Source organism: Talpa europaea (assembly GCF_964194135.1).
Source record: "Talpa europaea genome assembly, chromosome: 3".
Lineage (NCBI taxonomy): Eukaryota > Metazoa > Chordata > Mammalia > Eulipotyphla > Talpidae > Talpa > Talpa europaea.
This window is the reverse complement of record NC_140069.1, coordinates 148,981,387-149,049,962: the sequence shown is the minus strand read 5'-3', so window position 1 is coordinate 149,049,962 and position 68,576 is coordinate 148,981,387. Positions and strand designations below refer to the sequence as shown.

General features: G+C 60.6%; 3 protein-coding genes across 5 annotated transcripts in view; 2 read left to right on the top strand and 1 right to left on the bottom strand.

Moving 5' to 3' along the window:
- The window catches only part of RHEB (Ras homolog, mTORC1 binding), a gene marked incomplete at both ends in the record, with an annotated part of 40,158 nt that extends 39,219 nt beyond the window's left edge, over positions 1 to 939 (top strand). The window contains one exon of the mRNA XM_084229516.1: positions 847 to 939. Coding sequence (XP_084085642.1) covers positions 847 to 939 — 93 coding nt within the window. The remainder of the gene's footprint in view (positions 1 to 846) is intronic.
- A 25,621-nt stretch (positions 940 to 26,560) lies between these two features.
- On the top strand, positions 26,561 to 41,874 carry WDR86 (WD repeat domain 86; the record flags this gene model as incomplete). Its single annotated transcript, XM_084229741.1, has 6 exons — positions 26,561 to 26,840; positions 34,784 to 34,925; positions 36,685 to 37,105; positions 38,486 to 38,621; positions 41,427 to 41,530; positions 41,701 to 41,874. The coding sequence occupies exons 1-6, from the start codon at positions 26,678 to 26,680 to the stop codon at positions 41,872 to 41,874; spliced, it is 1,140 nt and encodes a 379-aa protein (XP_084085867.1). The 5' UTR covers positions 26,561 to 26,677.
- Positions 41,875 to 45,333: 3,459 nt separating this feature from the next.
- Positions 45,334 to 65,363, bottom strand: NUB1 (negative regulator of ubiquitin like proteins 1; the record flags this gene model as incomplete). Of its 3 annotated transcripts, none has more annotated exons than XM_084230094.1 (14): positions 45,334 to 45,512; positions 45,677 to 45,854; positions 46,276 to 46,371; positions 46,663 to 46,809; positions 49,451 to 49,603; positions 49,974 to 50,081; positions 50,712 to 50,898; positions 52,922 to 53,028; positions 54,414 to 54,505; positions 54,667 to 54,849; positions 55,437 to 55,507; positions 56,877 to 56,935; positions 58,366 to 58,533; positions 65,246 to 65,363. In XM_084230094.1, 14 exons carry the CDS (start codon positions 65,360 to 65,362, stop codon positions 45,334 to 45,336), a joined length of 1,845 nt encoding a protein of 614 aa, XP_084086220.1. The 3 variants fall into 3 exon arrangements, with proteins under 3 accessions (XP_084086220.1, XP_084086221.1, XP_084086222.1); XM_084230095.1 differs by having other exon boundaries at positions 46,705 to 46,809; positions 65,246 to 65,362; XM_084230096.1 differs by lacking the exon at positions 46,663 to 46,809 and having other exon boundaries at positions 65,246 to 65,362.
- Positions 65,364 to 68,576: the final 3,213 nt, after the last annotated feature.

Genomic DNA, 68,576 nt, shown 5'->3' with positions numbered 1-68,576 from the left:
GAGCTGGAGGCCTGGCGTGTTTGTAATGGTTCCAGGAAGGTCTGTTCTTGAGTCTCCCCATTACCTTCAAAAGGCAGTGGGCAGCTTTTGCAAGCCCAGATATGAATGGGGGTTCGTGGGAAATGCGCATAGGAAACGGATCCTTTAGTTTGCCTTAAAAGGCTCTTGTCCCCAGGCGCAGGGACACGGGGTGGAGGTGGAGCACGTGTCCTCGGAGAGGAGAGTTGTTGCCAGCAGCGTGCTCAGTCCTGAAATTGCCCGCCTTGAGTTGGCACCTCCCTGTGAAGTGGGGCTGCCCTTTGGGCTGAGCAGCGAGCTGTGGAAGACAGCCCCCTGGGGGAAAGGAGGGTGTGGGCGCCAGCAGTGGCCCTGGGGACAGTGACGCCCCAGAAAGAAGACGGTTGGCCTGTGACCATAAGAGCAGGGCTTGAAGGTGACACGTGCTTACTGCAGGGGAGTCGGAGCTGAGGGTTCTGAGGGTGAGGGAGGACGGGGCTCGAGGGCGGTTAGCGATAAGCAAGGCTCGGGTGAGAGGGAAGGTAGGCAGCTGCTGGCGTGGGGCGGGGGTGAGAGCCGGTAGGCGAGCGGCTTTCTGGCCTCGGGCCGGGCAGTGCAGAGGGGTGGGGTGGGGGCGGAGGGTGAGAGGGGTGGGCTGGCAGCTGCGACCATGGACACCGATGCCAGCGGGGCCGGAGCCCGGTGCGCTCGTGCTCGGCCAGCGGGTGGGCGCGGACGTGGGGTGGTCCCCTGGGAGGGAGGCGGCCGGGGCTCCTGGGGCTCTGGCTGCCCCACTGCAGGGGGGCGCATCCCGTCAGAACTCACGCCGTTTCCGCTTTCTGTCACCAGACTGCTGTGGACGTTTTCAGAAGGATAATTTTGGAGGCAGAAAAAATGGATGGGGCCGCTTCCCAAGGAAAGTCTTCCTGCTCGGTGATGTGACTCCGCTGTGAACCCCGAGGACGCCGGGCCTGCGGGGGGGCAAGCGCCCGCCACCTGTGAGATAGACTCTGCTTCTTCCTCTTCTGTTAACCTGAGAGATTGCATTTGGGTCAGAGCTTCCCCTTCCAGATTATGTTCACCTCTGACTCTGTCCAGATGAGTTCACTTCCATGTTCAAATTTCAGGCAATCATATTTTCAATTTATATATTGTATTTCTTAATAATATTATGACCAAGATTTTATCGGCATTAATTTTTCAGTGTAGTTTGTTGTTTAAAATAATGTAATCATCAAAATGATACATATTGTTACACTACTATAACTAGGCTACGATATATCAGTGTTTATTTCATTGTGTTAAATGTATACTTGTAAATAAATTAGCTGCGAACCTTACTTAGTGTGACTTTCAGAGAAGAAAGCCAGGCCTCCTGCAGACCCCCGCCCCCCACAGGAAGGCGTGGGTCCGAGCCCGGCGCAGCACACCATGTGCAGGCCGGGAGAGCCAGATTGGGGTGGCCTCAGCCCACCGGGGCGTGCATGGCTTGGGCCGTGGTGGGAAGACCGTCCTGGGGTGCTGCGGGTGGCAGGGCTGCGGCGGGGGGCCCGTCAGGGTCACCCACCATATTCGGTCTGTGTCCGTGATACCTGAGCACCGGAGAAATTCTTGCTGCAGCTGTCAGGTTAGACTGAAGGTTTTTTGGTTATGTAACACTGCTCCATCGTCTCTAAGGCTTCCAGCATTTCCGAACGCAAACCTCGTCCGTCGGTGCTTTTCCCACTGGAGCGCGCGCGCGCTCGCAGGCCCACGCGCAGGCGGTGCGAAGGCCACAGTGGCTGCACGCTCAGAGCTGCTCACACTCCGCAGCCCGTGAAACCAGAGCGAGGATCAGAACGCACGTGTGGAGCGTGGCTAGTCGGGCGCCCACTAGCAGCCCGCCCGCGTGCGGTCCCCCCGGTGAGCCCCGACGTGCTCTAGCACAGTGGCTCGTCACCGCGTCACCAGGCCGTGCTGGCTCCTGGCTTTCTGACGACGCGGTAGCCCACGCGGCCGGTCCTCCTTGGGTCTCCTGTTGGCAGGGCACCGCGCCTGCCCCTCCCTGCTCGCGGCTGCCGTCCCCTTGCTCTCGTCCTCTGAAGGGGCCCCTCTCCCTGCCAACACCCTCTTCCTGGACCTGGTCACTCGCACAGCCACGTTTCCCAGTGAGCCCAGAGCGTCTCTCTCCCCGGCTTCCTCAGGCCCCAAGCGTCTCTCATCTTCTCTCTGGCAGGCATCTCTAGGCCCCAAATTGAATTCTTGATTTACTTAAAAAACCAGAGGCTCCCCTAGGCCCTTGGCTCAGGAAAGACACCAATATCCACAGGGTCCCGAAGCTAGAACTCTGAACCCCGTCCTCACCTCACCTCACGACCCTCGGACCCCTCCCCGTCCGCCTCCACCTCACACCTCCTGTCATCAGCCCAGCGGCGGCTCCCAGGGCCCTGCCTGCTGAGGTCTTGCTTCCTGTCCACTGCACGCAGGTCTGCTGCTGCCGCACCCCCAGGGCCCGTCACGCCGTGCCAGGTGTTGAGAACGTCAGTCATTTTCTGTCACTCCCTTCTGAAAAGACTCTACTTGTCTTTTTTTTTTTTTTTTTTTTAAGGATTTATTTATTTATTTACACAAGCACTGGGTACAATCAGAAGCGCGGGAGGGTGAGAGAATTCACCAGAGCCAGAGCGGGGAGCAGAGCAGGCAGAAGGACCGAAGGACACTGCTGAGGGGAGCAGCGGGCGGCAGGAGAGGTCTGCGCGCCATGGGGGACCCTCCTCCGGTGGCCGGGGAGCAGCCGGGGATCGAACCGGCGCCGCGGAGGCTGCAGGCAGCTTCACAACCCAGCGCTCAACCGCTGCGCCACCGGGGAGGCCCCGACTCTACTTGTGTTAACCTGTGTCCAAACCCAAACTGCCCACCTCAACCTCGAGGCCTGCCATGACCTCCTGGCAGCTCCAGAACCAGAGGGTCTCCTGAGCGCACCTCCCCCACTCCACATTCAGCTGCAGCACCCCAGCGGCTCCCCACTCCAAGCTGGGCTCCCCGGACTCCCCAGCCCACGTTTTCATCTCATCACTTAACACACGTGTACGTAGTGACCTGCCCAGCTTCAGCGACGCACAGAAACGGCTCCTGCCTGCGCTGTGTGCTGTTGTCATGCAGACTGCACACGTGTGGACTGTATAAAACCAAACTTACCCGTGAAGTTGCCTTTTAAACAAGGGAAACGTCACATCAACAAACTAGACGTGGCTTTCCAGGGGCTGCCACTGACAGGCTGCTCTGAGCTTGGCCGAGTGCGTCCCGACATTCCCCAGTGCCCCGGGCGGGCTCTCCACCAGGAAGGCGCTGCCTGCACCATCGTTAGACACTGGCAGCTCCTGTGTTCAGGGGACCCCGAATTTGCTGCTGCCTCGAAATGGAGAGAAGGGTCAACAGCTCTTGGAGAGGTGCGGACTCCCAAGAGGGTGCCGCTGGCTCCTGGGGGGCTGCTGAGAAGACTGCAGCCTCACGTGGCACGGCCAGGAGGGTGTGTTTCAACCACAGGCCTCCGGCTGCCATGGTGAGGCCGGTGGTGCATGTTGACGGCTGCCAGGAAGGCTGTACCAGCAGCAGGACGCCTTCCTGAGCATAACTCGGAAATTTCCAGAACCACTTATCTCCTCCCCCAAAGGGGAGAGTTCTACATTAAGCAAAAGCTGTGTGTTCACGTCCTTACTGCATTTCCGTTTCTTCCATTACTCCTGGGGTGAGCAGGGCTGGTCTCCTGGCGGTGGGGCTGGAAAGCAGCTGAGCCCCGTCTTCAGAGGAGAGCCCTCTGGACTCGGTCCTCACAAGCCTGACACCCGACGCCCGCAGGAGCCCCGGAACAGGCGGCGGCGGGCCCTCTCAACGGACTTCTGGTCCCGACCCTGCAGCTCTAGTGTCCAGGCGGCTCCCTCGCCCTCCGGGCCTGATGATGCCCGCTCTGCGCAGCCCCCGGGCCGGGGGTGGTGTGCTGGCGCCCCTAGGAAGCCTGGGCTCCTCCCAAGGCCCCGGCAAAGTCAAGGTCACATTTCCCGGAGGTGAGTGCTGCCCCGACGCCCGCCTGGGTCAGGCCCCGCAGCTCTGTGTCCCCAGCCGGGGTGGGTCTCGGAGGGGCTCTGGCTGCTGCCATGTTCCCGGGCTCCGCAGAGCCACGGGTCGCTGCCAGGCCAAGCATGCCAGCCGGAAGAAACGGCTCTGTCCCGTTCCAGCCCCAGGAAGCGGCACCCGACGGGCCACCCCCACGACAGTCACACGGGGCTCAGCGCCCACCCAGGGGCTCCGACCTCCCACCTGCCCAGTCACGGCTCCGGGCCGTGGTGAGCCCAGTCCTGCCTGGACAGACAGACGGACTCCGAAGGGCTGTCTGCGCCCGCATTCTGCTACACCCTGGAAACGGCCCTCCCTGATTTTTTTTTTTTTTTTTTTTTTTTTAATTTATGGGTTTTTTTTTTAGATTTATTTTTATTTATGCAAGCACTGGGGTACAGGCCAGAGGCATGGGAGGATGAGAGGATTCACCAGAGACAGAGTGGGGAACAGAACAGGCAGACTGACGAAATACACTGCTGAGGGGAGCAGCGGGTACAACAGGAGAGGTCTGCCGCACCATGTGGGAATCTCCCCGGCTGGCCGGGAATTGAACCCGCGCTGCAGAGGCTGCGGACAGCTTCACAGCATGGTGCTCAACCCACTGCACCACCAGGGAGGCCCCCTCCCTGATATTTTTAAGGTTATGAAGTTTCCCAAGAAGCAGCAGAGGATTCTGGAAATAGTGTGTCCTCAGCAATCAAGACCTTTCACCCACTTCTTCCTGCTGCCCAAGAACGGCCCCAGGAGGCACCGGCCGCTTGTGAAACAAAACAGCCCTGGCAGGCTCCCCGCCCCGCCCGGCCTCTGCGCCAGGGTGTCCTGCTTCCTGGGACTGGGCTTCAGTGCGGCCGCCCCTGCTCCAGCCCCGCAGTCCCTCGCGGGGAGCCGGGTGGCACAGCGCCTCTGTAGGGCGCCTCTGTAGGGCGCCCCGCGCATGGGGCCTGAACTCGCCCCTGGAAGGCCTCGCGGGCGCCGCCTGGGCCCACAGCTGGAGCAGCTGGAAAGGTCACATTCCTTCCCCCGATGCAAGACTGTCTCCTCACACCCGCAGGTGCCCTCCTGGGTGGCAGGTGCCCTCCTGGGTGGCGTGTGACCAGGGCGCGGCCTGGGGAGCGCCTTCTCGCCCGCCCTCTAGTGGGGCGCGGGTGCCCCGCCTCGGGGCGTGCCAGTCACCAGGCGGGGCTCCGAAAACACACCAGGCCTCACCCCAGCCTTGATTCGAGGGTCGCAGGACACCCACATTCCCCACAGGCCCCCCGGGCTGCTGCCGGGCCCCACCTGAGGCCCCTGAGGCGGGGCTGCCTGGAGTCGGGGCGCCGGGCGGGAGGACTGACCAGGAGCCCGAGGGCGCGGGGCGTGACTAACGCCTGGGACGCCCGGTGTGCGGGGCGGCCCGGGTGTCGCGGCCTGCGGGGGGCGGGGGTCAAGATGGGGCGGCCCTGCGCGGGCGGCCTTGGGGGCGGACTCAGGGCAGGGGACGCGGAGCGCGGAGCGGGCAGCCGCCGCTTGACGAGGCCGGACGGGCCCCGGACGCCGGGGACGCCGGAGGCCGAGCGTTTCTCCGCGAAGCCTCGGGCAGGACCCGGGGCCGAGGCCCGGCCGGCGGGCGCCGCTGTTCGCAGCTCGGGCTTGTGGCGCTCGCGACGGCCCTCGCGGCTTTCGCCCTGAAACCCAGGCCCCCCCGCGATCCCAGGCCCCCCCACAATCCCAGGCCCCCCCCCCGCGAACCCAAGACCCCCCCCCGCGACCCCAGGCCCCCCCCCTCGGCGATCCCAGCCCCCCCCCCGCGGCGAGCCCAGCGGGCAGCACCAGCCCAGCGGGCAGCAGGGCCGTCGGGGGCCGGGGGCCCCGCCCGCTCCGCTCCTGGGGCTCCGCGCGGCGTCCGGGGCGGCGGCTCTTCCTCGCCCCTGCACGGGCCGCGCCCGCAGCCGTCGCCTCCCGCGGAGGGGCCGGGGTGTCCGGGGGCCCTTCAGGGTCCCCGCGCCTGGCCCACGTGTGCTGCTCCCCGCCGTCCCCCGTGCGGGGCGGGGGGGGGGCTCCTGGAGGGGCGCGCGGCCCCCCCGGGCCCCGGGCGTGGGGCGCGGACTCCGGGGCGCGAGGACTCGCGCTTCGCACCAGCCGGGCGGAGACGCCGCGGGCCGCCCCGGTCGCGCCCTGCGCAGGCGCCCGGCGGCGGCCCCCCTTTGTGGGTCTGCAGAATGGGGGCGTCGAGCCGGGCTGCGCCCCACTGGAGGCGGTGGTCTGGGGCAGAAGTTCTGATTTTCAGTCTGTAGCGAATTTTTTTTATTTTAAGGTCGAGTTTCCCCGAGAGCGGCTGTGAAGCGGGGAGCCCCTGTGTTATAGGGCAGGGGGAGGGGCAGCCCAAGCCCCGCAAACCTGCCTGTTCTACATGGGTTCTGCCATCCGCCGCATCAACACAAAACACAGGAGACTTTAGTGGGAAGGAACTTTAATAAAACTAGGAAACAAGACAGGTAAGGCAAAGAGTCTAGTTTCTAAATGAAGCATCCAGAGTTACCCGTCCCCTCGTGGGTAAAAGTCCATCCAAATGGGATCGGCCCAGAGCAAGGCCCAAAGCCTGCCCCAAATCTAAAGCATCTTCCAGTGGGGACCCACAGAAAAGGGTCAGAAACAACCAGACAAACCCAGAAGGAAAAGAGCAAAATCAAAATCAAGATAAAAGCTGCCACTGTCACCTCCCCACGGGTCTCACCCACATCTGTGTCACCCCGTCCACGACCAAAAGACAAGCGCAGTTTCTTCACGTGTCTCTAGGCTCCATGCGCCTCCTCCAGGGCTCCTGGCTCCATCCTGCTCCTTCCTCAGTCTCTTCTGCAGCTTCTCCTCTTCCTGCTCAGCTCCACCCTCCCTTGGGTGGGGCAGGGAACCCCCCCTTTCCTGGGGACCACCCTGTTACACCTGCAGCCGCCCCCTGCACCCCTGCTTGGGGCGCCGCGGCTCCCCGCTCCCCGGCCCGCGGGCGTGGCCTCGCCCGGTCGCCCCTGGAGGCTAAGGCGGGCGCAGAGTCGCCCCCTGCACCCCATCCCAGCGTCGCGGCCCCCCCTCCCCCGTGCCGCGGGCGCGAGGTGCGCCCGCCGGCTGGGCCTGCTCTCTGCGGGGCGCGGAGGCCCGAGGCCCTGCGGGGCCACAGCGCTGCCTGCAGGAGACACGTGAGACCTGGCCTGCCCCAGGTGGGGAGCAGGCCCAGGGGGCAGAGGGAAGTCGTGGACCTCCCGGGACTCTTTTTTTTTTTTTAGGTTTATTTATTTATGCACACAAGAGCTGGGGTGCAGGCCAGAAGTTGGGGCGTGAGAGGATTCACCAGAGAGTGGGGAGCAGAACAGGCGGATGCACTGAGATAGACTGCTGAGGGGAGCCGAGGGAGGCAGGAGAGGTCTGCTGCGCCATGTGGGCCTCTCCCTGGCTGGCCGGGAATCGAACCCGCGCTGCAGAGGCTGGGACAGCTTCACAGCGCTGCACTCAACCCACCGCTCCACCGGGGAGGCCCAAAATCTTAAAAAAAAAAAAAAGATTCATTTACTTATGCATACAAGAACTGGGGTACAGGCCAGACATGTGGGGGGGTGAGAGGATTCACCAGAGACAGAGTGGGGAGCAGAACAGGCGAATTGACCAAGCACACTGCTGAGGGGAGCAGCGGGGAGACAGGAGAGGTCTGCTGCGCCATGTGGGTAGCTCCCTGGCCGGGATCGAACTCGGGCTGCAGAGGCTGCGGACAGCTTCATAGCGCTGAGACTTAACCCCTGCGCCACCAGGGAGGCGGGGACATCTTGGCACCGGGCTAGGAGGCCCTCTCGGTTGTCGGGGACTGAGCGGCACCAACACCTCCAGAGATGGGGACCCAGGGCAGCCTTGGGCAGCCAGAGGGGCCCCTGCTCAGCCAGCGCAGGTCGGGGTCTCCGCTGCAGTCACGGGCGGACCTGGAGGGTGAACTCTCAGGGCTCAGACAAAGCCGTGTTAGGAAAACAGCTGCGCCGCCAGATTCCCACCGCCCCCTCCAAGCCTCCAGGCGGGCCTTGTGCTGGGGGCTGAGTTTCTCACAGTGACCCCTGAGCCCCCAATTCTTCAGGTGGGCGCAGTCTCAGCTTGGCCCCGAGGTTGTGGTTTCACTTGTTTTGTGCCTGTCATTTCCAGATGTCTGCGCGCCGCTGCTGCTCTCTCCGCCCCTGCGCCCTGGCGCCCCTGCGCTCTGCTCCTGTTTCAAGTCTTCCTGTGTCCCTTTCATTGTTTCTTGCTCTTTTTAAATGACTGCTCCTTCACTCCTCTGAGAATATTCCCAATTCCTCAAAATCTGGTGAGATGGTGACTTAAATTCTTCGCAGAATCATGTGCCAGAATAAATTCGCGCTCCGATGGATTTTTGTAGTGACTGTTTCTCGTGCTGGATTCTCGCTGAGCGGGACTTGGGGGTGCCTCCTTGCTTCGCTAGCTGCCTTTGCGTTCTGGTGCCCACACACACACACACACCACCACCCACACCCCCACCCGGGTCCCTGACCGAGGACCTGCAGCCGCCTGACTCGATGCCCCAGGCCCAGTTCAGACCAGTTCCAATGCTTTCAAGTAGAATTGCTGTGACAACCACAAAGCCACACACAGACTAGTAGATACACTGGAATTTCAGTTAAACAGCACGTCACTTTCTGGTATAAATACTGACTTCTATTCATGCCCAAGGGACACCAGTGCTGGGCTGTCCCTCATTGCTCTGGCCTCTGGGCACACCAGGGTCAGCCACACAGAGTCCAGGTTAGACCTCCCCACAGATGACTGGGTGTCCCCAGAACCCTTCTGTCCACTGCCCACACTGGTGCCTCACCAGGCCAGAAGCCGGCCTTCTTTGGTCATTCTGTTCCCATCCTGGAATGTCCTTGTTGTGAATTCTGACACCTCCTTCAGGAAGCCTTCCTGGACCACACCATCCTCTGGACACCAGGAACAGTGTTTCTCATTGCCCCAGAGCAACACCTGAACCAGAGAAACCTCATCTCACGTCCTACACACTCAATTATTCCCTTAGAATAAATTTTCAGGGGTAGATTTTTGAATCAGTCTAGAGGCATATTTTTCAGACTATTGACATGTAAAATAAATTACCTTATGGAAAGATTGTCATGTACATTTCCACTAGCAATGAATGAGGGTCATTTTTTATTTTTTTCAAGATGTATTTATTTATGCATACAAGAACTGGGGTGCAGGCCAGAGATGCGGGGGGCGAGAGGATTCACCAGAGACAGAGTGGGGAGCAGAACAGGTGGATCTACTGAAACACACTGCTGAGGGGAGCAGCGGGGAGGCAGGAGAGGTCTGCTGTGCCATGGGGGTAGCTCCCTGGCTGGGGATGGAACTCTTGCCATAGAAGCTGTTGATAGCTTCATAGAGCTGCATCTTAACCCCTTGTGCCACCAGGTAGGCCCTGAGGGTCATTATTTAAGTGGCCAATTTGATCATGAAAACTGATGAGTTCATTGTTTTAATTTACATTTCTTTATCGAAATTAAACATTTGTCTTGTGTGTTGGCTGTTTTTATTATTTTTTGACTTATCTACGCATGTCTCTAGGCCACTCTCCACAGGTATGTTCATCTTTGAAAACATTTTTTGAAAACCAGTCTTTGTGTGTAAGTCTCCACGTGCTCGGTGACCCTAGACGTTGCAAATATTTTTCTCAGTTTATTTGTCTTTAAAGTTTTTTCCTGGAGCTTCTATGTCTTTGTTGATATTAGCTTTATGAGTTCTGCCTTTGTTTTCAATAACCCAGGATGAAAAGTAGTGAAGACAACAACCACTGCAAGCCGACTTGGCCAAGATGGCCAACTTCTCTGTCTCCTGAGTTCCGCTGTAGGATGGAAGTCAGAACTTTGCCCTGCGGCTGCCGTGAGCAAAATAAAGGGCCAGTTCCGGGGCAGAGGAGTCCTACAGGGCGCTGCCCATGCTGCTGGGAAGAAGCCTGAGGGCTAAGCCACACCCGCGGATTAAGCCTTTGGCAAGTCTCTTGAAGTCAAGCCCCAGGGCTGGGTCCCTGCGCCCTTTCCCGGCAAGGCCCGCGGTGCTCCGGGCAGAGCCCTGTGCACCCGCCTGTCAGCCTGGCTCCAAGCCAAGCCGCCGCTGGGTTTCCCTGGATGGCGGGGAGCAGCGGGATGGCGTCAGTTCTGGGGGGATTCGCCCTGGCCCGAGGGGGTGACAGGGAGGCTGATGTCAGCCCCTGAGGGTGGTTGGAAGGGAGAGGCCCGCGAGTTCCCAGACATCACTGGATCCCAGCCCCGCAAGGGCTATGCCGGGGCCCACTGCTGCCCCTCCTGTCCAGCTACCTGGGTGGCGGGGTGGGGATGCTGTTGGGGTACCTTGGTGGTATGGGGTGACCAAACCTACAGGCAGTGGGCTGCTTTGGTGGCAGATAAGTACTGAAAATATAAAAAGAGATGGTTGAGCCTCCCTGGTGGCACAGGGTTAAGACGTAAACTGTGAAGCTGTCCGCTGCCATTACTGCAAGAGTCCCATCTCCCCACCACCCAGGGAGCTACCCACAGGGCGCGGCAGACCTCTCCTGGCTCGCCCGCTGCCCCCCTCAGCACTGTTTTCCGTCAGTCTGTCTGTATAAATCTTTAAAAAAAAAGAAAGTTGCAGGGCCTCCCCTGGGGGCGCAGCAGTTGAGCGCTGGGCTGCGAGGCTGCCCGCAGCCTCTGCAGCGCCTGTTCGTTCCCCGGCTGCCGGCAAGGGTCCCACAAAAAAAAAAAAGAGAGAGAGAGAGACGGTTGCAGTGTGGCACGAAGGGGCAATTTTTCAAACACTGTTATCTTTTCCGGTATGATTTGCACATAACAAAACATCCACTTTCAGTGCAAACACTGGTGCGTTTTGACACATTTATACACTCGTGCAGCCCCCACGCTCATCAAAACACGAACATTTCCATCGGAATTCAAGGCTCCCTGTGCCACTCCCCGAGGCCCCTGGCTGCCGCGGCCCCGGCTGGCCCAGGTGCCCACCCGTGCCCGCCCAGGTGCGCACCCGAGCCCTCCGGGCCTCGCCCCGCCTGGTCTGGACGCGCCGCGGCTGCGCGGGCTGCGGGGCTCAGCCCCGGCCATTTGGCTGCCGGTGCGGGCGCGACTCGTCGGTGCTGGAGGAGCGGCACCCCGACTTGGGGCGGGTTCCGGGCGTCGGGGCCACCAGCTCTGAGCGAGAGCGGGATTGTCTTGTCCTCCTGGGGGCACCCCCGCCCCGTTGCTGGCGCTGTTTCCTTTCCCGCCGCTCCCCGCGGGCGCCTGCAGGGGCTCTCCGTCGGGGGTGGGGGGGTCTCTCAGTCGGGGGGTGTCTCTCCGTCGGGGGGGGTCTTTCCGTCGGGGGGCTCTCCGTCAGGGGGGCTCTCCGTCGGGGGGAGGTTCTCCATTGGGGGGGCTCTCCGTCAGGGGCTCTCCGTCGGGGGGGGCTCTCCGCGGGGGGGGGCTCTCCGTGGGGGGACGGGGGCGGGGGTCGCGAAGGCGCGTGTTCGCAGCCCTCGACCGGGCAGCGCGGGCTGGGCAGGAGGCCCGGCGGGCACCCGGCTGGACGGGCGGGGCGGGCTGCTCGGGAGGAGCCGGCGGGGCGGCGGCCGGCACTGCGGGCGGCTGAGACCCGCGGCCCCGCGCTCACGCCTCCCCGTCCGCACCGTGAGGTGGCATCCGGCCGTGCCCACCTCGCACGACCGCCGGGCGAAGGGACGCCGGCTCCGCGCGGCCGGGCTGGACCCGGCCCGACTCGCCCCGACGGGCGCCGCCGGCGCCGCCATTTCCCGCAGAGCGCGGGGCCGCGGCCGCCAGGGGTCAGTGTCCGCGCGCCGGGGCCCGCGGGCGGTGGGGGGGGGCGGGCCGGGCCCTGGCGCGAGCAGACCCAGGGTTGCCGCATCGTGCCGCTGGGGCGCCCCCGGAGCTGAAAATGTCCGCCCCACGGAAACCTGCGCATGGATGTTGGTGTTTTTTTTTTTTTTAAGATTTACTTATTTATGCTGCAAGAGCTGGGGTGCAGGCCAGAGGTGCGGGGTGAGCGGACTCCCCAGAGACAGAGTGGGGAGCAGAACAGGTGGATCCACTGAAACCCACTGCTGAGGGGAGCAGCGGAGCCAGGAGAGGTCTGCCGCACCGTGTGGGTAGCTCCCTGGCGGGGCGAACTGGTGCCCAACGGGTGCCCACAGCTGCCCAGGGCCGAGACTGACCCTGCGCCCCCAGGGAGGGCCCGTGGAGTGTGATTCGCTGTAGCTCCGGGGCGCCTGCGCAGCCCTGCGGGGCTCCTGGGGCTCCTGGGGTGCGCGCTGGCCGGTCAGAACCCAGCCGCGGGCCGCAGCGCTGCAGCGCACCCCGCGCCTCCTCACTGTGCGCCATTCTGGAAAAGGCGAAGCGTCGGGGGCGGTGAACAGGGGGTGCGACGGGCGGGGAGGGGGCGCAGGCGCCGGGCCGGGCGGGGCCGGGGCAGGGCAGAAGACGCTGCCGGGTCACGCAGGCCCGGCCCTGGGCCCGCCCGCCGGGGAGGGACCCCAGGCCTCCTCTGCGGGGCCAGGGGGCGCTGGGGGCGGGCTCTGCGCTCGGCCGAGTGTGCCCTGACCCTGAGCTGCCCTGGAAATAGTTTCTGTTTTTTTAAATAAGAGGCTTCTTTCCCCAGTGAGGACAGACCCCCCTCGCGCCCCTTCCAGCCTCTTGCTGCGCCTTCCTGGAAGCCCGTGCAGGCCAGGCCCGGCCGCCTGACATGGAGGGGCCGCGCTCCAGGAACTGGGGGGCCTGCCTTTGAGGCCAGGAAGGTCAGGAAGGCCAGGAGGAGCCTCCCTCGGAGTCTCAGACCCACCGGGGCTGAAGCCGGACCCGGAGAAGCCGGGTCAGTGGCTCCGCAGGCCAGGCTGGGCGGGCCCTTCCTTCCGACCAGCCTCAGGCTCCGTGGGCGGCGGGGAGGTGGCCCCCCTGCTTTAGGATGATCCCGTAACACCCGCTTTTCGTTCTCTGTCCCCCCCGTGGACAGGCCGTCTGGGTTCCGAGATTCTGCTTTCAGTGGTGTTTGCCCACGGGCCGTCCTGCCACAAGTGTCAGGCAGTGGGGTTTGGCCAGCGTGGGTCCGTGGCAGCGACGGCCAGGCCCCCGGGGGGCCGGTCCTTGGGTGTACACGTAACAGCAGGCAGCGGTGTCGGCCTTGTACCCCTGTGACAGCCTCCAGAGCAGGGCAGGTCACCCCTGCACCCCAAGAATCATGCGCCGCCCCTTCTCAGCCTGTGGAGTCTCCGTTGTGAGGAGGTGACAAAAATGTCCTCTCCTGGGCAGTGACCATTACTGGACCCCCGCCTTGTAGCTTCCGGAAGGCAGCTTTGGGGGCACAGGTGGACTCCACCAGCAGCCGAGAGGCCTGAGAACCAGCGGGTCCCGGGTGAACTGTGTGTGCCCAGGGGGTCTGGACTCAGGACTGCAGGGCCCAGGCGGGGCTCGTCACACCCACATGCTCACACCCACATGCCCACACACTTGCACACTCATGCCTGAGAGCCGAGCGGCCGGTACGCTCCCCACAGCCCCTCCTCACTCCAGGTCCCCCGCAGAGGCCTGTCTCTCCCTGGACCTCAGCGCCTCCCACCCCTGCTGGGTCACTGCCCCGCAGCCCACATCTCCCCAATCTTGGGGGCTGCTGTCTTGTGGGTCCAGTATTGACTGACCTCACCGTCGTGACTCAGCAGGAGCAGCAGCTGCATCAGAGAGCAGAGGCCTGGGGCTCCCCAGGGCCGGGGGGCATGCTCAGGACCCCGGGTTTGTCCGGCTGACAGGCAGGCCCAGCAAACGTCTTTGCAGGCTGTGCTGACCAGCAGGGTGCAAGGCTCTTATGTGCCCCCCCAGCCCCCCGCCAGGAAGGGCGGGCACCGAGGCCCAGGCTCTGGGAAGGCTGAGGCCCTCTCCTCGCCCTGCGGGAGGCCTGCCCTCTCCCCGTTGTCCTTGGGGCGGGAGAGGGGACAGACCGGCTTGACAAACCTAAGAGCAGTTGGCTCAGGATTGGCGTGGTCGGGCGGAGGTCCCTCGCGCGTAACGAACACCGCAGGCCAGGGGCCTACACCACAGAAGCTTATTTTCTTGCCACTGTGGAGGCTGGAGCCCAAGGTCACGTGCGGGCAGGTCTGGTCTCCCCGAGGACTGTCCCCCGAGGCGCTGACTCGAGCCCTGTCCTCACACGGCTGTGTGCCTGTCCCAGTGGGATCCGCCAGCTCCCTCCTTTCACCTCAGTTTCACCTTAAAAGACTTTGTCTCCAAATACGGTCACATCCTGGGGCCCGGGTGGGGGGGTAGGGGGGTCACATCCTGGGACGGGGGTTGTCAGGGCTTCAACAAATGAGTCTGTCGAGACCTAGTTCAACCCTCAGGAGCAAACAGCCCTCAGGGAGCCGCGGCCTCCTCTCTGCGCGATGGGGGTCAGTGAGGCGCTAGCAGCAGCAAGCGCCCCCTCAAGGTCCCCCTGTTGCTTGGGGGTTGGGGTGAGCGTGCACCCCACGCAGGAGGCTGAGCGTGCACTCTGGGTCTGGGGTCTGACTCGAGTCCACCCTAGCCCTGTCGGTTACTCACTAGGCGGTGACCTCCAAGTCACTGTTCTGTGCCTCGGTTTCCCCAGATGTGAGGGGGAATAACACCCCAAGCGCCAGAAAAGCCCTGACCACGGAAGCCCCCCCTCATGTGGGTGGAGCAGCTGGGCCCAGCAGCCAGGGAGCCAGGGCAGAGCCAGCCTGCCGAGACTCCAGGGCTCTCTCCTGAACGAGGAACAGGGCACCTTGTTAACTGGGGATTTAATGCCTCACCAAAGGGCTTGCGCTCCTGGGTGACCTCCCCATCACCCCAGCCCCCTGCTCCCTAATCTGGAAGCAAATCTGCTTTTTGTCTGAAAGAAGAAAAACAAGATTCCCACCAAGGGCTTGCGGGCAGGCTTGTAATTTGTCTGAATTCCGCGCAGGGGGCCCGGGACGCGGGCCCAGGCCGCTGAAGACAGCCCGCGAGCGCCACGTATTCCTTCGTGCTCCCCAGAGCCGCCTCGGTCCTCAGCCCACCGCCCCCCGCCCGCTGGCCCCCCAGGCCCATCTGACCACGGGGGAAGCTGGCGCCTGCCCTGGGCCCCCCAGGCCTGGAGGCCAACCTGCCCCGTCTTTGCGGGCTCAGCGGGCCCTGACCCGGGGTCTCCACACCACACTCAAGACCTTCACTCACTGGGGGGCCTTCAGAGCCCCTCACACTTTGCTTCCCTCAAGAAACGACACAGGTTTTCAACCAAAACCTACTCAAGAAGCGAGTTTTGAAAGGGCAGTTTCCGACGTTCAGTCTGGAAAGTGAGACGTGGCAGAGATGGCGGCAGGAGAGCCTTGGGCCTGTGCCCGAGCCCCTTCTGTGGGGGCCTGCAGGGGAGTGGACATCTCACGCTAGGAAGGGAGCTGAGGGCACTGGGGGGCACTTGGGCCCGAGGGTCCGTGGGCCCCGTCCGTCTCGGCAGCCCGTTGTCTTCTCCCTGATCTCTGGGTCCAGCTGGAGGGCTGCGGGGGCGCGGCTCTCCAGCGGGGGGGGGGGGGGGGCGGTTTGGCTGCGTGGGGGACCTGGGCTCAGCGCTGACCAGCTCCCTGCCTCACCCAGGCCTGGCGGCAGTGACCACCTCTCAGGGAGGAAGCTGAGCCCGGGAAGAGCTCTACGCAGGCTGCAGCCTCCTCACTGGCGGCAGAGCCCGTTGGAGCCCGGGGTTGCCAGCACCTGGCCCAGCTGCCAGGCAGCCCCGAGAGGCCTGCGGGTTTGGAGAAGGCCTCCCTGGCAACCAAGCCAGTCCCCACTCGGGGGTGGGGCAGTGAGGAACAGGGTGAGCGGTCGGTCGGGGTGATAGCCCAGCTCCCCACCCACGCCCAGGGATCCCCAGGACTGTACCCCATGGAGGGGGCTGGGAACAGGGGAGCCATTCACCCTTTGGAAGGGTCCACGTGGATATACAGGGGAGGATTGGGTGGGGCCGCTGGAGTGGGGGAGCAGAGGCAAGGGACCCGGCAGGAAGCCACAGGCAACTCTCCTCCTCCCCCCTGCCTGCCCCCCTCCGCCCTCCCGCCAGGCAGAGAACCCCTTGGGAGCTGGAGGGCTGTCCTGGCCCCTTCCCCGGGAGGGTCAGGGAGACTGTGCCCCGACCCTGGGCAGAGGCGGCGCAGGGCAGCAAGTCTTCCGCAGCCATGCAGAGGCCGCCCCAGGCCCCTGACCTCCCGCACTGCATGGACAGAGGGGGCACTGCCCTCAAAATGGGGCTGCAGGGGGCTGACCTGAGGGAGGAGCCTCTTGGGGGTGGGGGTGCTCATGTGCTGGCCTGGCGGGGGGCTGGGATGGGGCCGGGTCTTACCCAGGAGAGGGAATGTGTGTGACTAAAGCTTTGGGGTGTTGACAGAGGTGCTGGAGAGAGCGCCGGCCAGGGCAGGTCTGCAGCTGCACTGGGGGCTCCGAGGCGTCCTGAGCTGGTTGCAGCGGGACTCCTGATTGGGCCAGAGGAGCAGGGAACCAGATCCCCCACCGAGCAGCGTCCAAGAGATAAAAGAAACCAGTTTCTCAAGAGAAGCGCAGCAGTTCCTGGGACGAGGGCCAGAGAGAGAAGCCTCCCACAGCCCCCCAGCCCACGCTGACGCTGGGGGCCCATCTTCAAGGCACCCTCCTGCAAGAGGACAAGCTTCCTAGGATTCTTTTGCTAATAACGTCCCCAGGGGTTAGCCGGTGGCATTATGCCAAAGTCAGCTTTCTGTGGGGAGATGTTAGCTTCGCTCAGGCCCGGGAAGCTTGAGCTGAGTCTGAGCACATCTGACTGGCCGTGGAGACAGGCCTGGCGACCCCCCCGCTCCCCAGGCACGCTCAGAGCAGCCACAAGCCAACTCACCCAGCAAGACGACGCCCCCACGCTGTGTTGTTCTTTCTTGCTTTCTCTCTCTGTGTATTTATTTAGAGAAGAATTTTATTCCAGTGACCTCAGAAACACTAACATTTTAAAGCAAAGGGGGCGGGTATCAAAATAACAAAATTCTCTCCATGCGTGTGCAACAGTAAGTCAAAGCAAAAATTATGAAGGTAGCAGTGACTGCGCCTGAGGGTTACTGTAAGTCAGGCCCCCGAGATTGGCTCGTTACAGGAAGTTGTGCAACTCGCCCACTGCCTTTCGTTTTCTTTCTCTTTTACAGTGAAAGAAAGTGACGGCAAAGGTTGTTGTGATTTGCCCGAAGTTCTGGATGTGGCCAAAGAGACCAAGTGTCCCCAGGTGGCCTCATCCAGAGCCTGACCCAGGCTCCTGCCTCTCCAGCTGGGGTCTCCGGGCCTCTCCGGCTGGGGTGTCAGGGCCTCACCAGCTGGGGTCTCGGGCGGCTCCGGGTAGGGTCTTAGGGCCTTTACGTCACAGGCATGACATCGCCTCGGAGAGCCTCCCCTCAGTGTGTGGGTGAGCATCAGTGTTTCAATTTTATTTTACTGTTAAACGATGCTGCCAGAGACCCACTAAATTACCTGCACACCCTCACTGGACCCCCATTCTCCGGTTTGGAAAACCCTCCGCTAGACTGTCCCTGGTGTAGACAGAGACCCAAGGACGCAGGGTGGGCCGCGGGCCCACCCCCGATCCCCCCTGGCTGCCCTGCGCTGGCTGGACTTGGGGATCATCCGCCTGAGGGAGGTTTCGAAATTCAGCAGAAGGGGCAGCTTCTCGGGACGCCCTTTCAAACCTGGTTGATTTCTGTCCACGAGCTCTCCCAGGATGGCACTGCCTCAAAGAGGAAATAGCCCGGGGCCTAGGCCCGCCTGTGCCTGGGTCCTGGGGGCAGTGGCCACCAAACCTGGCGTGACCAGGCTCAGTCTCCCCACCCCTGTGGGGCTCGACCCAACAGCTGCTCCAGGCACTGGCGATTCTCCTTGAGAGTTTTCTGGAAGTCTAAGGCCTCCGGTCACGGTTTCAGCTGCACGCCTCTCCGAGCCCGTGTGCCTGCCCAGCCGGCTCTGCCCAGGGCCCCTGCGCCGGTGCTGCCCCTGAGGAGGGCCGCAGGCCCAGGCGCGAGTCCTTCCTAGACTGAAAGTCAGCCTCGGGTCAACAACTCGGATAAAGGTGCCCTAGGAAAAGAAGTGCTTGAGCTTCTAAACAACCTAGAACACTCTGGGCCTGCCAGTGAGAGTCTCTAATGAGCAGAATGCAGCAGGGGAGGTTGTACTAGAGGCTGGGGGTCCACCCTGACTTTAGGGGACAGACGGTTGCTCCCACAGAGTGGTGGCCGAGGGATGCGGGTGTAACTCGGGAGGCCCCCAGACCCAAGTCCAGCGTGGGCCTCCCGCGGCGGCGACCGGGACCCCAACGTCCGTGCTCCGTCCACAGAGCACACGCGTGTGCTTTAGTGTTCTTTTCAAGGTGGACTCTTTTGCAGGAGCTTCTGCTGCTTAAAGTTCAAACATGAACCAGGCAAAACCCGCTGGAATCTGGGCAGCGGCTGAGGGCGAGGGCGAGCCCTCGTGAATGGGCAAACAGGGCTTGCCCCAGGGAGACCCGCCCCCCCTCCCTGCCGGCTCCCCGGCCCCAGCCGCTCGGCCTCCCCGCTCCCGGCAAAGGCTAGGCAGGCGCAGAGCAGGCGGCTCAGCCGGGCCGGCCTCCCCTCGGAAGGACTGAGCCGCGTGAATACGGTGCGGGATTAGCAGCTCCGGCCAGAATTAAACTCGGCCTCAGATCCCCACGGAGAACAGGCAAGTGCATCCTTTCGCGGCAGCTTGACGTCTTCTGGAGTGAGTGAAAACAGATGCCGCTACACGGACTCCCTGGGGCACACGACACACACGTACACACGAGAACACACACGCACACACAGGACATGCCTCTAATCACGTGTGCACACACGTGTGCGACACACACACACACACACTGCACCCCTAGCCGGGCCACCTCGCCGTGGCGGAGGAGCAGGGAAGCCGCCCACGAGCGGGATGTCCACGGCAGGGTGTGCTGACCCCCGGCGGCGCGCGAGGCACCAGGGCCCGGAGTCTCCTCCCTTGCTGGGCGCACTCAGGGAGGCCCTGGGCTCCTCCACCGCGTTCGCAGGGGGGCCGTCCTGCCAGACCCCTGCGGATCCCTGAGAATCCTGCGGGGCGCCCTCCCTGTCCCAGAGGGACGACCCCTCCTTTCCAGCGGCAGCTCCTGTCATTTGGGGGACACATCACAGACTCGGAGCCTAGCAGACCTGAGGCCTCCCACAGGCCTCTGAGCGCTTCGTCCGCGTGGTCTCGGGCCCGGATCTCCTCGCGTGGCCTCCGGGCCTGGATCTCCTCGCCAGCGACCTCGGGAGGGGGACACTGCCTGGACCCAGCGGGGTGCGCTGACCTGCCCGCGCCGCCACTGCGGGTAGCAACGGGCACGTCCCACTGGCTCAGCGGCTGGGGCTTCGACATGCAGCGAACGTCCCACCAGCCTCGCCGTGTCCCCGTGCCCCCGGCCACTGGCAGCGGGGAGACGCCGACTTTGCCCCTTCTCGAGGGGACCAGACGCTGGGGAGGCGCGACGGCGGCGCAGGCGGGCCGGGCAGCGGGCACGGAGCTGGCCTCGGCACGGACCCGAGACAGGCACGGACCCGAGACAGCCGCTGCGGGCTCGGCGGGTCGGGACGCCTGGCAGCCCCTCGGCCTGGTAAAGGCTGAGCTCGGGAGTTAAGGGGGAAGTCTCCCCGCAACCCAGCCGGGTAAGGGTGGGGGGGACCCTGCGCTGCGGGCAGAGGCCAGAGGGGCCCAGGCAGGCCCCGGCGGAGGGAGAGACTGGCACCCCGGAGCAGGGCCCCAGAAGGTTCCCCAAGGCCTCGGGCTGTTAAATGGACGCTGAGGAAGCAGTTCTGGGAGCAGCTTAGCGCTCCCCACAGATGTGGGGCGCGTCCTGCTCCTGCGTAGTGGAAACCGGGAAGTCGGGAGCGGGTGCAGGGCATGACACGGACGCGCTCGGGCGCCCCAGGGCACGCGGGACTGGGCGGGTCACATGGCAGGCGGGCGCTTAACTTTTAAAACTATTTAAACTGCCAAACTATTTACCAACGTAGCTGTAGCATTTCATATTCTTCCCAGATGTATGTGAACGTTCTAGACGCCCTGTGTTTTTGCCAACAAGCCTTCTTGGAGCAGGGGGAGCCGTCTACCCGCCCACCGACGCTGGTATGACAGCCCGCACCCAGGGCGTGTGGGTTCATCCGTGCGTCGCTGACGACAAGTGTGCTGCGCGTGTCGTCACGGCCCGGTGTCTGTAGGTCGTCTTTGGACAAATGCCTCTTCCAATCCCATGCCCGCTTTCAAATGGAGTTATTTGTCCTTTCTCGTTGAGTTGTAAGTTTATGTTTTTGTTTTGAAGATTCATTTATTTATGCATACAAGAACTGGGTGCACACCAGAGGTGCAGGGGTGAGAGGATTCACCAGAGACAGCGTGGGGAACAGAACAGGCAGATTGAGCAAAGTACACTGCTGAGGGGAGCAGCGGGCGAGTCAGGAGAGGTCTGCTGCGCCATGTAGGTCAGCTCCCTGGCCGGAGATCGAACTCATGCTACAGAGGCTGTGGACAGCTTCATAGGCTGTGCCTGAACCCCTTGTGCCACCAGGGAGGCCCCCATTTTCAATTTTCTTTTTAAGATTTATTTATTTATTTATACAAGCACTGGGTACAGTCAGAAGCGCGGGAGGGTGAGAGGATTCACCAGAGCCAGAGCGGGGAACAGAACAGGCAGAAGGACCGAAGTACACTGCTGAGGGGAGCAGGGGGCGCGGCAGGAGAGGTCTGTGTGCCATGTGGGACCCTCTCCTCTCCGATGGCCGGGGATCGAACCAGCGCTGCAGGGGCTGTGGGCAGCTTCGTAGCCCAGCGCTCAACCGCTGCGCCACCAGGGGAGGCCCCCATTTTCAATTTTTTTCCTGTTTCCTCATTTCTCTCCTCTTCTCCGAGGAGCCCAGTTACGCACATACTAGGGCCGTTTGAACTCGTCCCATAACTCACTGACGTTCATTTCATTTTTTCAAATCTTTTTTCTCTGCTTTTCATTTGGAATGCTCCTGCTGCTCTGTCTTCAGGGTTACAAGACCTTATTCTGTAACGTCAAATCTGCTGTGATTCCTTCCATGCTGCTGATGCTCAGCATTGATGTTCAGCTGATGTTTCAGACATTCATCAAGAATTAGGGAACTTTGGTGTTTGCGTCTGGGGGAAGCAGACCACGGGGCCCGGGAACCCCAGGCCCATGGAGGCTGTCCACGCATGCTCAGACAGCCACGTCCAGGAGTGGGTCGAAGCCAAGCTGGTCATCACAGGCCGCTCGGGGCTGAGAGGGGACCAGTCACCACTTGAGGAACTCTCCACCGTCAGAACGCACCGACGAGCCCTCATGTGGAAAGCAGGCCTGCGTGGGAATGGGCCTGCCTGGGAATGGGCCTGCCCTGCACACTCAGGCCCTCTCAGCCCAGCAACGCGGCGGCAGGTGCTTCCAGCCTGGGAAGGGCGGGCCTGATGACCCCCAAGTAAATGCTCGCGCTGTTTCAACCAGGCCACTTGCATTCTGGGGCCACAGTTTCATCTCTAGAGGTTCCGCTGGGAATCCTGGCCACCTCCTGCCTTTCTGTCTCACCCTTGGCCACACCGAGTCAGTGATCACCGCCTCCCTCCCTCGCCTGCGCTGTTCTCAGCCCTGCGGGCTCAGCTGGCTCCCTCCAACCCCCGCCCCCTCCTGCCTGTTTCCCCGAGAGGGGCCGTCCTTGGCTCTCCAGGGACCCTGCCCGCTGGCCTCTGTCCCGCCAGCTCTGGCCACTTTCCTCTTCTGGACGCTCAGCTGCTCCTGCAACTCGGGGAGTCAGCTGGGCCGGAGCAGGCTGGTCTCAGTTCCCCTGTTTGTCAGGAGTGATTGTCCTCCCTGTCTGATGTCCAGTGTCCTGAAACGTTGTTTCCTGCATCTCGGGTGACCCGGTGTTTCGGGCAGGCCCAGCCCCTGTGACTCCATCTTAGCCAGAGTAGAAGTTAGAGCTGGAGGGCCTCCCCAGTGGCGCAGCGGTTGAGCGCTGGGCTGCGAAGCTGCCCGCAGCCTCTGCAGCGCCGGTTCGATCCCCGGCTGCTCCCCGGCCACGGGAGGAGGGTCCCCCATGGCGCGCAGACCTCTCCTGCCGCCCGCTGCTCCCCGCAGCAGTGTCCTTCGGTCCTTCTGCCTGCTCTGCTCCCCGCTCTGGCTCTGGTGAATTCTCTCACCCTCCCGCGCTTCTGGCTGTGCCCAGTGCATGTATAAATACATAAATAAATCTTAAAAAAAAAAAGAAGTTAGAGCTGGAGTTTAAGGCCTGCTTGGTCCAGTTAGCTGCTGATCATTCTCTGATGCCACCAGGACGAGGTGATGAGGGCAGACAAAGGGAAAACTCGGGGCGACGGGCTGCTTGCCAGCACCACACTACAGAGTGGCCACATCTCTCTCACAGAGCCCTGGTCAGACACCCAGGAAAGGCCCCAACATTCCGGTCCCAGAAGGGGGTGACCTGGGAGAGCCCCAGGCATGTTCGACTCTGGGCCTGATTTCTGAAGGCCGCGGCCAGTACAAAGGAGATTTTCTTGGCACGGGAGAGACATTTGCTTTCCTAAGCTTGCTTTCTTTTTCATCTTGACCCTGATTGGAATGGACAGTGAGCGCTTGGAGCACATTTAGAAAATGTTACCCTGGGAACGAGGGGTGAGGGGCAGCGGGCAGACCGGAGGCCAGTGTGCCTCTCAGCTGGCTCGGCCAGCTCCCACACTAGGGGACTCTCTGATGACCCCAGACACACCGAGAGTGCGGGGGAGTGCACGCACGGGACGCTGAGGAGCGTGGCCACGTGCTCCCCTCCCATCCCTTCACCTCTTGGCTGCGTCCCGCAGACATTCCTAGCAGCAACAGCGCTGAGCGTCCTCCAGCCTTCTTGTGCCCATCACAGCGTGTGCTGTTCGTGCTGGTGACGCACGCCATGAGCTGACCACTGTGTCCTTCTCACCCGTAGGGCTCAGGGGCACCGGGGGTACCTCTCACATCAACACCTCCAAAGCCCGCAGAACCTTCCCACTGCCCAGATGGAGGCCCAGGGCCCACCCACCGCCCGCCTGGACGGCCTTAGCGGCTCCATGACTATGGTGTGACCTGCGGTGTGAACACCCCTTGGAACAAAAAGGTCTCCAGCCACAAGTGCCAGAACCCCCATCTTCTTATGAGTTAACCCACCCGCCTCGCCAGGACCTCTCCTTATGGCAACTTAAGCGTATAAAGGATTCGAGAGAGGAGAGACCTTTGTGGAGGCTCCACAGGTGGGGTCCCCCTTTGCTCACTGATGCTGTTGCGGGGGTACATCCTGCACAAACTCCACAAATAGTTTTTTTTTTTAAAGATTTATTTATGCATACAATAGCTGGGGTACAGGCCAGAGGTGCAGGGGGTGAGAGGATTCACCAGAGACAGAGCAGGGAACGGAACAGGCAGACCGACTGAAATCCACTGCTGAGGGGAGCAGCGGGCAGACAGGAGAGGTCTGCCGCACCATGTGGGTAGCTCCCTGCCCGGGGATGGAACTCGTGCTGCAGTGGCTGTGGACAGCTCCATAGGTTGCGTCTTAACCCTTTGCGCCACCAGGGAGGCCCCACAAATAGGTTTTATGGGCCCCACCCCACCCCACCCCAGACCAGAGAGATCCAAGACACTGGAACTGCAAACCCCATGATGTCCTCACCACGGAGGGGAGGGTGCGGGGAAGGGGGGGTGGGGCTAAGCAGCCAGGGTTGGTGTGGGCCTTGGGGGCCCTTGGTTTTTCGCTGGCTCTCAGTGTGCTGTTGGGGTCCCCGCTCAGCGGAACTGATAGGGCGCAGTCACCAGTTTATCTCCCTCTCTCTTCCTCCCTCGTTTAGTCATGAATTCATTTCCCCTTTTTGTAAATAAACACTTTATTTCCCTTTGGTGTGTCCCTTTTAAGCGCACGGGTGAAGACCCATTCAGCCAAGCCCATTTGGCAGTGGGCTGCCTGGGCCAGTCTGTGACCCCGTGGAAAGCCCCCCCGCCCTCCCCAGGCCCAGGGCAGACCGGCTGCTTCAGGCCTGCAGCCTCCCCCACGGCTTCACCACCCTCCTGCCAGTTCCCAGGGCAGGTACTGCCCGAAGGCTGGTGCGCTCGGGTTCTGCTCCAGGGGAACTCTTCCGGCCCCTCCTTTCCCAAGCTGCGCCCCCACCCCTGCTCCCCAGGACCCTCCCAGGCCTCCACGCCTTTCTAGAGCCAGAGCCACGGAGGGCTCGGGAAATCCTGCTACCTTTAGGACCTGGAGGACCAGGCGAGGGGCCCCCTGGAGCCACTCCCGGCGGGTGGGGGCAGCCCCGCAGGCCTGACCCGGGTGTGACCCGGCCCCTGGAGCTGGCAGGTCGTAGTGCAACAGGGTGGTCCCCAGGAAAGGGGGAGGTTCCCTGCCCCACCCAAGGGAGGGTGGAGCTGAGCAGGAAGAGGAGAAGCTGCAGAAGAGACAGAGGAAGGAAGCAGGATGGAGCCAGGAGACCTGGAGGAGGCGCATGGAGCCTAGAGACACGTGAAGAAACTGCGCTTGTCTTTTGGTCGTGGACTGGGTGACACAGATGTGGGTGAGACCCGTGGGGAGGTGACCATGGCAGCTTTTATCTTGATGTTGATTTTGCTCTTTTCCTTCCGGGCTTGTCTGGTTGTTTGTGACCCTTTTCTGTGGGTCCCCACTGGAAGATGCTTTAGACTTGGGGCAGGCTTTGGGGCCTTGTTCTGGGCCGATCCCATTTGGATGGACTTTTACCCACGAGGGGACGGGTCACTTTGGGTGCTTCATTTAGAAACTAGACTCTTTGCCTTACCTGTATTGTTTCCTAGTTTTATTAAAGTTCCTTCCCATTAAAGTCTCCTATGTTTTGTGTTGATGCGGCGGATGGCAGAACCCATGTAGAACAGGCAGGTTTGCGGGGTTTGGGCTGCCCCTCTCCCTGTCCTGTAACAGGAGAACGAACTCTCACTCGGCCTGCAGCTCGGGGAGGTGTCGCGAGGCCCACCGGCCTCCCCCTGGCGGGTAGGGAGGGGCTCACCTTCCCTGCCGCGGGCCGGACAGCTCCAGGGTCCACCCCCTCTCCCCTCCTCCGGCCTCCGGCCTCCTGCTGGCTCAGGACAGTGGGGGGAGGGGTGTCTCAGGTTGGGGTGTCCAGGGCGCGGCAGGACCACTGGGGGCTTTTCCTTTGGAGTCGGGACAGTGAACCACCAGCAGGCCGGCTGGGGTGACGGTCTGGCCTTCCAAAGCGCCCCGTGCACGCGCGCGCGCCCTTCCATCCCGGCTAACTTGCCCGCCTGGTTTCCAAACCCGGAGCTACGGAGGGTTCTGGAAACCCCGCTACCTCTAGGACCTGGGGGATCGAGGGAGGGGTGTCGCCCCACCCCACCCCCCGCGAAGTCGGCACCGGAACTGCTTTAATGGGAACCAGCTGACCCCGCTCCCGAGGGCTTCCTGCCCGGGCGGGGGAGCCGCGGAGACCCCGGGGCCGTCCGGGGCGCGCGCCTGGGGTGGGGGTGGGGGTGGGGGTGGGGGAGGGAGGTGGGGTGGGGTGGGGTGGCCGACCTCTGCCGGCGCGGAGGGCGGATCCTACGCCCGCCCTGGGGCGGCGGGATCCGGCGCCCCGGAGTCCGGGGCCGGAGGGGGTGACCCCGACTTCTCTGGGAAGCTCCACCGCCCCCTCCGGCCGGCTCGCACCCCGCCCCGCCCCCGGCGGCCGCGGGGCCGGCCTCCCCTCTCCAGGCGGGGTTTCTTTCGAATTCGGGGTGCACGTGGTTTCCCCAGGAGGGCGGACTGGGGGCTCCTCCCCCAGAGCCCGCGGGGCCCCTCTGGCGGGCCGGGGGCGCGCGCCTGGCGGGGCGGCCGCGGAGCGAGTCCCCGGGGGGCGCGGACCCGCCCGACCCCTCCGAGCCGCCCGCGCCCCGGCCCGGCCTTGGCTCCGGCGGGTGCCCGCGGGCAGGGCCGGGCGGGCTGGGGCCGGGGCGCGGCTGGTGGCCCCGAGGGCCGGGGCGGGCGGGGGCCGGGGCGCGGGGGGGGCCGGGGCGCGGGCCAGTGGGAGGGGACGCGGGGGTGGTCTCCGAGGAGGAGCCAGGCTGGACCGCATTGTTCGCCGCGCGGCGGCCCGGAGCGCGCGGCACCGGCGGGGCAGGCGAGCGGGCCGGGGCGCTGGGCTTCGGGGTTCCCCCTAACCCGGCGCGGGGCCCGGACTTCCCAGCGCGGCCCGAGACGCCCCCGCCGCCCGGCCGGGCCGGGAGGGCGGTGCCTCCTCAGGTGGGGTGCGGGCAGCGAGGCGGTCTGCGCCCCTGGGGCTGGGGTTGCCGCCTCGGGGGGCCGGGGTCCCCGGAGGGCCGCGCGGCCGGGGCAGCGGGAGCCGGCCCCCCGCCTCACGCGCGCCCGCTGCCCGCCAGGAGCGCGTCGGGGACCGGGATGGCCGCGGGGCGGAGCCGCCGGGAGCCGCCGCGCCGATGCCGGGGCGCCCCCCGCTAGCGGGGCGCGGCCCCTCCTCGCCCCGCGCCCGCCTGCAGCATGGGGGGCGGCGGGTCGGCCCTGAGGGTCTGCGCCGAGCACCGCGGGGGCATCAACTGGCTCAGCCTGAGCCCCGACGGGCAGCGCCTGCTGACGGGCAGCGAGGACGGCACGGCCCGGCTCTGGAGCACCGCGGACGGCCAGTGCTGCGCCCTCCTGCAAGGTACCCCCGCCGCGCGGCCGCCCCTCCCGCCCCCCGCCCCCCGCCCCCCGCCCCCCGCGGCCCCGAGCCCGGCGCCGTCGCGCGGGGCGGGGGCGCCGAGGGGGGCCGTGGGCAGAGCGCGCCCGCCGGCCCGAAGACCGCTCCTCCGCCTCGCCGTGATGCGGCCGCAACGGCAGAGGGAGGCGCGGCAGGTGGCTGAGCCGGGCGCTCCCTGGCCAGACCTTTGGCCTCGCGTTCCTCTCCCGGGGTCGGTTAACCTGGGCCTGGCCGCGCGCCCCTGTGCGGAGCACCGGACTGTGCAGTCCTCACTCCACTGCCATCCCTCATCCCATCGGCGCAGACAGGGAAACGGAGGCACGGGAGCCTCAAGGCCCGGGGGAGTGGGTGGGAACCTGAATCCCTTCCCCACGGGCCTCCCCTGGCTCTCGGGCGCCCTCGGGCCACTTGCAATCTTGCCGGCTCAGAAGCTTGAAACACGGGGAGGCCCGAGCAGTGCTTTCCAGGGCAGTGGAGCGGGGGTGGTGCTCACCCGGCCCGCACCCAGGGGCCCCTCCCCAGCTCAGGCCTGATGGGGTGTGAGGCCTCGCGGTTAGCGTCAGGCCTGGGTTTCCTCCACAGTCAGCAAATCCTAAGTGGTCTCCGGGCCTTGCAGCCCCCGGAGGTGCAGGGACTGCAGATCCGCTTCCATTTGCTTTTACGTAAAAGCAGTTACAGCGGCACCTTCGAAGACCCCCAGGGACGGCTCTTGGGCCGCCGGTTATTCCCGTGGGGGTGTGGACGAGGGCGAGTTGGCCACACATGGACACGCACCCTCCTCCACCCTCCCAAAGTCACACACAGCGACCGCGCTCGAGATCTAAAGTTTATGTTCTGCTTCCGTGGCCGCCCGAACACGGGCCTTTCACCCCGGGCGGGGGGACCTTTCAGGTGCCAGGTGCAGGCACCTTGCGGCCAGGACACTAGAGTCGGTATTTCGAACACTCTTTTAGGTGGGCCCGAGGCTCAGCTGCCCCACTAGGGGCGGCCGGTTGGTAGGCTTCCTCCCCACTGAAGCGCCAGAACTTACCGGGGCGGTTCTGGCCTGGGGGGTTCCCCCTCACTACCCCCTCCCTTGCATCCCTGGAGCCTCCAGGGCCCACCCTCCTGCCCTCCAGCCCCACAGCTCTGTGTCCAGCCACTGGGCCCTCCTTTCACACCCCCTGGCGGCCCTCACAGCCGTTGTCCCCTCTGGCCGCTAACTCCTTGCCAGCCAGCCAAGCCTGACCGGAGGGTGGCCGGGTTGAGGGCCAGCCCTCCGCAGCAGGACTCTGAAAACCCACGGCCGTTTCTGCCTGATTGCCAGGCTCTCCTTTAAGTGTTGGCACTTGAGGAATTCTCCAGGACACAGGGGACGTCCTTATTCTGACGTGGTTCTGATAGGCTTAACTTGCCGGAGAGCCGTGCTGGGTGTGGCCCCCGGAAGAGCAAAGTCTCCCCCCATAAAACGGCTTAATACAGCGCAATATTTTTTTTTTTAAGATTTATTTATTTGTACAAGCACTGGGTACAGTCAGAAGCGCGGGAGGGTGAGAGAATTCACCAGAGCCAGAGCGGGGAGCAGAGCAGGCAGAAGGACCGAAGTACACTGCTGAGGGGAGCAGCGGGCGGTTGGAGAGGTCTGCGCCCCTTGAGGGACCCTTGCCTGGTGGTGGGGGAGCAGCGGGGGATCGAACCAGCGCTGCAGAGGCTGCGGGCAGCTTCGCAGCCCAGCGCTCAACCGCTGCGCCACCGGGGAGGCCCATTATATCCAGCGCAATATTAATAAATGTCTCTGCGTGTGCTCGGGCCCCTGTATTTTCTGCACACCCTCCGCGTCCTGTGTCACTGACTCACCCGTGAGCAGGAGAGGCCGACAGGTTTATAGTGCAAATGGGGGTGTGTCGGTTACTCCCCAATATCGCACTTGAAGCATTGAGATGCCCCTGGAGACAGGTGCTGGTGTCCCCAGGGTAGTGCAGTCAGCAGGGGGGCTTCTCTCCACGGTGTGACTCCTGCCTGCTGGCACCCAAGACCACACACTGGCCACGCAGCCAGAGCCCGCAGTCCCCCGACGCCAAGTCCAGGCCCTCCGCGAGCCTGTCGTGGGTGCCGCTGGGCGGGGGTGAGTGCGAGGTCCTTGGGGGGCTCTGGGCCCATAGAGGCTCCGACGAGCCTGTGGGGTCCAGCCTGGGTGGTAGAGCAGCAGGGAACGACCCCGCCCACCCGCGTTTCCCTCTTGGCGGGAGGCCAGGGGCTTCGCTGGGACTCCTCAGGCTTCAGGGCAGTTTGAGCCAGAGGGTAGGGGCTCAGGGGCTGGTCAGAAGCCCCTGGACAGTAGCCCGGGCCCCTCCCCCCGTCAGGGCCAGGAGCAGCACCAGGTGAGCTGCCTGAGGGGCGCAGGTGAGCCCTCCACGAGGAAGGCTGGACGGCCAAGCGGGCTGCAAAGGGGAGAGTGGCTGGGAAACCCCCCCATCCCCCCCCCCGTCCCCTTTTCTCTTTCATCCTTTGGGGACCTGTGTATCGTATCGGGGACACGTGGTCAGTGAGCAGCAGCTTTTCCCACGAGGCGGCTCTTGCCCGGGGCTGTTCCTGGGGTGGGGGGGGGTGTTCCACAAGCCCCTGCCCGGCTGCTGACAACTGGGGGTATTGGGCTTGATTCCGCGCAGCCTCCCTCCCTCCCTCTGGCTGGGGCCCAGCCCCGGGGGGCAGGAGGGGCTGGCTCCGTGGCACCCCACCTCCCGCTCGGCTGGAATCCCGTGTCCTCAGTGCGGTGCTCCGTGCCCTGATCAGTGAATCGGGGGTGCCGAGGATACTAACAGAGCCTCCCTGAGGGGTGAAGCCAGCTGGTGAACGGCCCCTGCCTTTATCGAAAGCCCTGGGTTGAGAGCACCGTGTTGGGGCCTCGCCAACTCCAAAGCGCTGCCTCTTTTGCCCCCCACCATCTTTTATTGCCCGCCCTGGAAACGGAGCCACGAGAGGGCCAGCCAGCCGCCCTCCGGCCCCACATCACTCCCTCGCCGGGTGATAGCGTGGGGCGCTGGGGTGGGGTCCACGAGGGGATTGAGATGGGGTGGGAGACGCTCAGCTGTGGGGCTCTGCGCCTTGAGTTTCAGGTAAGCGGGACAAGGTGAGCTGGGTAGTTGGAGCCCACCTGTTGGCCCGTGGGCCTGGAACCGAGACCATTTCTCATTGTAATTTAAAAAAAACAGAAAGGGCCTCCGTCCTGCCGTCCTGATGGCTCCCAAAAGCCCCGTTCTGTGGCGCCAAGTCCATCCACGTGAGGCCATCACCACCCTCCTCTCCAGAACGTCCTCGTCGTCTTCCAAAACTTAACCCGTCCCCGTTCAACACTGACATTCTCCCGCCCCAGCCCTGGCGCACCCCCCCCCCCCCCCCGCATCATCCTGTGTCTGCCTCTGTGACTCTGGCAACTCCAGGGCCCTGGCGTGAGTGATCTCGCCATGCGTGTCCTTTTGTGCCCGGCTTTGTTCACCGAGTATCAGGTTCATCCCGTTGCAGCAACTGCCAGGATTCTCTCCTTTTTCGAGGCTGAGTACTACTCCACGGTGGAGGGTCTGTTTTGTCTTGCATCTGTCAGTGGACTTCGGGGGTCGCCGCCACTTCTGGTGACGGGGATATCGCCGCTGTGAACACGGGGTGCGTGGTTTCCGTGGGCCCTGCTTTTAGCCCCTTTGGGCACAGCCCCAAAGTCAGATTGCTGAGTCATCTCGTGCTTGTTTTGCAAAGGGCTTGTGGGAGCGCAGGGAAGGCTCTCAGACATAAACAAGCCGTTATCGACTGTGCTGGTCGAGGAAGAATGCCATCAGAGTGCGGTTTGCTGAGTCTGCGGGGGCCCACGCTGGGAGCTCGTCCTCAGCTGTCTGGAGGGCCCCGTGTGGGGTGCCGGGCTTCCCTCGGGTGTGGGCTGCAGAGGTCGGACAGAGCAGCATGACCGAGGTTGTGGGGAGGGCAGGCCCGGCTCGGGGGGACAAGAGCTTCCGCCTGTCCTGGGGACTCGGCCCCAGTCCTGCTGGTCCATGTCAGACTCTCTGCCCTGCTCTGGACTGGGGCACCGTCCCCCGTGGTCTGAGGACACACCCCAGGGCGCCTCTCGCAGGCTGGGCCCTGGCAGGAAACAGAAGGGCCCCAGAAGAGTAACTGGAGAGTTTTTAATAAGGGGCCTGGCAAAGCGTGGCCAGAGGTTGGGGCGAGGACCCCGGCGCTGTGGCCTGGGCCGGCTGCAGGAGGGCTCCAGGAGGCAAGGACTCGGGGCGCTGCCTGAGGGCTCCTGCCGCCCCAGCCCCGTTGGGGTTGTCTGAGTGGTTCTGCGGACCCACCTCCGGGGGCGTCCCAGCCTCCCGCCCTCCGACAGCGCCGTCTCCCTGCAGGCCTCTGCCCTCGTCCCTCTCCGACGCCGCGTGGGGATGTAACTGCGTTTAAAACGGCGCCCTGCGCACCCTCGAGCGCCTGACTGTCCTGCCTCCCTTGCTCTCGCTCCTGCTGGTCTCCTGCCCCCATCCCACCCGCCCGCCGCCCTCGTGAGCTCCAGAGCCCGCCAGGCCGCGAGCATCTGGCTTTGTCCACTCACCTGCTCTGTTTCCCTGCGCTGCTGCCCCCGGAACCTCTAGGGTTGACCTGGTCCTTCTGGCCACCCTGGGCGGCCCCCAGCCCCTCGGCTGCTCTGAGCGCAGTGTCCTCTTCCCTCTGGCTGCAGAGGGCCCTGCGCGTGGACCGGCCACCTCTTCTTGGTCCAGTCTCTTCAGTGCGCGCTCTGGCTGCTTGGGGGCTGTGAGAAGTGGGGGCACCAGGGCGCTCACGGAGGGGTCCCTACAGCGATGGGGGGTGCGGGATGGCTGAGAGCAGGCCGGGAAGGAGGAGGGACTGCTGCTGGGGGCGGGGGGAGCTGGAAGACTCACCAGCAACAGCAGGATGAGGAGTGAGGAGCCAGTCCAGCTCGGCTGGCGCCCCAGCCCCCCACCAGTGCCCCAGGCCAGCACCCAGCTACTCCACCTGGGCGTGGAGGGCGCCTCCAGCGAGTCCCAGGGTGTGCGGGCGGGAGGCGGGAAGCAGCGGCCTTTGCGGCACCCGGGCCCCGGCGTGCCCTTTTGAAAGCAAGCGCTGCACCTTATCTGCATTCTTCATCCCTTTGAAAATATTTATTTTTAGTTTGGCTTTTTTGCTTATTCTGCACAATTCCAGCAGCTCTCAGCAAGGCGCCGTGGGCCCTGGAGTGGCTGGAGCCTCTACCCAGCCTCCGCATTCACGGGCGGGCCCTGCTCCTGGGGCGACCCACAGGCCTGGGGTGCAGACTGTGCCTCAGGGCAGGGGCCCTGTGGCCAGAGGGCTCTCGGCAGATGCAGGGGCCCAGGGGCCCAGAGGAGGGAGCTTGTCCACCGAGAGCCTGCTGGCCGCAGGGCTTCTGGGCCAGCTCCAGCCGGGCCCCTGAGGGTAGAGGGTCCTCCTGGCAGAGTGTCGGAGCTGAGGTTCTTTGATTCCCAACAGCCCCCTTCGAGAGAGCGGCTTCTCTCCCTCGCTCACGCCCGTACACTTTCCCGGGCCCGCGGGCCGTGAGTGTGTGTCCCTTTTAAATTTTCACATGTCACGAAAGCAGCCCCCTTCCGCTCGGGGTCTGGGCCTCCCTGCTTGCGGGCCCCCGCCTCGCTGAGCAGAGGTGTTGGGGTTACTGAGCCCCCCCAGGGCTCTCCATGCTTTTCTTGGCTTAACTTACCACACACACTTGGCACTTAGCTCCCGGCTGCCGGAACGCCGTTGACATGACAGAAGCAGCCGGGACAGGGATGAGAGCCTGGGAGCTGCTCCGGGCTGAGGGACAGGCCCCACATCTCAGACCTGGGGACCCCGGCCCGGCCCAGCGCCCCCTCCATGGAGCAAGGCCGCCCCTTCTTGGTCCTCAGCACGAGCTGGCCTCCAGGAAGGCCTCTTGACATCGCGAGAGGTTTCATAAACACTGGGGCTGGTGAGAGCTCGGCCACGTTTTGCCAAACACATTTCGCCCATTTCGCCCTCAGTTTTTATTTTTTTTTTAAGATTTATTTATTTATTTATGCAAGCACTGGGTACAGTCAGAAGCGCGGGAGGGTGAGAGAATTCACCAGAGCCAGAGCGGGGAGCAGAGCAGGCAGAAGGGCCGAAGGACACTGCTGAGGGGAGCAGCGGGCGGCAGGAGAGGTCTGCGCCCCATGGGGGACCCTCCTCCGGTGGCCGGGGATTGAACCGGCGCTGCAGAGGCTGCGGGCAGCTTCGCAGCCCAGTGCTCAACCGCTGCACCACTGGGGAGGCCCACGCCCTCAGTTTTTAAATTGACATGTATTTTAAGGAAGGCCTGGGAGGCCTGGCATGTGCTGTCCAAGGAGCCGGGAAAACATGTCTTTCTTTCTTGCTTAAAAAACAATCTGTTTCTTAGAACCCAGAAAATTGGGTTCTTGCAAAAGGAACTAAAATCTGGGGCAAAACCAAAAAGAGGCGTGGATCAGCTTGAAACCACCAGAAGCTTCTAATCATCCCCCAACCCAATCTACCTGACCCGACATGTAGGTGAAATATTAAAATTCCACCAAAATCCTTCCCATGATGAATGTGCCCCCACATGCGTGGGTCCAGGAGTGCGGCCGCCGCGAGACACCGGAGGGTGTGACTGCACTGAGGCCTGACACCCGCGGACTCTGGTCCCCGGTTCCCCTCAAGTACACTCAGCTCCGGTTTGTTGTCGGAAGTTGTCCGAGGTGGAAGCCTCTCCCCTGACCAGGAACCTGAGGGCCCCTGGACAACACTGCCCTCGCCGGCTGGACACGCCAACACGGGCGGCCAGGTATGCTTGGCCGAGACCCTCCCCAACGCTAGACTGTGCTCAGCCTCATCCGCCATTTGTGCTGAACCCCTAAATTCTGGCCCCAAATTCAGGTATTCCTACCTGGCATGTGCCCCAGGTGTATCCTCTCCAGAGTGTTCCCCCAACAGGCCCCCCGGGGCCCTCGGGGCAGGGGGCTGTGCCTTAGCGGGGCCCTGGCCGTGGCATGTGGCGCGCCGGGCAACGTGGGACGGCCTCTCCCTGCGCAACGCAGGGGCCGGAAGTCCCATGTGAGTGTCGGGTGTGGGCCGAGCTGCCCCCGAAACCCGGCGGCGGGAGTCCCCTTCCTCTCCCGGGGTCTGGGGGCTGCCGCGCTCCTGAACCGGCGGCCGCGTCACTCTGGGCCCCAGAACCAGCAGCTGCAAATGGCTCAGTCTTCGCGGAGCCTCTCTGCATCCCCACAGCTGCCGCTTTCTCAGGAAGGCGCCTGTGACTGCGCCGAGGGCCCAGGATGTCCAGGACCATCTCCCCACCCCTTGACGTCGTGACAGCTGCAAACGTGTCTCTTCCCAAACATGTCAGGGCCCGGGAAGAGGGCCTGGTGTCCCTCCCAGCGTCTCTCCCCAGACAGGCCAGGGGGCACTGGCCCCGGCTCAGGAGTCCATGCAGTGACCCCAAGAGATAGGTGACGCTGTGCTCCCCACCCCAGAGGCGAAGAAACTGAGGCACGGAGAGGTGGGGTGCCTGTCCCCAGGCGGGAGCTAGCCTAGGCCATGCCCCCGGCCTCTGCGCCGCCTGCCTCCATCTTGGGTTTGTTGAATGACTGAGTGAATACAAACAGCTGAGAAGTTTGAAGACTACAGGCGCTCGAAGCCGGGCATGGGAGGGAAGTAAGAGGCGGGAAGAGAGTGGAAGAGCAAGGAGGGAGACAGCGTGCTCAGCGGCAGGATGTCTCCTGAACTGCCCCAGCACCCCCAGAGGCTCCCAGACTTAAGTTGTCATGTGAAAAGGGGCGTCCCGTCCTGTCTGGTCTCAGACCCCCACCCTCCTCCCTCCCTGCCTGCCTGGAGCCTCCCGGAAGAGTGTCGCCCGCGGCTCATGGGCCCCTCGTCTGCAGGACACGAGAGCTACGTGACCTTCTGCCAGCTGGAGGACGAGGCCGCCTTCACCTGCAGCGCCGACCGCACCATCCGCAAGTGGGACGTGCTGACCGGGCAGTGCCTGCAGGTGTTCCGAGGACACACGTCCATAGTGAACAGGTCAGCGTGGCCGGCGGCCCCGCGGTGGGGACAGGCCTCGCCCGAGGCGGCTGGCGGGCCCCGGGCGGAGCCGCAGGCCGTGGCTGCAGTCAGGAGTCCTCGGGCGATAGCGGTGGACAGCCCCGGACAGACTGTCCCGGGGGGCAGGTTCTAGCTGCCCAGGGCGAGGTGGGGTCCGATGGGGGCAGCACAGTGAATTGTGCCGGAGGCCCCGCGGGGTCGCCTGCGGATGGGCGCATCTCCGAGGAAACGGCCGAACTGGTCCCCGAGGGTGGCCAGGGCTGGGGGGCGGGGCGCAGCACGGGGATGTTCTGGAGAGGGAGTGGGGTGTTTTTAAAGGTCTCCTTTGCATGTTGCTGTTGGAAATCTCCCCCACCCCCTTCTTGGGGAGGTTTGAATTTTTCCTTCCCTTATTGAATTTGGGCCTGAGCTGAGCATGGAAATTCCTTTGCTGATCTGATCAATTTGATGCTATTTATGTAACTTGTGGTGTCCCGGGCCCTTGGGGGGTGAGGCTCGAGGAGGCCTGCGCAGCCCCAAGGCCGCCTGGCTGACCGGAGGGCGCTGCCCGGGGTGCACTGCTCGGGGCCCGGTTCGGGTGCTGCCCACCCTCACCAGGCACAACGCTGGCCTCACGCTGGCCTCACGCGTCTGCTCGGTGGTTGGCAGGCAGACGAGCCGTGGGGGGGCCCAGCAGGGCCGGCTCCAGGGCCCTCTGGGGTAGAGAGAGTTCGGTGGATCCCAAGCAGGGGGAGACGGAGGTCTGGAGGGGCCCTGTGGAGCTCAGGCGCAGCCCCCGCCTTCCAGCAGCCGGGGCGGCCCGAGACCCGGGGTCAGGCCATGCAAGCGGCAGAGGCTGGAGCAGCCGCCTCCCCAGCTCTTTCCAGAAAGAAACTGGCGATTGAGGAAAACTGTCCAGGGGAGTCCCTTTTGGGGGCAGAGGGGCTGAGGCAAGGGGTGGGCAAGTGGGACAAGCTGGTCCTGGGGTGCAGCTCACCCTCATTTGTGGACTGAAACTCTCAGCTGGGCGGTGGCTGTGAACCCGCAGGCCCTGCCTTGGGAGCCCAGAGGCCCGGGGCACCCCACCTCTCCCCTGCTTCTCCAGGGAGGCCCCCAGGCTCCCGAGTCTGCCCAGCCCCCTGGGGTCAGCTCGGGTCCCACTTTGCCAGGACTTCCCTGTTTCTAAGACCACAAGTCCTGGGTCCCCTAGAAACTTTCCTGCTCTGGGTGAGCCGAGAGTGGGTGTCCCTGCTGCTCCTCTCCATGCTGCGTACACCCCCACTTTTCCCTCCCTCAGCCCTAGAACTGTTATGGGGAGCAGCCCTGTTTGGGAAGGGAGGGGGGGGACCTGACACGTTGGGAGGGATGGACGAGGTCCCACCGAGGGGACGGTTCAGGCGGGCACAGAGGGTGTCGGGGGATGTTCTGGGGGCGTCCTGGAGAAGGGACACTTTGGGCTGGGCTTGGAAGAGGGGTGCAGCCAGCTGGCAGGAGGGAAGGAGTTGCTCTCCCCGCTGCAGCTGCTCTCTGACCAGGCAGGTGACCAGGCAGGGCAGGCGAGCTGTGGGTGGGGGAGCCCAGAGGCCTCTCCCGGCCCTGGGGATGCCCCCCCACCAGGGCGGGGGTCCAGGGATTCCCCAGCCCCGTGACTTCCCAGGTTGGTGTCTCCAGTTTGCTCTCTGGGGTCACTTAGCCCCCATCACCTTGAAGACTTAGACTCGGCGCCGTGCCGCCTGACCCCGACGCCCCTCCGCCGCAGGATCCTGGTCGCCAACAACCAGCTCTTCAGCAGCTCCTATGACCGGACGGCTCGGGCCTGGAGCGTGGACAAGGGGCAGGCGTCCCGGGAGTTCCGGGGCCACCGCAACTGCGTGCTGACCCTGGCCTACTCCGAGCCCTGGGGCCTGCCCGGAGCGCCCGGCCCGGAGGCGGCTGCGGCCGGGGGACTCCTGGTGACCGGCAGCACGGACGGCACGGCCAAGGTGTGGCAGGTGGCCAGCGGCTGCTGCCACCAGACGCTGCGGGGCCACTCGGGGGCCGTGCTCTGCCTGGTGCTGGACGCGCCCGGCCACACGGCCTTCACCGGGGGCACCGACGCCACCGTGCGCGCCTGGGACATCCTGCGCGGGGAGCAGCTGCGGGTGTTCCGGGAGCACCAGGGCTCCGTCCTCTGCCTGGAGGTGAGGCCTGTCTGCCGTGCCGCCCCGGGCCGGGCCGCGGTCACCGTCAGCAGGGCCGGCCCCTGAGGCCCCTCCCGGCCGCCCCTCCACGTCCCAGCTTCTTCCTGAGGAACATGCCACCCCCCTGCTGCTTACGCCGTGGACACCCCACGTGCACGCACACTCACGGCTCACACACGCTCACGGGCCCACGGCCGCAGCCTGGCACCGCCGTGGGCCCGGCCAGGCCTCTGTCTTGCTCTTCCAAGCAGCAAACAGCTGAGCAGACACCTCGCGGAGGGGGGGGACCTGTTGCAGCCCCAGTTTCCTCCACCAGGGGACACCCGCCCAACGTCATCTGCAGGGTTCAGGCCAGCAGGATTTGGGGTGCAGGAAGCCTGGCCACAGACAGAGGGGGGCCCCAGAGGTGAGCAGGGAGTCAGTTTGCCACGAGGAGCAAGACCCCACAAGTGTTACTAGTCAGAGAGGCTCCGGCGGGCAGAGTGAGTCCCACAGGGCCCCTAGACCCCAGCGGGTGCCCGGGAAGCAGACCTGTGCTTGGTGGGGGATGTGCGAGGAGCTGGCGACCCTGTGTGCTGTGAGGCCGACGGGGGCAATGCGAAGAAAGGGGGTTGCTTTGCCCTGGGTGCAGAGTGGTTGAGGGGAGCTCACCAGCCCCGCCAGCCCAGCCCATCTCTCCCGGAGGTGCCAGCGGGGGCCGTGCGTGGGGTGTCCTTGGGGGAGCCCCTGCCCCAGGCCGCGAGAGGCCTCCCTCAGCTTCCTCATCTCCCAGGCCCCTTCCTGACCTGCGACCCAGACGGGTGTGGGCTCCGCTCCAGCCACCTGGGGCCAAGAAGTGGGGTCCTCCTGCTCCCCGCCCAGCACCCCTGTGTGCCCATCTTCCACCTAGCAGAGGTCCACCCGGACCCTCGCCCCAGCTGGTCAGGCTTCTCTAGACCTTCAACGTCCTTCTGCAAACAGAAGGCCCGTGCGGGAGTCGCGCCTGCTGCCCTCTGCTCGGGTGGGGCGGCCGAGGGCGAGGCCGGTGGGGTTGCAGGTGCTGCAGCTGATCCCCCCCAGCTGGACTCTGTGGGGGCCTCGGGGGACACCCATAGGGCCAGCGAGCCTCGTGGGCTTCCTCTGTGCAGCCGGGTGTCGCCCCCATGAGGACAGCGCTGGCAGGACCCTCCCTCCGGGCCAGGTGGTGGAAGCGCCGGGTCCGGGACCTGGACCCTGGACAGAGCGGCAAGATCTGAAGCGCTGCCCGCCGGGTGGCCTGTCTGACCCCACACCAGCCGGGGCGGGGGCGGAGGGGCCTTGGCCACAGCAGGCAGTGGGCGGGCGGCACGGGGCATTTCTGCCGCTGCACCCCGGCCGCTGCCGACGCCCCTCCCCCCCCAGCTCGTGAACGGGCACGTGTACTCGGGCAGCGCCGACAGGACGGTCAAGTGCTGGCTGGCGGACACCGGGGAGCCCCTGTGCACCTTCTCCACCCACAGACACGGCGTGAGCGCCCTCAAGTACCATGCGGGCACTTGTAAGTCACCTGCCCAGCCCTGCCCACCCTGCCAGCCACCGGCCTCCGGCGGCGCAACCCTGCACCCCGCCTGCTCCCCCCAGGCCACCCTGCTTAGGGCCTCCTGCTCCTCTGCCCTCTGCGCAGCAGGTTCCTCCCTAGCCTCCAACATTATTCACAAAGGCCCAAGTGAGGGGGGCTCCCTGCACCTTCACCCTGAATGTGCAGAAGTCCTAGGGTCGAGGGCACATCTCAAGGACACAGTCTGGTTCTCAAACTGAGGCAGTGACACCCGTCACTCCAGCCGCTCTTGAGGACCACGTGGGTTTGGCACCAGGCAACCGTGGTGGAAGTGAGAGAGTGGTTCATTTTTCTCTCAGGTAGAAGAATTTCAGAGGGCGACAGTCTGGGCTGGAGCGATGACTCCACACAGTCGTCTGCACCCACCTTCCTCTGCCATCTGGCTTCACCATCCCCAGCTCATAGCACCTCCTTACAGGGGCCTCCGAGGGCAACATGGCTGCTGCTGCGCCGGCCATCGCTGTGTGTCCCAGGCAGGCAGGAGAAGAGTAGGGAGGGGCAGAGGAGGCATTTCCTGGCTGAGCAGACCCACTGAAAGGTCTTTCCCCAGAAACCCCACACAGACTTCCGTGGGGCTCTCTTAGGCCATTCCGCCTGCAAGAGCCTGAAGGACGGGGCCCTCAGCGGGGCCCCGCTGGATTAGTCCAAGCTGTTTGGGAAAGAAAGAGCAGAACAGTCTGTGGGGAGGAGCAGTCCCTGTCCACAGGCCTAAATCGCCGCGCATCTGGCCTTGCGGCTCTGGCCGGCCACAGGTTTATGCCCCGCACACATCCAGAAGGTAGACGCTACTATACCCACGGGGTCGAGGGCCCCAGGTTCCCCAAGTCTTTCCCCAACCCTTTCCCACAGGCCTCCCGCAGCGCTGGGGGAGGGGGCGGGAGGGACGGGACCGTCGAGGGGGCGTGGAGTTGCTTCCCGGCCCAGGTGTGCGGTGGCGTGGACCCGCACTCTGCAAATAGAGCCAGAGGCCCTCGGGAGTCAGGTGTCTGACAGGGAAATTTATTTTTTCCTTCTTCCTGTGCCCAAGCCTGTAAGTGTGAGCATGACTCTGCTCCCAAGGGGGGAACCTCTCACTTACAAAGAGGGGTGTCGCCTCGAGGCTCCTCCCCACTGTGCAGCTGCACCAGACCCACCCGCGGCTCCAGGCCCTCCCTGCTGGCCTGGCCTGGCCCGAGGCTCCAGGTTCGTCAGTGTTACTGACCCCCTTCCCACCGGGGGGCACCCAGCAACCCCACTGGAGTCTCTGGGCCGTGTCTGCTGGGGGAGGGGACACAGAAAGGAGTGAGGCGGCCGGAAGTGAAATTCCCAGGGCCACAGTCGCCCGCAGCTTCTGCAGAAAGGCTGGGTGGGCAGGTGAGGCGGGAACCGGCCTAGGGAACACACCCTGAGGCCAGGGCGCCCTGGGGTGCTTGCCGTGTGTAAAGGCAAGACAGGACACAGGGCAGGTTCTCTGATCCCATGCAGACCGGGTAAAGGAGGAGTCAGAGTCCTCAGTGGTTTTGCAGGTCTTTTATTGGGGTTCACCAGGCATATGGCAGGCAGGGGGGCTGGCTGGGGGGCTGGGAGGCTGGCAGGCCTCCCAGCCCCCAGCAAGTCCTCACTCTATCTGGGCTCTCTGGCGTTCTCTGCTTCTGCTGCTTTGCTTCTCTTCGGCTTCTTTCTCAGCTTCTTCTTTCGGCTTCGGCTTCTACTGCTGCTCCTGGCGTCCCCGTGACGCCGCCCTTAAGAGCCCAGTCTCAGCCCAGGTGAATCCCATCTCCCTAGGCCCACCCCCTGCTCCAGGTGCCGCCATCAGGCATGCGTTCAGGACCGCAGGGATCCATCATCCATCCTGATGGCGGGAGGGCAGAAAAGCCTGACCTTTTCTTTACCCTACGCCGTGGCTCTGCTCAGGCTGCTGGGTGGGAGTTTCTGCCCCAGCACTTGCCGCCCACGAGGGGGGAGTTGGTGGCCGAGTCACGGAGTCACGGGGTGTCCTGGCCCAAGGTGGGGTCCCTGAGATGTGCGGCACACCTACTCCCAGAGGCCCCAGCCGTCACCTGCTGACTGATACAGCCGTTGGGGCACCCCTACTTCTGCCCCACTTCCTGGGGGGCCCTCCCCAAGCAGTTGTTACTTCCCAGTCCCTAGTCAGGGTTGGCTGCTGGGGGGCCCTGGCTAAGACGGTAAGAACGGGGCGCTCCTTTGGGAAGCAGCCTCAGAGCCCACCGAAGGGGGCTCGCGGAGATGGGGCGTGTCCCCCCATGTCACTGTCCAGCCAGGGAAGGGCGGGCCACGCCCTCCGGGGGGAGCCGAGGGCCCGCGCCGCGCCGGCTGGACGCGGAGAACCGGCCTCGCGGGACGTGGCCGGGACAGCGGAGCAGCGCGGCCGACCCGAGGCTGAGGAGGCGGCGCTGCGAGCGGCGGGGGACGGGCCGCGGGGCAGGCGGGCGGGCGCAGGTGGCGGCTGTTACCTCCCTGAGCGGCACCTGGAGCAGCAGCCCGCGGGCCCCGCCCTCACCTGCCGCGGCACCTCCAGGCCGGACGCGGGCGGCCCGCGCCTCGCTCTGGACCAGCCGCCCCGGGGTTGCTGAGGGCTGGGGGTTGCTGAGGGCTGGGGCTCGCCAGCTCCCGGCAATGTGGGGGACACCCGGCGGCCCCCCGAGGAGGCCGGCGCGGGGGGCGGGGGGCGGGGCGGGGCCGCGGGGCCGGGGGGCCGGGGGCGCGGGGGCCGGAGCCCCGGGTCAGCGCGGCGTGTGTCCGCAGTGTTCACCGGCAGCGGGGACGCCTGCGCGCGCGCCTTCGACGCGCGGTCGGGAGCGCTGCGGCGGGTGTTCCGCGGACACGCCTTCGTCATCAACTGCCTCCAGGTAGGCGCCGCGCGCGGCCGGGCGACCTCGGGGCCGGCCTGAGGGGAGGGGAGGAAGGCCGGGGGGGGGGGGCGTCCCCGCCGGGGCGCGCGCGCGAGCGCCTCGGGCCCGGTGCCCGCGGGGTGGGGGGTCGCGGGGCGCCCCCTCCAGCGCGCGCCCGCCGCCCGCAGGTGCACGGCCAGGTGCTCTACACCGCCTCGCACGACGGCGCGCTGCGCCTCTGGGACGTGCGCGGGCTCCCCGGGGCCCCGCCGCCGCGCCCCGCCGCCCCCAAGCGCAGCCTCTCGCGCCTCTTCAGCAACAAGGTGGGCTGCGCCGCCGCCGCGCCCCTGCAGCCGGCCTGAGCCCACCCACCGCGCCGGGACGGCTGGGGGACCACGTCCCCGCACCCCCACATCCAGAGGCCCCCAGCAGCGGCGCGGCCAGCCCCGAGGACCCCGGCCAGGCCTCCCCCACCGGGAGCCAACGGGGCGCTCCTTTTTGAAGCCGCTGGGCCTCCGAGTGTTGCTTTGCCCTGTTGCTTGTCCCGAGGAAGCCCTGGAGACCCGAAATACACCTTGGAAGCCTCTGCGTGTGTCTGCTTTGTTCTGCAGTCAGGCAGCAGGGCCCAGAGGTCCAGGGGCCCCTCCTGCCCTCCTGGGTGAAACGCGGGGCTGCAGCCGGGGAGCAAGGACCCGCCGTCTAGTGACAGCGGGGACCATCCTGCTTTGGGGCTCCCACTGTTTTCTGTGTGACTCGAGGCGGGTCCCTCTTCTCTCGGGCCTGGGCTGGGAAGACTGGGTGGGAGCCACCTAGCCCCACTCCCCAGAGCCAGCTCTGTGCTTAGCAGGGCACACTCAGAGCAGCTGGAGATCTTGGGGGGTGGGAGAAGCAGGGAGCGGTGTTCAGACTTGGGAGAGGCCCCAGGGCTGCGGCCCCAGCAGCCGCTCTCCTGACCTGAAGGGGCACATGTCCGGTGCCAGGGCCTGGCCGGCCCCTGGTGTGGAAGGAGACACTGCATGAGGCAGGGTCTGCCCCGGAGGCTGGCACCTGCCCAGACAGAAGCCCTCCTGTGCCAAGGCGGCCCTGGCACCCAGGCAGCACCTGTGTCTCCATGCCAAGGGGCCCTTCAGGCCACCGCTCAGGGCCCAGGTCCACGCTGGATGGCCCCCTTGAGCAGAATGGGCGCGTCCATAGTGGCAACGCGGGCAGTAGGAGGGGACACAGCCCGCCAGCGCGGCCTCTCAAGGGAGCAGCGGTGCAGCGGCCGTGAGGGCTGGTGATGTCTGCGCGGCTCGTGCCCAGGCGCGGGCACTTGCCCCCAGGGCTCTTCTTCAGGGCAGGCACCCCGGGGAGCAGCCGGGGCACCCTGGCCACGGAGAAATCCAGGAGAGCCTGCGCCCAGCCTGTCCTGCTGCCAAGGCAGCTGGGCAGCAGCCAGAGCCCCCAACGCTGAGGGCTGATGTGTGCCCCGCCACCGCCTCGCTCCCGCCACCTTACAGCCCCATCGCACCCCAACCAGAATACACATGCTCCCGGGGCCTCCCCCCAGGGCCCCCCCAAGAGCACGGAAGACCACTCTCCTGCTCCCCCAGCACAGGACGGCTCAGCCACACCAAGGCGTTCGCTGGGTGCTGAGGCGTGGAGGACCCGCTGGCCAGAGCCGCCCTCTGGCTGACACGAGTCCTCTCTGCACGCGGTACAACAGGGCAAGGGCAGAGCCCTCAGGGACGGTGGCAGGAAGACGGAGCAGAGCCCAGAGCTAGTCGCTGTAGTCTGCCTGCCCAGTCCTTTTTTTTTTTTCATTTATGCATACAAGAGCTGGGGTGCAGGCCAGAAGTGGGGGGTGAGAGGACTCCCCAGAGAGACTGGGGAGCAGAACGGGCAGATTGAAATCCACTGCTGCGGGGAGCAGCGGGGAGACGGGAGAGTCTGCGGCGCCCTGTGGGTAGCTCCTGGCCGGGGATGGAACTTGAGCTGCGGAGGCTGGTGGCAGCTTGACAGGCTGAGACACAGCCCCGTGTGCCCCCAGGGAGGCTCCCCCACCCCCCATCCCCACCCAGTCTTGTCTGCGTCCCACCCTTTCCACCTGCCCCGCAGCTGGACTTGCAACTTCATGATTCTCTTGCCCACCCCAGCCCCCTGCCCTCTGGCAGGGGTGCATTTGGCTGTTTTGCCCCCACTATTCTTTAATTCCTCCTGGGTCTGGAATGTTCTTTCTCCCACTCTGGAGGAAAGTCCAGCCCCACAGACCCATTTCCTTGGTGACTTTGGCTTCAACACATGCCCTGCAGAGCAGGAGCGATGCCAGTCACGGCCTGCCCAGTTTCACGCAACCAGATGCAACAGAACCAGGCTGGACGGTCCCTCAGCCCAGGGCTGCCTGCGCAGGCGTCCCCTCACGGGACAGAGCAGAGTCCCGGCGCCACGGCGCCCCCAGCCTCTCTGGTGGTTAGAGCATCTGGGAAACGAGGCACCACGCCCGGCCCAAGGCTCAGGCAGCAACTTGTTGGTCAAAGTTGCAGTCGAGGCTGGAGCGCGCCTGGTCTGACCTGGTCTCCACAGGCTCTGGGCCCCCAGCAGACCTGCTCCGCACGCAAGCCCGGCCCCGGCTCCACAGGCCCCTCCTTGCAGACGCGGACCGCCGAGGGCACACTCCATCCCCTCTGCGGACGCACCCCCAGATCTGGGTGTGGGCCCGGACGCTTCGCCTCCACTCCGCCAGGCCGGGCAGCTGGGTCACTTCACACAAAGGTAGGCGGTTTTTGAATCTTTTTTCTACCCTTTATTTCTACCTGTATCATCCATCTCAAAAGAAAGGATGTGTGTCCATCCCAACTCAACCTCTGTCCATACCACGACCCGTCAGCCTCGGCCCGGCGCCGACGCGGCCGCTGCCCGGCCCCGGCGGCCTCTGGACGGGCGGGAGGGCGCGGGGACACGCCTGCCGGCTGGGTCCTGGGCTGCAACTTCTTCCGTCCACTGCAGGTGGGAGCGGGAGGAGGACTCGAGGAGTGATTCGAGCCCCTGCAAGGCTGTTTGGTGCCCTTGGCGGTGTGATACGGAAATGACAAAAACCAAACGCCTGGCGAAAACCAATCTCGGCCTCTGGCCGGATCCCAGCCGGAGGCGAGCTGACTGCAGCGCGGCGTTAGACTGCCAAGTGAAAAGAAGCTGCTTCGGTGAGCACGCCACACTTTCCCGCTTGGTAAAAGATTTTATTTTGTAAAGGAGAAATTTAAAAGCAGATAAATTCTGAATGTCGACCTTGAACTTCAGGAACGTGTCTTACTGCAGGCGGCAGAGCACAGGCTTAGGCGGGAGGCACGGGCCATGGCGCGGCGGCTGCGGCAGCCCCTTCCCCCTCCCCAGGCCCGAGCCCCTGGAATGGCTGAAGATTTACAGGGCATTTTAGGGATGGAGCTGAGAGGGTGAAGCAGGAAAGCAGAGGCCACCTCCTGGGCAGGAGGAGGGGCAGCAGTGGCTCAGGAGGGCAGGAGAGCTGGGCGAGAGGCAGCGGGGCAGATGAGGGGGGCTCCCTCACCCTCCCAGCACCTCCCCGGGGCCACCCTGCTCCAGCCCGGCCCACTTCTGGGTGGAAGGAAGGTGAGCGGAGAGGGTAGCACTAGGGGTTCAGAACCTAAAGGCAGCTACCCCCCAGAGCACCCCCAGGCCTTCCTACCTTCTGTGCCCCTGCTCCCTGCCTGCCCCCCAGTACCCAGGCAGGAAGGCTCTGGAGAAGGAAGAAGACAAAAAGGAAACCTGCAGGAGACCTTCATGAGGATAGAGTTTATAAGCGGAAACTTAGCACTTCTCGTCATGACTCAGTTTTTCTTGGCTGCTGCCTTGACGCTCTCCACGTAGGATAAGTACTCCGCGATGATGATCGCCTCGTCTTCCAGCGTGGAGTCCAGATAGTCTTCCTCGTGTTCCGGAATGTCTTCCAGGATCTCGTTGACGGCCTCGGTCTCGATGTCCTCATCGGTTGAGGCACTGGAGGTGCCTGCCGTGAAGTGACAGCGGAGCCAGGTGAGCGCGGCAGAAAGGGGGGGTCCACACCATGCCCCGCTGATCTGGCGCAGACCCCGGGCGCCCCGCCCCCACGTCGCCCCCGCGCGCGCACAGCCGCACCGTCACCCTCTGGGGCTGTGGAGAGCCAGGACCTACCCGCCGAGTCCGAAGGGGACGTGGAGGGCGTTGATGAGGAATCTTCCGGCGAGAGCTGGAGGTCGGGGGGGAGGCTCCCTCCGTTGAGCGCCAGGGTCTGAGCTGCCAGCTGGACGCTACCCCGGAACATCCTCAGGGCAGCTGTGGCCGCCGCCACATCGAAGCCCATGTACACCAGCTGGGGGAGAGCACGGGGTGACGTACCGCGGCGGGACAGCCTGGCCTCAGCAAGGTCTGGGCACTGCCTGGGGGCACCGCGTACAGGCTGGGGCTGCGGGGACAGTGCTGCCCACTGCCCCCGGTACATCAGCTGAGGAGCCACCGCCGAGCAGTGTGCTAGTGCAGGGGGCCCATGACAGCCGCCACCGCCACCTCCTGAGCAGCTGGCGGGGGCCCGCACGAGGGATAGAAGCCTGAAGAACCACCACTGGGCGCGTTCCTCCTGGGCCCTCTCCACGGAGACGCCTCCTGTTTGCTCCTGCCCCTGCACTGCCCCCTGCTCGCTGGCCCAGGGAGCGGGACTCAGCAGTCCTGCCACCACCCGTCACCCAGCCAGTCCCAGCGGGCTGCAGGGCAGGGGCACGTGGCCCTTAACTCACTTGGTCAATATTCTCCTGGGAAGAGCCTTCTTGGCGGTGGTGGTTCTCAGGATTCGAGTCACTCAGCCACCACATCTGGGGGTTACTGAGGAGAATCTACACACAGAACACACGATCTCGTCACTCATCTGTGCTCTCAGGCGAGGCCGCGCACCCCGGCTGGGCAGACACAGCTGGGGCTCACACCTGCAGGCAGGACAGGGTGGGACGGGGCTCTGCCAGGCGGGGCTGGCGCCGAGGGGGAGGGACATGCCAGGCTGGCCAGGCACACAGCTCACGTCAGAGGAAGTGGGATAATTCCAAGAACCCGGAGCTGTGCCGGCTGGGAGGAGGCCCCCGCAGGCTGCTCCTGGAGGAAGACAGGGCGGGCTGGCTGGGCAGCCTCACCTTGAGGGCCTCATCCAGGTTCCCGCTGGCCTGCTGCAGGGCCTGCCGGGCCGCGCGGCCGGAGTAGCCCATCCCCTTCAGAGAGTTGATGCTCTCCAGGCGGCGCCTTTTCTTCTCCTTCTCCTCCTTCCTTATCTGGGCCAGCTCCTGTGGGAGGAACAGCAGGGCACTAGCTGGGGCTGAGAGTCTGTGGGAAGCCTTCCCTGTCTATGCTGCATCTATGCAGGAGTCGGGTGACCAGGCAGCCCAGAAGACAAGATGAGGCCTCAAGGGCAGAGCCTGGGGCTGCTCCCGGGCCCAGCAGCCCACAGCAGGAGCAGGGACTTCCAGGTGGGTAGGGAGCGCCTTGACGCCCCCAGCAGGCACCTGAGCAGGGCTGGCCCAGGATAGCCCCTCCCACGGGAGGAGGGCAGTTCAGCCAGATGCCTCCCCCTCCATCTTGCTAAGCGGGAGGGGGGGAGCCCAGTAGAGGAGAGGGGCTCCCTGGGGGATGCCAAAGCACCGACCGCCCACCACATTGTGGGCAGCAAGCCCTTTGCTGCCCCTGGAGCCCAGAAATCTCTAACACCCAGAAGGTGGGTGACAAGATCACCTATCTACTCCCATGGCGCTTGGCCCCATGTCTCAGGCACCAAAGCTGCTGCAAGAGCCTAAGAAGGGGGCCTCCCCCCGGTGGTGCAGTGGTTGAGCGCTAGGCTCCGAAGCTGCCCGCAGCCTCCGCAGCGCTGGTTCGATCCCCGGCCACCGGCGAGGGTCCCACATGGCGCGCAGACCTCTCCTGCCGCCCGCTGCTCCCCTCAGCAGTGTACTTCGGTCCTTCTGCCTGCTCTGCTCCCCGCTCTGGCTCTGGTGAACCTTCTTACCCTCCCGCGCGTCTGACCGTACCCAGTGCTTGTATAAATAAATCTTTAAAAAAAAAAAAAAAAAAACCTAAGAAGGCCTATGGATGGTTCTAGTCTCTTCTCTCCCATTCCAGCCCTGTCAGCAGAATTCTGAGTTTGTTCTGTAAACTGTGATGCCCATTAAAATGTTATTTCAAGGGACTTTGCTGCCAAAGAGGAAAAAAACCTAAACAAGCTTAAAAGCACTGATTCAGGGCCTTCCCTGGTGGCGCAGCAGTTGAGCTCTAGGCTGCAAAGCTGCCCGCAGCCCCTACAGTGCCGGTTCGATCCCCGGCCACCGGCAAGGATCCCACATGGCGCGACAGACCTCTCCTGTTGCACCCGCCGCTCCCCTCAGCAGTGTATTTCGTCAGTCTGCCTGTTCTGTTCCCGCTCTGGTGAATTCTTTCACCCTCCCGCACTTCTGACTCTACCCAGTGCTTATATGAATAAATAAATATTTAAAAAAAAAAAAAAAGCACCTATTCAAGAGCCCACGAGCCGGGAGTCTCGCCACGTGGGGTGGCCTGGCCGAGGCCAGCAGCAGGACGAGGGGGTTTCTACTGATTCCTGAGTCACCACTCCTTGCCCTGCGGAGACAGTCCTTGGGGGCAAAGGGTCAGCCCCGGAGCCGGCGCCCCCACCTGCCCAGGCCAGGAGTATGGCCCACCTCTTAGGAGAGTCACCACCGTGGACCCGGAACTCCCAGAGTCAGTTGTGAGACCAGCAGGCAGACACCTGCCCCCGGACTTGCCCCACCTCTGCTCTTCCTCGAGGCCTGGGACACGGATAAGCCACCACGGGCCTGACACTGGGCCCTCAGAGAGCACGTGTTCTTTAATGCCAAACATCTAAATCACTTTTTTTGAATCATGATGATGGGCATAAGGAAATTATTTTGTGATATTTCTTTTTATAGTACAAAGAATTAGAAAAACTAGACCAAGGAAATGATAATGAGTGTGGAGTTGAAACATTTCTGGACACAGAGGTGGAATCTCACTTGGGACTTGGGGGCTGAAGTCAGGGCTCAGACCGTGTGGCCAGGCCCTGTGGAAACCCCAGGGGCCACCACACTCGCTGTCCCCTTGGTGCTGCACATGAGCTTGGCTCCACCAGAGTAGAGGTAGACCAGAGTGGCCTGCGCTCAGGACCACAAAGGGACAAACTCCTAGGAGTTCGCGTTTCATTGCTCAGGGAGAGGCTCCGCCCAGGGCTGAGAGGGCGCAGTTCCCTGGAGCCCACACTCTAGGCATGTGTTGTTCTCACCGGCCAGCCCAGCCCTCCCCAACCCGGGTCCTGAGAAGGGACGCAGAAGGTTCTAGGGCCAGAGTCTACAGCTGGAAAGGACCTGAGGAACCTGACTTGTCTCAGGAGGGTCCTTTCCTCACCAGCTATCTTGCCCTTTTGACCCAGCTCCTCTGCTATAAAACTTGCCTACTCAAGATGGCGGCACCTCTCCCCGCTCCGGAGCCCGGTCTGGATGCACTTCAGCCTGCTCCGAGTCACTGCAGTTTTGAGTCTTTGCTTTTGTGACTTAAGGGAAATCCTTCCAGTGATTTCACTCATGTTTCCAGGCAAGATTCCCACCACAAATTACAAACATGACCACCGGGAAAAAAAGCCCCTTTAAAGTGGTTTCCAGAAACACACTATGGTAACAGACAACTGCCTGGGTAACTTGGTGGCCCGTAGGTCTGAAGTTGCAGCAAGAAATGAAAGGAAAAACATGCACTATCTGAAAACTGACGCAGTTAGAGAACACGAGTGTCTCCGGCTCCCCAGCTGAAGGGCATCAGTACCTACTATGGAATCATGCGAGACTTTCCTTTCAGGGCCCAGAGCTAACGCATTTGGGGAAGAAGCTTCTATGGCCGCGCTGTCACTGCCCCTCCAGGTCAAGGTACCTCTCTGCGGTTGGTGATGTGTGCGGCCGCGTGATCCACGTTCCCCTCACACGCCCGGAGGCCAAGTCGGGCTTCCTGGGGGGTGAATCCCAACTGCAACAAATTGTGAACTTTCGATGGGTCGATGTATAGCTCTTTGAAGAGCTGCTGTGCCTGCAGATAGAGGAACAGCAGGAGCATGTAGCGTGGCAGTTTAAAGCTTAGCACGGGAAAGGGGCTGTACCCAATGTGAAGGAGGGGCATCAGATTTTAGATGAAAACCCAAAACCGACCCATCTATCAAGTAGTAAAACTGCGCTCTGCTCCCGTGACTCACACATCTGGTGGGAGGGGCCGTGTCCACAATCTCCTGTTGTTTTAAAGCCCTGACTGTGCTGAGGCCCTGGACCATCCTGCCCCGCAGGTGGAGCAGAAGCTGGACTCTCCCGCCCCCTCTACTGGCAGGAGAGGGCACTGACAGTGCAGCCCGGGCTCCGCCCACCGCTCCCCGCTGACCTCCAGGAGGGACCTCAGCCATGCTTACCTTGTTGAGATACTCAAAAGCTTCTTCACCATTTCCACTGTGGTAATTTCGGATGCCCTGAAGCAAGTAAAGTCTTAAAAACAAGACCTTCTCTTTCCCACAATTTCCCTAAAATTATCGGAGGAGAAAAGGCACAATGTTGTTTCTAATCACAGGTCAGAACCCTCACATCTGCACTCCCTCTGGCTCCACGGGGTGGTGGCACTCCGAGAGTGCTTACACTTCACCACCCCTGACGGCCAACCACACAGTGCAGCCCACCCCCCAGAAGGGGCATTAAAACCCCTTCCAGCCCCCTAGACAGCAGCCCTGGTGGTCAGCAGGGAGGTACCAAAGCCTAAGCCAGGACCAGCTCCTTCCTGCCCAGATTTTGGACAACTTGTGGGAATCACCTAAGAAAAATCCTCATTCAAATCACAGCTCTTGAGCTCTGCCTGCTTATGTGAAGCACCGTGCTCTGATGTCTATTTCCTGCACTTAAATCATCCACTAGACTGTCTGAGCCACCCCGGTGTCCTGGTCTGGGAGTTGGGCCTTGAAGACGGTCCCGGCCAGGCTGGGGGCCACAGACCACAGTGGAGCCGGGTCTCCAAGACCTGAACCCTCCCTCATAGAACAGCTTCTTGCAGAGTGACTCCCGTCCACAGCAGTTGCGTCTGGCAGCTTCTTAAATACTCTAAACAGATGCGCCCAAATTCTAGAGAGGGGCTTGGGAACGCACCGATTACAGTAACATACTTTTATGTGGACCAGTCGCTGATGATTTTCTCCGTAACAATTTTTAAAGCATCTCTGGGCCAGGTTGAGCTTTTTTTCCGCGTCATCCAGGCACTCCAGCTGCCCCAGGCGGAAGTAGCACCACACAATGTCCAGCTGGAGCACCGCGTAGTTGTCCACCGTGTCTAGCAGCTCCCTGCAGCACTCACTGGGAGTAAGCAGATGGCACTGTCACTGCACAGCAGTGCCCCATGGGGTGACTGGAATTCCTTTCTGGTTCGGGGTCTCCCCAAAGGCTGACTGCTCTGACACCGGGGCCCGTGTTTATGAAGGGAGCTGCATTTACCATCTAGGCCTTCCAGTGGGGGAAAGGCATAGGGCTCAAGAACAGCAGCTCACCACCACCTGCCGGGGGCGGGGGGGCTGGAGGTTCCCACTATGCTGGGAAAAAAGCCTTGGCAGGAAATGGGGGCCAAAGACGGGGAGACCATGCTTCAGGGCAGTGGTTTCCTCTCCTGGGCCAATTAGAACGGCCAGGGTGTGAGGCAACTCCTTCCCCTCCCCTCCCCTTCCCGTGAGGTACTAATGCTGGGGCCCCACGGAGGTCCATTATGACAGCATCTCTGGTGGCGGCGGCCTGGATATTCTCCATCGCTCGTCATGTGGGTCTACACTGTCCTCGGGTTGGTGCCTGGGGGTCAGGGTTTCCCTCTACTGGGGAAACAGTCTGGCCACGTTGTTTGGAAGAGTGTTTCTGTCCGGACTGCCTACTTTTCAGGGACTCTAGTCACACATCTCAGCCTGGGGGCAGCTCCACCACCTGCAGAGGTCCTGTTCATGGGTCTGCAGTGGTTCGTCTCCCAAGTGACTGTCGTCCCCACTAACGCTAAGCTTCTGTGTCACTTGTGGGGGGTCTGAGTCTAATTATTGTGTTTCACCCTCACTGGGCTTGTAATTTCTTGCATCTTTAGGTACCCAGTAGTTTCCAGTTGGATGCTAGACATGCTACGTCGCTGTGAGCACTACCGAGCTCTGTCTGGGATGCCGCTGTGGGAAGCAGTGTGCAGGCTACTTCTAAGCTTTGCTGAGTGGGACCACAGCAGCCTGGGCCAGACTTGCCCTTCCACCGAGGCATGGCCTTCTGAGCCCTCCATGACCAGAGGGCCTGGGATTGCAGTTTCCTGCTTTGGCTGCTGGGAACGAAGTTACTCCTGGCCCTCCAGTTATCTGAGGACGGTTCTCTCTGCTGTCGGGGGCTGTGTCCCCCGCCTCTGTTTCCTCATAGGCCTGTGCTGACACTCACTCAGCAGAAGACCCAAAGGGGACCCTCTGAAGCTCCCCGACTCCTCCCTTGGCTGCTCTCCTCTCACCACTCTGATGCCCCTTGTTCCAGGTCCAGTGTTCTCAGGAATCCATCAAAATGAAAAAATAACACCAAACTTGATCATTTTCAAATACCCAGCCTGTCTTTCAAATGTCCATTGGCCTGCTTTATGACCTCGCGGTGCCAGGAGACCCTGGGGCACCGCCGGCTCCGGGTATGCAGCCCGGGACATGGCCGGGCCCCTGAGACCAGAGACGAAGACTGCCAGGCCCAGGGCAGAAGGCCATGGGGCTGCCTGCCGGCCAAAGACAACCAAGGTAGCCCTGCAGTGTGGCACACGCGACAATCCACGAGCTCACCCAGATACTTTTGAAAAAGGACAGGAAACTCCCCGGTCACATCACCTCATAGGCGCTGCCAGGGAAGCAACTTACTCATTATGGAAAGAAAAACCAGGCCCTTCACTCTGCCTCTCTGTACCAATCGCACCTCTGCGCAGCCAAACAGCTGAGGGGGAAATGACTTCTCCAGCAAGAAAGGCAGGAGGAAGACGGGGCACCACCACTGTGTAGCCCCAACGCAGTAACAGACTTGGGGAAGGAGCAACGTCACTCCGGGGCCACTGGTGTCCCACGGGGCACTGAGCAGAGCTGAGGTGGACAACACATCCTGAAAAGACGCTCCTGTAGACACAGCAAGCGTGTGCCTTCCTGACCTTCCTTACAGAGGGGAGAGCCCAACTGGAAACGCGAAGGGGAGAAATCACTGACAAACTGGTCGCACCTCGGCTACTCTGCCACGTCACTTGCTGTCTTGGGTGAAAACCTGAAGTACGGGGGGGCTGGGAGGTGCTGCGGGTACCCTGGCCATCTTCCTTAACTGGCATCCCCGAGTCAAACGTGCCTACCAGAAATATTTGTCCGCGTCCAACAGACATGGCAGGGCTATTCCATACTCTTGTCTTTTCAGGAAAGCTCTGCCCTTCTCGTGATATCCCATAGCTAACATAAGGGCCTAGGAAAAACAGGGATTTAAAAAAACATCACTTTAAACTATAATAAAACAAATTATATTAAAAGCATATTAAAACTAAAGAAATCAAATAAATTAAAAAAAAATCACAACAAATCTGAAAATGAAAAAATATAATTAAAGGTTTATTTCATTGAGACCCTAAAGCCAGGGGCTCGATTTACGTGCTGACATGCACACCCAACACCTGCCCACCGTCCAGCACGGCCTGAGGCTGGAGATGGACCCCCCCTCCACTGCCTTCAGAGACCGAGCCTGGGAGGCTCGGGCCCTTTTCCAAAAGAGCATTTATGTCACTTTCTATTCACATTACATTTCATCTGAAGTAGCTGCAAATTCTAGCATTTCCAAGACAATTTTTAAAAAGTGATCCAAAATATTTTTAAATTAGTATTTTTAGATTTAAATTTTGGTGTAGGGCCTCTCTGGTGGCCCAGGGGCTAAAGTCTCAGTGCTATCAAGCTATCACCAGCCACTGCAGCCTGAGTCCCATCCCCGGCCAGGGAGCTGACCCACAGGGTGCCGCAGACCTCTCCTGTCTCCCCACTGCTCCCCTCAGCAGTGTATTTCTGTCAGTCTGGCTGTTCTGTTCCCCGCTCTGTCTCTGGTGAATCCTCTCAGCCCCCGCACCTCTGGCCTGCACCCCAGTTCTTGTATGCATAAGTAAATAAATCTTTAAATTGATGCAATTAAATTTTGTAAAAGTTTTGCAAAAAAGATCTGGAGGTCATTATTTAATATGAAAGAACAGGCAAATAATCACCAGCAATTAAAAATAAAATCAGTCCACCAAGAGCTACAATTTTCTCTTATTCCAGCTTAACATTAATCCTTTCTTTTATACAAAATATTTTATGTAGTAAAACCCACTCAAAACTGTCCTTTAAAGGCAGAAAAATTAAAATTAACTTGTCGCCTCGTTTGGAGAGCTTTCCATGATCAGAAGCTACATACTCCAGCCCAGAGCCCGGTCCTGGGCCCCAGTGGAACACTGCTCCAGACACCGTGTGGACACATTCAAGGGCAGAGCCACTGCCCACTGCTCCAAATTCCAGAAAAGGGAGGGGGTATGGGGAGAAAGGAGGGAGGTTAGACTTCCCTGAACTGGGCAGCCCCAGTCCCCTGCTCTGTCCATCCCTAAGGGGGAAGCCTGTGGTGAAGGAAGCCACAGGACATCGCTGCGGAAAGGGGAGGGCACCCCAGTGTGAACTGCTCTGGAGCTCTGGGGGCCCACCACAGGGGCTGCCTTCCCTGCTCACAAGTTCAAGACAGAAAATGGCTTCTAGCCCTTCATGCTTAGATAAAATAACCAGAAAACCCTCTTCTGACAACAAATCAAAGAACAAGCCAAGAACTTCCACACTTACTTTTCTCTCTGAGGGAGGGATTTTGATTGAGCGCCCGGTCTGGTTAGCGATGTCTAGGTACGGTGTGGTTTCTGGGTCCACCACCATCTCAGCTGCAATAAAACCAAAGGAGCTCCGTTAAGTCAATGTCAGACAGTACTGACAGGACAGTGCAGTGTCAGATGGCTGGGGACGAGAAGCCAATGAAATGGGTTGGCCCCTCCCCTGCCACCATCAAGCACTTGAGTGAGGTCAGGGCCCATGCCAGGCCCACCTCTCTCCGCCAGGATCTCCAGCCCTCTCTTAGTCCTCTGAATTCTTTTTTCTGTAAGTTCTGCTTCATTTTGCTCCTCTTCTTCAATCTGGAATTTTTTTCTCACGTCCTCTTCAGACTGCTTTAGCTCCAGCACCATGGCTTTTACATTGTGGGTCACTCCTTGTTCTTCCAGTGTCTTCCCTGCACAAGTCAGAAATGCACACTATAAAAAGTGTCATTAAATTTTCTGGGGATTAGTCCACTTGCTATGTCAGCTGGCATTCTTAAAGTGGCACCTGCAAACCAGGCCACATCCTTGGCAGGCGACCAGCTTAAATCTGGTGTGTAACTATGTTACTGTCAGGAAGTGGTTAGAATCAGTCTGTGAAAACAGCTAAATTCATCCTTTCTTATGTTCTGTTTTCTTCATAAAACCAAATGGCAACAATAAATACTTAAGAGCCTACTCCAGGGAGTGCCCTGTGCTAGGCAACAGGAAGGAAAATGAGGGCACACAATGCCCTCAAGTTAGAGAAATAATAACTCAGTTCACAGCCAAGGTCGAGGAGCTGTACAGCTCCACTAACAGAGCTGACAATATATATTTACTGGTTGTTTTCTGCCTTAACATTCTTATTTTAGTAAACTCTGAAATAGCTGGTTTTGAATTACATATGCAATAAAGCCACCAGAAATTTTTTTAATAGAAGAATGAGAAAAAAAGTTGCAAGATCACTGTTCCCACATCAACTTGATCAACACTGTTGGCATGCCCTGCCAGAACATACCTAGTTGTAGCTGTTTCTTATTTATGACAATTTTGATATAATTTTCTTGAAATCCAAAGGTTTCAGCTATTCTGTAAAATAAACCATAGGAATCAAATTTATTTTTTGCCATCATAAAGACTTGAATGCTGACAGCGGCTTTGTGAGGTTGACCCCAAATCTCAACCCCTGACTCTCCATCACCACCTCGTGACAAGGACACACCGTGACCGAAACTGCAAGGGGCAGCGCTCATGGCCGTTTTCCCGTGAGGTAGAGCCCACGGGGGCACGTGGCCACCTGAACAGGTGGCTCTGGCCTCACCCTCTACACCTTCCACAGGCCGTGGGTGTGTGTATGCGCGCGCCGGGTGATGGCTGTGTCCCGGCTCCACGCCTAACTGCCCTGCTACAGACCCAGCTACTGGGTCTGCTACAGGCGAGGAAACCCAGCTTTGGAAAGCCTGGAGAACACTAGAGAACTCCACCCACAGCATTTAAAAATATGTAAGTGGTTGAATTAGCTGAGCAGCCCTCAAAAGTTAAAATTTCAGGGCCTCCTGGTGATAGGGAGGCTAAGCGCTACCACCGCAAGGGCCCACTGTGGCGCCCTGAGTTGGATCCCCGGCCAGGGAGCTGACCCACATGGCGCAGCAGAGCTCTTGTCTCCCCGCTGCTCCCCTCAGCAGTGTTTCCGTAGCTCTTCCTGTTCTGCTCCCCACTCTGTCTCTGGTGAGTCTTCTCACTCCCCTTCTCCCAGCACACCTCTGGCCTGCACCCCAGTTCTTTCATGCAAAAATAAATGAAATCTTAAAAAAAAAAAGGAACTTCACTAGTATATAACAAGCAGGCACGTTTTTTTTTTTACAGATGGAACAGCCTGGAATGGGCTAAAACAGTTTGCTGAACGTCACAGCCAGCCACCAGCGAGGGGGAATCAAATTTAACACAAATGTTAATTGAATGTATATTCCATTTAGAAAATGTTTCTAAGTTTACTAGTTGGATGACTAAATCACTAAAGCATGTATCTTTTATAGCCTTTTTTTTGTGGATTTAACTTATAAAAGTTAAAAGTAAGTTTCAATCATTATATGATATTTTACCTTAATTTATTTAAACAACCCCCCATTGTTGGACAGTTTCATCATATTTTATACAATAAAGAAGTCAATCAATAACACAAATGATGTGGGGAGCGTGCTGGCTCCCATTTCCACCACTCGCTCGCTCTTCCAGACCCAGGGCAAGCGCTGCAGGAGGCAGACAGTGGGCTCGGGGAGGCGGAGGAGAGGAGAAGCCCTGAGTCCTCATCCTCCTAAGCTCCACCTGGGCCGCTAAGTCCTTCGGCCTCAAAGCCTCCCCTTCTCTTCCAGAGCGCGGCAGCAACACCCACCCAGCTGGCTCACGGGGTGGCCGGGGAGAGTGAGGGTGCCACAGCAGGGCCCAGAGCACAACTTACTTGGCCCTCAGTTCTCTGCCAGTGATGTGCAGTCGGGTCTCCAGCAAGTTTTTCCTGTCCTATTTAAAAGACAGAATAAAAGGAAACGGACTTGAACTTGATGCCCTTGGGAGCTATAATCACCTACAGAATCGGAAAGGTGGGACTGTGCAACACAGGGTGGAAGGCTGAAAGGATCACGCAGAGAGGAGCAGCTGTTGAACCTGACCTGGCCCAGGGGACCCTGTGGCCCAGCTGCGCTGGAGGGGGCAGTTGTTCATGGGGGTCTTTATTCTGGGGGCCTGGCCTCGGCAACGGCACTAGGGCAACCCAGTGAGCAAGGGACATTGCCCGTCACTGTCCCCTTAGAGGAAGGAATGAGACACAGTGGCGGGGCCTGAGGGGAAGACATGGCAGCCTGAGGACACTGGGAAACCAGGTGAATCTGCTCCACCTCCAGACGCGCCGAGTGCTTCCTGCCTGGGGACAGGACTTCTGGGCAGCAGCGCACGCCAGTGAGGAGGGCTCCTGCGCAAATCCCTACCACCGTGGGAGCACGTGCTGGCACTTAGATCATTTTTTCCCCTTCAGAAAGCCCTTATACCTTTCATAGAAATTTTTAACAGTGTTACAGAGACACAGTTTACTCATTATGCAGTTCAGAGCTTAAAGTTCATAGTTTACTTATTGAGCTCTTGTGTGAAGAGCAAGGGCCAATGGCTCCTGGATCTTACAAGCATTTCAGAACATTTTCATCACCATCTCCAAAACACCAGGGCCCACACACCCCCAGCTCTGCTCCTCCACCCCCAACCCAGGCAACCACGACCCTATTTGCTATGCCTCTGGATCTGCCCATCTGGGGCACTGCCCACGCAGGGAATCACGTGGTGGCCTGTCCACTCTGCAGAGCCATCTGCACCTCCAGGACGGGTGCCACCACACTCACCCACAGATGGACATCTGGGCTCTGCCACCTCCTGGTGGCTGTGGACAGGTGCTGCCATAAATACCCACATACACTTTTTTGTGTAGTTAGTTTTCATTTCTTTTTATTGGTTTCCATGGTAACAGACAGACACACATGCATGCACACACACTCATTTCTTTGGAGGGTGATTAAGAGGATAAGTCCCGAGGCCACCACCTTTCAGCTGACCACCCTCTGACCTCCAAAAGCATAGAAAATGGGACAAATTCCTTTGTGAGGTATCCTACTGCACCCAGTTTTATAAAACCTGAAGTACTCCCTGCAAACTCTGGGAAAGGTTAACAATGTGACGGTGAGCTTTGTGAGCTTGTGAAGTTCCGAGGTCCAAACCCACCTCATAAATGTTGCAGTTTAAGAACCCATAAAATTAATTTTTAAATTGATAACTACTCAGCAAAGAAAGTAACCTACAGGAATTTTAACCTTGGGTAGTAGCTTTCAAACACCAGCAACTTATTCAATCACATCCCTCCATTAACTAAGCATCAGTCACCATGAAAACGTGGGGAACTGACTCACTTTTCTTAGTCTCGGAGGTAAAAACACCTCGATGGTGGCAATTCCTGTTGTCCTGAAATGCTCGTTGCCTGTGCCACGCTCAATCGCTTTGCAGCGTATTTCTTCTATCACCTTTTCGACCTCATTCTCACAGCACTCCAGCCTGTCGGAGTACTTCTTAGCAAGGTCCTGCAGTGAAAGGTCAGAAAGCACGTGAGTCCAGCAGCAAGTGGAAAAAAAGGCAAAACACAGGTGGAGCCTGCACGGCTCTCAGGCCCCACCGGTGAGCGCTGTCCCGCACCTGCAGTAGGAATTCAGGTGACTGGGCATTCGGATAGGTGTAGAGATTAGGGAGGACCCAGAGAAAAATAAAAAGGAAAACAGGCCCAACAGAAAAAGCTGAAGTAATTGAGATTAGCCGGGGGCGAGGGGGGGGGGAGGCGGAGAAAGGAGGGCTGTGACTCCAGGACCACAGTAGAGAAAATTATTTTAATGAAGAGTGACCTGACCAACCCCACTGGGGTTGTCAGCACAATCAGATTAGACTTTGGAAAATTCTGAATCACTGGCACTGGTTATAAAGTTATTTGGCAGAGAAAACTTCAGAATGATAAAGAAACCTTAGAAGATTTAAGTTTGTGCTTAGAGTGAAGCCACTATGCTCCCTTCCCTAAAGAATAATTTTCATTTGGACTTCACAGTTTAGGGTTTTGTTAAATGTACATGGCCATACCATGCAGCACTTAAATGACAATGTAAGTATGTATTTGTGATGGGGAAATGCTTATGATACACAAAGTTATTAAAAAAAAAAAATCAGTGTTCCATTTTTAAAATGATGTAAATCTGGGCCTCCCCTAGTGGTGCAGCGGTTGAGCGCTGGGCTGCGAAGCTGCCTGCAGCCTCTGCAGCGCTGGTTCGATCCCCAGCCGCCAGGGAGGGTCCCACATGGTGCGCAGACCTCTCCTGCCGCTCCCGCTGCTCCCCTCATCAGTGTGTTTCGTCAGTCTACCTGTTCTGTTCCCCGCTCTGGCTCTGGTGAATTCTCTCACCCTTCCGCACTTGTGACTGTACCCAGTGCTTGTATAAATAAATAAATTTAAAAATCTAAAAAAAATAAAATAATATAAATCTACTTAAAATATATGCTTTTGGGCCTCCCCAGTGGCGCAGCGGTTGAGTGCTGGGCTGCAAAGCTGCCCACAGCCTCTGCAGCGCTGGTTCGATCCCCTGCCACCGGCGAGGATCCCACATGGCACGCAGACCTCTCCTGTCTCGCCCGCTGCTCCCCTCAGCAGTGTACTTTGGTCCTTCTGCCTGTTCTGCTCCCTGCTTGGGCTCTGGTGAATTCTCTCGCCCTCCCATGCTTCTGACTGTACCTAGTGCTTGTATAAATAAATAAATAAATCTTTAACAAACAAACAAATAAATAAATAAAATATATGCTTTTTCTGGAAGAACTTACACCTATTATTGCTCAAACTTTTTCAAAAAACTGAAGAGGGACTACCTCCTAACACATTTTATGAAGACAATATTACTTTAATACCAAAACCAGATAAGGACATCACAAATAAAATCACAGACCAATATTGCTGATGAACACAGATAAAAAATTCTCAACAAAATACAAGGAAAGTGAACAATTTACTAAAAAGGCCATACATTATGACCAAGTGGGATTTATTCCAGGGATGCAAGGATGGTTTACCATACTACATCAATTAATATAACACTACATTAACAAAAGGACAAAAATCACACGATCATATCAGATACAGAGAAAGCATTTCACCCACTCATGACAAAAACTCTTAATAAAATGGATAAGAGGCAACACACCTGAACATAATAAAAGCCATATACTATAAACCCACAGTCAATATCATACTTGATGTTAAGAAAAATGAAAGTGACAGACAAAAATTTGACATACCACTATTTGACATAGTACTAGAGGTACTGGCCACAGCAATTAGACAACAGGAAACAAACAGAATCCAGACTAGAAGTGAAGAAATGAAAATATTATTTTCAGATAACATGAAAAGTATAAAAAACCCTAAGGACTCCACAAAAACACTATGAAATGTGGTAAACTACCAAATCAATACACAAAAATCTGCTGCATTCCTAAATGCAAATAACAGGAAAAAAAAAATAGGAAAATAATCCCTTTTCACAACAGCAACAAAAAGAATCAAATGCCTAGCCAAAATTAACAAAGAAAGTGAAAGATCTACACAATGAAAACTACAAGACATTGTTAAAAGACACAGAACAAGACACTAAAAGATGGAAAAGATACTCTGTACGTTCATGAAAGGAGAGAATTAATGTAGTCTAGATGGCCATCCTGCCAAACACAAGACACAGATTCAATGCAATTCCTACTGAAATTCCAATGATATTTTTCAAGGAATTAGAACAAAAAATACATTTGTATGTAAACACAAAGGTCCCAAGTTGCTAAAGCAATTGTGAAAAAAAAAAAAAAAAAAACAAATATGCTGTCCAATTTTAAGCTACATTAAAAACGAACAGATGGGCCTCCCCGGTGGCGCAGCGGTTGAGCGCTGGGTTGCGAAGCTGCCTGCGGCCTCTGCAGCGCCGGTTCGATCCCCGGCTGCTCCCCGGCCACCGGAGGAGGGTCCCACATGGTGCGCAGACCTCTCCTGCCACCCGCTGCTCCCCTCAGCAGTGTCCTTCGGTCCCTCTGCCTGCTCTGCTCCCCACTCTGGCTCTGGTGAATTCTCTCACCCTCCCGCGCTTCTGACTGTACCCAGTGCATGTATAAACAAAACAAACAAACAAATATAATAAATAAATAAAAACATGCCTCTATTAAAAAAAAAAAAAACATAAAAAAAAAAAAAACGAACAGAAATTAAAGCAGTATGGTATGGGAAAAAAACAGATAACTAGACCAATGGAACAGACTCCAGAGCCCCAAAATAAATGCACAAATCTATCACCACAGGAGCTAAGGCAGAGGAGTCACGGCCATACAATGGAGAAGGGACGTCTCGTCAACAAATGGCTCTGGGAAAAGAGTGATGCCGGCTCATTCTCTTAGCCCCACACACAAAAATAAATTCAAAATGGATTAAAGACTTGGATGTGCGACCTAAAGCCATAAAGCACACAGAAGAAAACGTACTTGAAACCTTCCACGACAGCAATAACAGAGCTGTCTTAGGGAGCTCCACGCCCACCAGGGAAATGAAAGCAAAAGCAAACGGGGCACAAGTGAAAACACTTTTGCATGTATCAGCAGCCGAAAGACAGGCTCCTCGGGAGGAGAAATCTGCTTATCACACATCTGATGAGGGGTCAATATCCAGCTTACATAAAGAACTCACACACTTTAACAATGAAAGTACGAACCACCCAATGAGAAAACGGGCAGATCTGAACAGGCTCTCTTCCGCAGAGGATACAGAGGCAGCCCAGCGACAGGGAAATGCTCACCAGCACTTCTCAGGGAAATGCGAGTCAAAGCCACAAGGAGATTTCACCTCATACACAGAGAACAGCCTACACAGAAGACTGCTACCAGCAAAGGCTGGCGAGGGTGTGAGGAAGAGGAACCTTTACTCTTTCTGTGGGTGAGAACGGAAACTGGTGCAGCCAGTTTGGAAGGCGATGTGGCCCCACCTCAGAAAAACTAAAGTAGAGAATTCCCACTTCCAGGGGTCTATTCGAAGAATGAAAATCATCAAGTCAGAGAGTAAAAGACACCCCAATGCTTACCCAGCATCACCTACAACAGCTGAGACACAGAAGCAACCTGAACCTTCGCTGACAGAACCGGACCAGGACACGCAGCGTGTGTGCACAATGGAATCCGGTCGGCACAAAGAAAGAAGTTCTGGCATCGGCAAATGGAAATCACTCAAGGGGATCATGAAAATCAAAATAAGCCAGAAAGAGAAAGATAAAGAGCAAATAGTTACACCTGTATGTACGATATAAGGGAATAATATAAGCAAATACACAAAACAAAATAAAAATAAGCTAGTTGAGACGGTTAACCAAAATGCGGTCCCCAGAGGTGAAGAGCGTGGGGAGCGGGGGTGGAGGCGTGGATGCTGGTGGTGGGTATTCTGTTTTTAAAAAAAATACCATTTCTTGGGCCTCCCTGGTGGCACAAGTGTTAAGCACAGCACTCTGAAGCTATCCACGATCCTTGGCCGGCCAGGGAACTACCCACAGGGCGCAGCAGACTTTCCCTGTCTCACCGCTGCTCCCCTAAGCAGTGGATTTCAGTAGATCTGCCTGTTCTGCTCCCCACTGTGTCTCTGGTGAATCCTCTCACCCCCCACACCTCTGGCCTGTATCCCAGTTCTTGTATGCATAAGTAAATAAATCTTTAAAAAAATACCATTTCTTAATAGTTACATAGAAAAAGACTGGAGAAATATACTACTGTTGCTATGTTAAATTTATTTCTAAAATCCGCTGGGGTATTGTCCTGGTATCATTGCTAATTTTAAAAGCCCAAGCCCTCATCCCGCCCAGCAGGCAAGTCTGGGAGACTTGAATGGATAAAGGGAGTGGACAGGGCTGCCCTGGGAACCTGGACACTGAGCTGATGCTGCAAAGAGCCGATGACCCTCTATGCCAGTTCAGGTCACACCCAAGACCAGTCCCCCTGACCAGTCACTGACGCCTGGGCTATAAATAGAGCCTCCCCCACTGCTTCTCTTAGCGGTGGGTTTCAAGAAATCCACCTGCTCTGTTCTCCACGAAGTCTCTGGTGAATTCTTTTACCCCCACGCCTACACCCAATTCTCCCCCAAGACAAAAAATATTTTTAAATATCTGTTTGACTGTATATCTATAGATACACAGATTCATTATTGCTATCACCAAAAAAAAAGTGTTCCTTTAATAAACACTTAAAAAAAAAATGCTTCCTCGGGCCTCCCCGGTTGCGCGCTGGGTTGCGAAGCTACCCGCGGCCTCTGCGGCGCCGGTTCGATCCCCGGCTGCTCCCCGGCCACCGGAGGAGGCTCCCACATGGTGCGCAGACCTCTCCTGCCGCCGGCTGCTCCCCTCAGCAGTGTACTTCGCTCCTTCTGCCTGTTCTGCTCCCTGCTCTGGCTCTGGTGAATTCTCTCACCCTCCCGCGCTTCTGACTGTACCCAGTGCATGTATAAACCAAACAAACAAATAAATAAATAAGACATGCCTCTAGAAAATTAAAAAAAAAAATGCTTCCTATATTATTTAGAAAATCTAGTTACCATGTGAAGGGTGATTCTCCCGTGACACCAATTTTGATACCATCGACCCAGAGTGAGCAGCAGACACTGCAGGTCTAGGGTTCAGGTACACAAGACTGCCCTCATTTCAGACACCTAGTCCCCAGGTTACCCACACTTTTGTTCTGACTTGACAGCAAAGTGAGGTTTCCCCAGCCTTTCAGATTCAGTAATTTACCAGGAAGACAAAAAAGTCATAAAAATGCCACACGATTATGGCTTATTATAAAAGAGACAAAGGCCTAGGTGAAGAGGTCCATCAAACTAAGTCTGGATGGGTCCAAAACACAGGACCCGTCCTTGCGGAGGTGGCATGTATCCCTCTTGGGGCACCACGAAGTGTCTTTCATGCCACACGGCTGATTAAATCACCGACCACTGGGGCTTGCTTCTATCTCTAGCTCCTTTCCCCTCCCTTGGCAGGTGGTGCTGAACGTTCCAAGCTTCTAAGTTTGTCCTTTTGGAGACCAGCCCTACCTTGAAGTCATGGCCAAGCGTTGCTCCTATCGCCCTAACCACTCGGGGAATTCCAGGGGTTTCAAGAGCACTGCCCCAGGAAATGCAGCCAATGACCAATGGCTTCCCTATCACGTCACACCCAGTTTTTACCAAACACACTCAGAAGACCAGAAGTCGGTCACATAAAAATAAAAGGGAGGCCTGTTAGGCACAGGAGACACCCTGGTGCAGCTCGTCCACTCCCAAGTGCAGCAATGTGTCGCCACACAGGACAATCCTTGGTCCTCATGACAATCCTTAGTCCCTGACAACTGCCCCTTCATTTACTGTGGGACAGTGAAACTCAGAGAGCAAAGAAGTACGTTTGAGGTCAATTCAATATAATGGATTTCTAGCAAAGATGATGAATGTGTGTCTGCCTAGAAAAGCAGGCAGCCTCCCTGGTGGCGCAAGGGGTTAAGACGCGACCTATGAAGCCTACTGCAACCACTGCTGCACGAGTTCGATCCCTGGCCAGGGAGAAAACCCACATGGCGCAGCAGACCTCTCCTGTCTCACCCGCTGCTCCCCTCAGCAGTGTGTTTCAGGCAGTCTGCCTGTTCTGTTCCCCACACTATCTCTGGTGAATCCTCTCACCCCCCCACACCTCTGGCCTGTACCCCAGATCTTGCATAAATAAGAAAAGAAAAAAGAAAAGCAAACCTCAATTTCCAGAAATTTCACCCATGTCTCATGATAAAAGAAACTGAGGCAAAATTATTAAATATACATATTTTGGAAAGACAGCCTTAGTGCAAAGAGAGCTGGGAAGGACTCTGCCTCACAGCAAGCCCACCGAGCAGGAGGGCTGAGAATGCGGCCACGCTGAACGAACACACCGGCTGGCAGCGCGGCTACTGCCCACCCCCCACCCCAGTTCCCAGGTGAAGGATTTTGCGGAATGCTGATACTAAAGATAGTATATCCCTGCAAAATAAGACAACATTCTCTCATGCCTAAAATCTTACTAAACAAAAACAAGCTTGTCAACTTCTGGCAAAAAGTAGATAGCTGCTTGTCACTAACACTTTTGATTAGGGTGAAAGTATACAAGGTTGTGCCTGGCAATTTCAGAAGCTCATTTACCAGGAAGACTTATAACACTGCTAATTAATTACATGTTAAGAGAAAAATACCTTTAACGCCAAACCAACTTCTTTGTTTTCTTCTGTATAGGGAGGTTTCCAAAGTTGAATTCTGTCTTCCCTTAAAAACTGGGTCAATTTCGCTTGGAGGTATTTCTTTTGCGCCATCCTTCAAAGCAAAAAGGTACAGCAGTGATATGCCACCACATCACACTTCAAAGTCTTTTGTAACTTATTAGCACAATCATGTTTTATAGAGAAAACAGAGCCCTCTCCAGCCTAACCTCAATTAGGCTTTAACTAACCCCAGACTTCTCTAAAATATATTTTATGTATAAACTATATTTTATATATTTGTTATATATTTAACTACATGTACATGTAGCATAAAATTGTATTTCAAAGTTGCTAACATGTACTAAGGCTTATTACACATCTCTATTTCTTAACCCACTATTATTTTCTATTAAGAAAAAAAAGATGAAAACAAGAGAAAGATGAATCCCTAAAGTAGGGAACTTTCAGAAATAACTCAGCATAGCGTATACATATTCTCTTGTATTTTGGCCGGTTTAACACAAAACAAAAGACCAGCCACTCTGGTAGGTGAACAAAAGGAAAAGCTAGCAGGAAACCTGAACTATCAATAATGAATAGTCTCTATATCTGAGTTGTTTTTATGGTACTAGACAAGCTTTCCACAACAGTGATCACTGCACAGCAGCAGACGGGTGTATATCTTGTGACAAGGGCACACTGGCAGATCCACTCAAATCTAACTTGGGTCGATCATCATTTTACAGCTGGGGACATCCAGGCTGCCATTTGTAAAATGAATTGGCCAGGTGACAAAATCAGAAAGGTCCATAACTAGCGCTGGACTTCCACCTACAACCCTGGACTGAGCACTGCCACTCCCTCGTCTGCCTGTTTCTCCTCCAAACAGCACCCGCGCTGTTTATTCATCTCTCGCCACCAGCCGTTCAATGGCCGCGGCAGGCTGCTGCAGAAGTGAAACAGGTGGCAGGGATAGTGTAGCCAATTCAGAGAAGCAGCGAGAAACGCACAAAGTTGCCAGCTGCTGATGAGAAAGGCTCTTCTAGAGAGCAACAGCCTGAGCTGCTCTGGCTACATGACGGCGGCCAGGGCCCGCCCGCCACACCCCAAATCCAAGCCACCTGATTTGAAATCAACTATTTCAGAAAAAATCTAAACCTGTTTTATTTCAGTTTGGGGGTGAAAGGGTAATCAGGATAGGGAGGAGAAGGGGTGAGCGGAACACATCAAAAGAGGGGTTCTGTGCATTCGGGGCGCCACCGAAGCGGAAGTTGCAGACATTTTCGCGCTTCTCACGCAGAAGAGCACATTTGTGCTTCTGAGCATCCGCTTTCCCGACACAAACAACGGACGGGGGCACCCCACACAACTCTGCGCTCCCAAGTCTTCAGAAAGTCCGAGAATCACTGGGGGGGGGGTTCATGGGGTGCTTACCCCGCTGGGACGGCGTGCAGGGCCTCTCAGGGCTGCCGGGGGGGGGGGGCGGCTCTCTGAAGAGGGCGCTCCCCCCCCCCGATTCCACCCCAGCCCCCGCCGCCCCCGCCCGGGGCGCACCGACGGCCCGAGGGTCTGCACCGCCCGAGATTTACTTTAAGAGGAACCCAGCGCCCCGAGACTCCCGGCGCCGCGCCGCAGGCAAGGCAGCTCGGGTACGCGCCGCAGGTCGCGGCAGAGCGAAAGGAAAAGCAGCTCGTCGGCCTCGCCGCGCCCGAGCCCGGGACGGGAAATCCCCGCGGGCGCCGCGCAGGCCCAGCCGCGGCCCAACCGCCGGCGCCGCGCCGCCCAGGCCCCGGCCCCGCCGCGGCGACGGCCGTCCCTGCGCGCCCCAGCCCCGCCGGCGCGCTCCGGCCGCGCACGTGCCCGGGGGGGCCCGCGGGCCCCGGCGCGGCGCGGCCCCGGGGCGAGCGGCCGCCAGGGCGCGTCGGGCTCCGCCGGCTGGTTTCGGGGACCCCGCAGCGCCCGCCCCGCACTTGGCGCCGGGAGCGCCCCGCGGGCCCGGCCCCGCCCGCGCAAACCTGGGCCCCGCGGACGCCGGCGCCGCGCAGCCTCCCGCAGGACGCCCGGCCCCGCGCACGCCCGCGGCGGGGGGCGGGGGCGCCCGGAGGCCCGCGGGGACCCGGCTCCGCCGGACGCCCGGCCGCCGTCGTCTCACCTGCGCCACCGTCGCGCCCGCCGCGCCCGCCGAATGCCCGGATGCGGCGGCGCCGCCGTTTGTTTTCATTCCGGGTGAGGCCCGCCCCGCCCCGCCCCCGCCCCGCCCCCGGCCCCGCCCCCGCCCCGCCGCATCCGCCCTCGCGCGGCTGGAAGGCGAGTTGTGGGCGGGGCCAGGCCGGGCGGGCCGCGGAGCAGCGGGGGTGTGGGCGGAGCTAAGAAGGGTGAGCGGGAGTGCGAGGCCGAGCGGGGGTGGGGCTAGGCGGGGGTGTGGGCGGAGCTAAGATGGATGGGCGGGGCTGAGAGGCTGGGCGTGGGCGGGCCGCGGGCGCGGGGCTCCCGGGATGTGGGCGGAGCTAAGAAGGTGGGCGGGGCGCGAGGCCGGGCGGGGGCGGGGCTAGTCGGGGCGGGCCGCGGGCGCAGAGACGCCGGGTGTGGGCGGAGCTAGGGCGGGCGGGGCGAGGGTCCCGGAAGCAGGTGGGGGAGCCCCGGAAGCGGCTGGGGTCGGGGTGAGGGGCAGGGCCCGGGGCCCGCGGCGACGGGGAAGGGCACGGGGAGGGGCCGGGCCGGCGGAGGCGGGGTTCGGGCGCCGACGGGCGGGGCGGGGCGGGGCGGGGCGGGGCGGGGCCGCAGCGCGGGGGCGGCGAGGGCGGGCCTGGGGTCGGGGAGCGGCTGGCTGGGGCCCGAGGGCCGGTGGGGCGGGCGCGCAGGTCTCCGTCCGCCGGGCCCGGGGCTCTGCCCGCTGCGCCTGCGGGGAAAGGCGCTCCCGGGGAGGCTCGGGGCCTGCCCGCGCCCCCCGGCCCCGCGCCCCCCGGCCCCGCGCAGCCCCCGCCGCGGGAGGGCGAGAGCCCGGCTGTGCGGCGCCGCGGGGCAGGCCGCGGGCTCGGGCAGGGCCGCTCCGAGAGGCGGTTCCAGTTCACAGGCGGCCTGGGCGACTCCATCTGGGCCTCAGAATTTTGGCTCAGGGGGCCGTTGGCCCATCCGGAACCCCAAAACTCCGCCTTGGCCCAGCTCCAGGCTGGCGGGGGGCGGGCGCGAGCGCAGAGGGCGCCGGGGGAGGGGGTAAGGGCGCGCGCTGCGCGCTCCCTCGCAGCCCGGGTAGTACCCACCTGCTGCTGGGCGGCGCTGTGGGCTCTCGGGGAGACCCTGCAGGCAAAGCCTCTGGAAGTACCGC